This window comes from Saccoglossus kowalevskii, chromosome 19 (assembly GCF_978046115.1).
Source record: "Saccoglossus kowalevskii chromosome 19, keSacKowa6.1, whole genome shotgun sequence".
Lineage (NCBI taxonomy): Eukaryota > Metazoa > Hemichordata > Enteropneusta > Harrimaniidae > Saccoglossus > Saccoglossus kowalevskii.
The window spans coordinates 21,882,583-21,954,671 of NC_140659.1; the positions used below are offsets into that span (position 1 = coordinate 21,882,583).

Consider the following 72,089-nt stretch of genomic DNA (forward strand, 5'->3'; position numbering starts at 1 on the left):
CTTATTCAGTTTTCAACGTTTAGGTGGAGACATGTTCACATTAAACTCCCGCACAATCATGTATGATAAGACTTATTTAAGAAATTGTATTTATATTCAGGAAAAATCAGTGGTAGTTAAATAAATACTTACGAATGAACCAAACTGTTTGAACACGTTGAAAAATAATAACCAAAATTATCATCTTATGGCAATCACAAAAAGTTGATGGTGTTGAATCTCCAATATAATAATATCTACAAAGCATTGCTAAACCTTTGACAGAAAATATTAGTTTTCCCAACTCGGCTACAACCGTAAGCCAAAAAAGTAAAAAAAAAAATGTGAATATTGTTAGCATTTCAGTAAACGCGCATTTGAAATGTATTCTATGTATTTTGCTTTGATACTTGACACGTGTAATGTTAACAGCTTTTTCAGGTTTGTTCATTTCGGAGAAATAAATTCGTTTCCTATATTTACATGCAATGTTTATGATCAATTGAACTATTTTACGAGTCAATACAAAGTTACTTACAAGATTGGATATATTCATATTACTTGGGCACATCCTTTATTAAATGTTGCTCTAACTGATGTGATTACTTAGAAAGCTGTATTGAGCTGTGCCGCCGTGGAACCAGGTTCTATCAGTTTAGTTGTTTACGCTGGGTTTCTCCAAATAATAGAAAATTTCGAGGGTAATGTAATATCTGGTTGATTTTCAAAATCCATTTATAGAATATTCCTACATAGAGGTACTGCATTTATTTACATGTATTGCACAGTCGTTTTAGGCTTGGAAATCCAAATTATTATAAATATTTTTCATTACCACACAATTTATGAAACCAAGTCACTGTGAAATTCAATGGATGAACTATTTCCATATATTAAATCGAAACAAAAATATGATAGCATTGAAGGACAGATTAAGTTTATCGCATTCAAAATCGCAAAACATGTATATAGATTTATATTCAACGCTTATAACTTTCATTCCATCATATATATATATATATATATATATATATATATACAAAAATCTGTCTGATATTACATTTTATCATTCTATTTTAAAATTGTTAATTATTAATCATTTCCAAGAACTGTTTTTACATGTGATATTCAAAACCTCAATATGTTTATGCATTTAAAAAGTGTTAAAACTACTATTCAATTACTTAAAGGAAACTCATATTATTGTATTTGCAGTCAAGGAATAACCTCCAAGTTATCGTGGCAAGTACACTTGGGTAGTCTGAAACAACTAGGAATTTGTCCAAGATAGTTCCAGAAGCATAGTACTTGGAGTTCGTTGTAGATGTCTCGCATGTTGACAGTTAACAGTGTAACTTTAAAAAAAAATATTTTATAGGTAATTCCCGAAAATTAAATACTGTTTTCTTGTAAGTTGTGCGGATTGTGGATCTGCTCCCTGATGTATCTAATGTATCAAGTGTGCCATCCCATTCTCATTGTTTGTTCCCCTCACATTAACAGGACTTGAGAATAATCAAGACTAGTATGAATTATTCAAACAAGGACAGGCGGTTCTTCAAGTGTACAATTAGAGGCGTTCTAAATAAGATTGGCGTAAATAATAATGATTAGTTCATTCTTTTGTGTGTGCGTGTGGTTTGAGTTAGACCTCCTCATCAGATTGTTGATTGTTTATAACACACTCAAGTTTAGTATGACCAAACTATTCCTACCTCCGCTGTCTAGTAGGGCGCAATACTATAATAACATAATGTTAGAGACATTATATGCTCCTACGATTTGAACGAAAAACGTAAAAATGCAAAAAACAAAACAAAACATCAACCACATTATTAATTCAAACTATTTGTACATATGACCCTTTTACTGAAAGCCTCATGTAAGCGCACACTTAAGTTTGAGACTTCATCGCACATAATTATATGGACACATTAACAATGATAATTAAAACATAAATCAACAGTAAACCATTTAAGGTAGCGAGACAATTATTTGTGTTGAAAATTACGATTTTCACATTTATTTATTAATTGATGAAATGCACTATAAACTTTCACGTGATAAAGTCAACATAACATAGAATGTCGTGTAAGTTGGTTAAAATGTATATTTTCTGAAGGGAAGTAAGGCAGCCTCAGTAGTGTTTTCCAAAATCAACAATACAGGTTTAATCTGTGTGCCTATAAGTTTCAAAGATAAACTCAAGACAAAGCAATGTTAGGATGTGTTATCAGTAGCTATCTGACACACAATGCGTGTTTCCAAACATTTGAGTGGTTTGTCTCCGCCTCTGTTTGTTTCACAGATTAGTCATTTGCATATGAATGTGTCAGACACAAGGTCACACAGCCACTGAAAAAAAATCATTTATTTTGGTGTTTTCATATGCCGAATTTATCCAATTATAACTATCCCATTCCTTTAATTTTTTGGTTTCCATTAGCCTTACACATTTGGGTGTCCCTACACATATTAAAACAGACCTTGGTGGGAAAACAAATTGATTGTGGTGATAAACAAGCTTGAAAATCTTTGCTGTTACTTCATGGACGTTTTCTGGGAGTTTATGTTTTTCAAAATACAAGGTCTTTAACAAAATATAACGTATACTTATTGTCGTCGGATTAACACCAAATTTTCACAGCTTTAAGGTGACAGTGAGAGGAATTTGAATGTGTCCAGACAAACTATTTTAACTGACCAGACACATTCAATTTACCAGACTATTGAACAACTAGGAAAAGTGAAACAAATACTTCTTATCACCAGCATAAATGCGTAATTATTTTTTTTACAGAAAAAGTCATTTTTCACCTTTGATTGAGTAACGCGTCGTAGAATGCAGATACAGGCATGCAAAATACACTTGTGAAAAGCTTGAAGTCTGGCGATTCTAAAAATATATACTTTCCTGGGTCTATTTGTAGTCATTTAGTCACAATTAGAAGATGAAAACAAGTATGCAAATAATAGTCCCGCTACCTTAATTTACTAGGGTATAGTATCGTGAATTTTGCGCCTGCTTTGTATGCGAATGATAACCGTACCAAATTTAGGTTTATTTTTTAAATAACAACATAATGTATTACGTAAAAGGTATGTTAAACAAGTCATGCATGGCACAGTCCCCGTGAGTTATCAATGTGTATGTATGAAGTTTGAATGTGATTGGTCCACGTATGTCTAAGATACAGGACCGGACGCACGGACGGACCCACATACGCGCGGACTCACGGACACACGGACGCACGGACGCACAAGGGCCAATCCGTAAGCTGCGCTTTTATTTTATATGAATTTATCAATGCGTTAAATTCCACAATCGTAAAATAGTATTTTCAATTGAATTAAGAATAATGCGTGCACGTTTTAAATCTGTCATAGCAAATTTGAATCATAACTATGTGGCATATGACAACATTGTGATTGGCAGTACTGATAGATAACCACTTAACAGTTTACAGACTATATCATAATTAATATCACCAATTACTACCAAGAATCAAAATATTGATTACGAAATGTTGCCAGCCCTATAGCGCAGTAAACACAATAGTTAATGATTAAATATACTGCGACTTTCTGAGAACTTACATAGTCAGTGTACGTCAGTTCACACTACCATTTTGTCTGCACAGATTATGGCAGATTCAATCCACGTAGACATCGAACGATGCAACTGCTGAACTAAACATACACAACTACGAAACACCTAACACGTCGACAACAGCTAGCGTCAGCTTAACTTATAAATCTCACGAAGAATAGATTCTTCTCAGTGATACTCGCAGACATGCAACTGTTACCTATACTTGGCAATGTAACATGACTAACTTAGACTGACAAATGACAAAATTGAAAAACAAAAATTCTATATGGCATCTGATAAATCAGCTTTTAATAAGCAGATAAGTCTGTTGTTATCCAAGAAAATTAGTCGCGCGATTCGCCAAGAGAGGTTCTCACACTGTTATATACGTATACATATGGCCAACGCATCGTCACTGAGTCATGCGATAAGACGTGATTTTTTATGCTCATCGCCTTCATTCGTGGCTCTGTAATCCTTAGGTTGCTTTCGAGAATGCATAATGTAGTACGTGCTGGTTATGGGATAAACTAAAACGTGATTGATATTTGTTAGTTGATTGCTAGGCCAAACCGCATTATCTTCAGCTTGTTGCTAAAGTGTTGAACACACATGCCTAGGCAATAAATTTAATAAATGAGTTATTTGCATAATTGTCTTTGTTGAATATTTCAGCAACAGATCACCGAAATGAAATATGGGAAACGGATTATTACGATCCATTAGGACATGATATAACGCCATTAATGGTATCAGGATATGTTGTCATTAAATGTAATCCCTTACATCATACGCATATGTTAGTTTCATGACGTTTGTTAGTGTGTTGCGAATACAACGAGAGTAGAATCCACAAACTTCCCGGTGCTGGGCGGACACGCTAAGTCAAATATCAAGCGTTGAGTATTCGCACAGTGAATAATCCAATCTTTAGTCTATAGCTATCCCACTCAAATATGTCAAGCTATATTGTAAATAAAGATGGACTTCAGCTACAAGTGTCTATAATACGTATTACAATCTGTCTAGGAAATTCACCCTCATTTGTGTTCAGAAACGAAAGGATATTGTATATGACCTACCTGTTGCAGTGATATAACTATGGGACACATGGCTTTGCCGAATATCCAATGTCCTTTCATAATTGTAGGGAATGTAAACGGCATACAAAATATACCCATCGTCAGATCAGCCAGAGACAAATTAATCAGGAAAATATTCAAGTCTGTCCATGTCCGTGTACCAAACGTTAAAACACATATGACAATTAGATTGCCGACGATAATTAGGGTGATGGTGACGATAAAACCGATCGTCATGAGTATTTGCTCTATTCGATGTACAGCCAGGTCTTCTGCAGTGTAGAATTCGTAGTTAGAGATATTGAGAAACTGTTTGAACCATTGAATCAGTTCTTCATAATCCATGTCGCTTATTTCACTCGGCAGAGCGAAGACTGGTTCTTCAGTCGTCTCCATCGTAGGTTCTGAACATACAGCACCGCTGAAAAAAACACAAAGACTGTATGTTTCGGCGCATGCATCACTCGTCACACTGCATAATGTATATGAAGCAGGTGAGTCTTCCAATCGCCTTGATCCTGACTGTAATGCGCTGAATTACCCACGACGAGACGATTGGTCTACAGTGCTTGTGATGAAGCTCTATAACAACACCACACAGAACAACATACATTTATTACTAGATATTTCAAATGCTCAAAATATCGAAACTGCTCCGAATTAGGAGTATGAATCAAATGACGCATTTAGAAAACAATTCTAGAGAGAACTAGACATAACGTAGTGTCAACAAATAATAGTTTTGATTTATGTTTGTAATTATGGTTTGAGAACATAAGGTGTTTAATTATTTGTATTATTAAGTTATATTCAAATTTTTTCAAATATGCGATACTGCGTTCTACATACGTTAGTTAGAAACAAAGATAACATTATAATAGAAATGTTGATTCGAGTCAACGACGTATTTAGAAACATATACTTACTAGAACACGCTGAAACAGATCATGCTTTCTCAAAACACGTTGTGTTAGTTAAGCTGGACGAAGATAATATCCTTTAATTCAGTTCACATTCACATTAAAATATATTTTTCTCCTTCGTGCCGTGTATTTACTTTGGATTTCTATAACTGATCATTTATAAGGTATGAAGAGAATTAGATTCTACCCTTGCGACTCACCTGCAAGAATAGTTTTTACTATTTTCGATTACAACTTCTTTTACTACATAATTATGAGCATGTATTTACACCATAATTATATTGCTAAATCGCATGATAGATCACTGATTACATTTCAGCTTATAAATATCTGTATTTCACGCATGCTCAGTCCGTGAATTTCAATTACATGCAGGAAAATCGTATTAGGAATGTAGTTAAAGGTACGTAAAACCAGAGACCTGAGGAAAAACATATATGAGGCTTCATGACTACTTAGTCAATTGTATAATGTGCCTTACCTCGTCACACAGATTTTTTTATAGTTAAATGGGGAGTAGATGGCATCGGGTTGCGTCTAGGTCTCCAGGAGGCACCATCTTTTGAAATCCAATACAACGAAATAAATGTTTACATTTTAGAAATTATTGCCCCTGAGGTGCATTTGGTGGCCATTCGTGTATTTAATTTCCAACACAACAATAGCGAAGTGACTGAAAATATTTATAAGAAGTGACTGAGAATACGAATCTAATGACGGTGAATTATGATATATTAAACACCAATTGTTCAAACCGAAAATGAAATTGGCCTCCAATTTCCCAATTTTCAATTTCGCAGCAGGTGTGTTATAGAAAGTTCGTTCAGACCACAAAGACGCCGATGATAAAATGTAAGCGTGCGAAAAGTAAACGGCGCGTTTTATGCTAATTAGTCAGAAGTGTAGATCATAATATCATTGATTCATACTTTAATTACAAAATTATTTATTCATGGGGCGGAGTTTCGTCACAGAACCAAATACGTTACTAAGACGTAATTCTCATAGGTCCCTGCGAGCGGATTATGGAACGCCAATTATAGAACGCTTATGCAACACTAGTGAAAACACCTAAACTCAAGTATGGAACAATCCTGAACAATAAAATTTATATATGTTGTAGGGGTAATCTTGTTATACTATTTAAGACAGTCTGAACAACTAGCCCAAATTATATAGTGTGTCCCTGAATCGATAATAATGAAATGTACCAGAGTGTGTGAAATTGTGGCGCCTCTTCGACCAGGGATATGGATGGGCGTGGTTTCAATGCCAAATTCCAACTTTTAACCAATAACAAATAGATAATTTCGTAATTAAAGTATAAACTGAAGATATTATTATTCCCACGCTTACATTTTATCTATCGGTGTCTTTGTGGTCTGGGCGAACTGTTCATAACAGACCTGCTGCGAAATTGATAATTGAAAAATTGGAAGCAAATTTCCAAATATTATTTTCAGGTTGCGTTCAATATAACATAATTATTTTCAGTGCTATTGTTGTGATGAAAAATGAAATAAACGAATAGCCACCAAATGCACCTCAGGGGGCGTCAATTTTAAAAGTGTAAATGTTTGTTGTAATAACTAAATAAAACAACAAAATATTAGTGCTTTTGAAAACCTGTGCATTGTTTTCAGCATTTGGAATTCGACACTTTGCCCCAATCTCAAGGTTAGTTAACGTATTGTACAATAGAATAAACGAATGGCAAACATATGCAACGGATTTGCCATGTTTAGTGGCTAAACGTTTCTCTGACGGCCTCTCTCTAACGATTTCATGTGCATTTTCCAATGACAGCGTGCGTCGTGTGTCATAATTTTCTACGGTTCTCTCACGTGGTCGGTTTCAGCAAAATAGCGACTACTCAATCTTTTGTTTTCACATCACATAACATTTGTTCTTATCCCTGTGTCTAAAATTGTTTATAAAACAATATTTCAGTAAGATTTAGTCTTTATGTGGTTGTTCTTGAACAAAAAAAATGTTCAAAATCACATCTATTCCCGATATATAAAAAAAATAAATAAATAAATAAATAAATAAATTGTTGGGATGATGTGGTTTAATTTTTAAATAAACGCATCAAAGTCTTTTTCAAGATCACCGACAACCAAAAGTTAACTTTAAATTCTTCGTTTCATAGTTTTTGATCAATGTGTTTAGTGTATGATTTACAGTTCATTATTTGCTTCTAAAACCACCTATGTTTGGATGTTTTTTTATTTTTTCAGGATGATTTGAAATGATTGATAACCACGCTGTAAAAAGTTTGCTATAACATGTTTTTCACTGATATGACGTTATTTGTATCTAATGGCATGTTGTAATATTTCATGTATTGGTGTTATTACACTGGTATTTCATAAACGAGGGTAAGTGCCTGTGTCCGGTATATGATTACATGTTTTTTGAAGTGCTTTCGAATTCTTCATGTAATGTTCGCATGATTTAAGAAATAGGTTGGAATACCATCTGAACCAGTGGCTTTGTTATTATTTTTATTTTTGAGGGTCAAATGCAGCATCTTGAATAAGTAGGTTTCCCACTGTATGATTCGACAATAGAAAAAAATTGCCTAGAAATATGAAAAATGATGAAGTGTTTCACAATAATACAGCTAACGATTGGGTTATTTCTATATGATAAATATTTAATATATCTTTATTGCCCTTGCTGGTTCATCATTTCATTTAGCGGTAATAATTATTGATGTATAGAGTGTGCTGGCGGCGTTTAATCTCTCATCCCTATTATGTTTATTTTTTTCCAATTTACCGTGGAAATGAGATCGCAAATGCCAAAAATCAAATAAATGTTATTACACTGAGGGGGCTTGTTCAACAATTAGTCGTGCGCTAATAACAATTCCACATATAAAGACGAAGCACAAGAGACGAGAACCTTACAACTGCAGTGTGTAAGTAATTGGTCTCATTCTACATCTAATGAAACTTTTATTAGAAAACAGACGGTTATGGAACGTGATAATCGATGTTCATGTTGTTCACGCTCATGACCGTGGCGGGAGAGTAGCTTTACATATCAATTCATAATGTCAATGCCACGTTATTTCCAAGTAGGACAGAAATATCCAGCCATTGGAATACAATTTAGCCTTTTTCACCTTTATTTACAGAGCTTTATTTGTTTCTGACTGCTCTGTGCGTAGGCGGAGTTGATCTTTCGCTGTTGTGTATATATCCGAAAACCTGTTCTTTATATATTATCCCGCAGGATAATTCTTGTACCGTAAGGTAAGTTGATATCTGGAAATCAATTTGGTATACGCATATCCATTAAATGACCTACGAGTATATGGGTGTAGACGTAATTTTACTGATGCTTATGGCGAATGTAATGAGTTTTTGTAATGCAGTAGACATTTCATCGAACATTGTTTCACGTATTAAATCTATGCGGTGTAACAGATGATACAGGCTTTGCGTGTTATGGCAGGACATACATTGTGATTAACATTTTCACATGTTGATAAATTAATCAAAATAAACAACCTTTTACGTAAAAATCTATTATAATTTACTATGAATTTCAAATTTGTATATATATTTTAAAGGAAAATTTTTATTTTCCATCTCAAATGCGATATCTGCTACTTGTCTCAATCTTACTTATATCCCACTTTCTGCTGTTACGATCAGATGTCAAACTGACATGAATGATCTTGTTTATAACATCTCTTAAAGCGGGAGCGTCGTCACCTGCGCACGCGCGGGAATTGAGTCCCAAGCTACGATAACAACACACGCTAAAAACGCAAAGGCTCATGGGTAGACGCTTGTTTGTAAACAATGACACGCTATGGCCGTCTGACGCATGCGCAGGTGACGACACCCCCGCCATAATGTTTCATTATCTGAATATATTATTTTCCAAACATAGTCAAATGATCTGTGCACAGTTTGGGATATGATGTTCATGGACAGTGGAGAGTTATTGAGAACGTGTGTTTGCGGAACATATGTAAAACATACTTTCAAATCATATCACTACTCAAAAGACAAAATATGATTGTCACTACTTTTTATTATTTCAGGAACGTTAACAACCTAACAGAAAAAACACCACGATGAGAAAAGCTCTCAGAAATACTAGAATGACGACTCATGTTGCACACAAGGCTAACAAATGTTGTTCAAATCTGGTCTATTAAAACATGACCATGGGTATGGACAATGCATAATGCATCAGTAAATATTGATAGTTGACATTTGACATTTCGCCATTTGACCTTTAAGGAGCACTGACTGACTAAATACGTGGTTACCCCGTGTTTCATAATGACAGCACTTTTCGATCGATTTGAAAAATAAGTATACCTATAGCTTTAGGTGTTAACCATCCTAATAGGCTTGCCATCAAGGTAAACGTGTGAAAAAATATATAGCTTATACATACTGCGGGTGTTATTGGAAATAATGTCGTGCGCTTCTGTGTATTTACTGGCATAAATTGACTAAGAACGTTCAAACCAAACATAGCAAACATTGTTACTGTACATGACACTTAAAAAGAAGCAACTAAAGTTTTACATTAATAAATACTCAGATCGTTCATATAAATATTAAAAATCACGGAAGATAAAAAATACCGTTCCATTACTTGCTACTCCTGGATATTAATAGCATTAAACACCTGATCCCCGATACACGCAGAATAACTGGGTACGATACCAAACATGTAAAGGTCTTACAACACACACAGGAACGTTACGCTCTATAAGTTCACAGAAATCTAATGATTTATGCGATTGAGTGCTTTCGATGTGTCCATGAAACATACCATAACTTGTGCGTTCTAACAATTGTAGTCAAGCAATTCTTTATTTTCATATAAGCACCTAACCATAAAGTGATTAGATTTGAACGCGAACTGAAAGTCCTAGTTCTCAATAAAAAAGCAGAACAGCAGGTTCTGAAGCTATTTCCCCACAATTTAAATGTGATAGCAAAGAGAGCAATAATAGTTTTTATTAAATCATCAGGAAGATAATTACGAATTTTCATAGACGAAAAACACATCAAGAGCATATTTTAGATGTTCAACTGCAAATCCATCCGATTTGACAGATTTACTGCACATCATCTTACATATATCATCATAACGTTCGGTGCATGCGCATTCATACTATTCTGGATCTCGATTTTCTCTAATGCGTTCTGAACAGACTCTTTTCATTATTGCTGACAAAATTCCCGAAAAATCTTTCCACATCGGCAACATTTTCGTGTGACCGAAACAGTCTTCAATACCATTTGGCGTTGGCAATTTTTTTTTGCAGCCGCTAGAATTCATCAAACATATTTTTAAGTAACTACATCCACCCTAATTCGATCGAAGTGTTATTTCGAACTACGAACGCGTCCTGTGCATCATGTCATAGGTAGAACCATTTTGAGGTTTACTGCAAATTATGTTTCAATACGTTCAATTTCATTATCGCATTCAATTAAATAACACTATTGTTATAGTAATGCATTGTTTGTTAATTGCATTTCCCTATTTGTATATAATAAAATAAAATATAAGTGTTTTGATGTATTTAAAATGTTTTTTTTTTAATAAGTTTCACTTGTGGTAAACACTGTGTAGCTATCGCTCTCTAAGTACAAAAACAACACACAAAAAAACAGAAACTTAATTTAAGGGCTCCGAGAGCCCATTAACGTGCATCTATACCATAAATATAATGATCATAGACTGAAAAATTTTACTGATATCGCTTCATACAATGTTGGGCAATATCTTGTCCGTGTTTTGTTCTCACAAACTATTTCGCATATTCGGAAAAAGATTCTATATTCATAATACGCTGAGAAAAGTATCTTGTTTCATCATTTGTTTATCTGTGTTTGAACAGAACGGAACATGCTTTTTGAGAATGTCCCAGAGTATAATTGAAACATCGTCTTGTATTCTATAGATTGTGCAATGATTGTACGGCTCTGGGCGGAATCAAAGATATGTGGTCGAGGCAGTTTGTTCTTCGTGACACTCCTCCGTTTGCTGAAACGTGTCGATCTGGTGATCATTATTGCCTCGATCTGAGTTACCTGCGTCCGCCTCAGGCTCGTTTACGGTATATGGCTCATCTATGTTTTTAGTGCGCATGGCATTCTTTTTCTGTGTCTGAAATAGAGATTAGCGACAATGAGTATATGATACAAAATGTGTGAGGGATCAATTATAGAGAAGGTCCAAAACGTGTAGTAGACAAGCATTAATGCACTTGTACAGCAAGAACTACTAACATGACAGCCAATGATTTTTCATAACCGTTGACTACAATGAAAAGCTACACTCCCAGAATATGACCACACTGAATACAGCATAGACGTTACATACAACCATAGACCTTAGAAAATAGGGACATGCTACTGTGGGTATCCCTTTCATGTAACCTTAGTTATAATCCTCTACCCACTTAACACCTTAGTGAAACTGACAATAAAGCTCTGTCAACATCACTGTTACATCCTCTCCTTTTACATAAGCCAAACATGGCTGCAGGGAGTAGCAACACAAAATGAGCTAACTTTGTGGTTATAATATAATCAGAAAAATTACATTTGATTAAAACTGAATAGCCAAGCCCATTCTATTGATACGAGTGAAACTAAAAATTGCAAAGTTAACAGTTTTTATTTCACTATGAAAACAGAAAAGGGAAATAAAAATGGTCAGTTTTCTCTACAAGAAAACAAAACTGCCTAAACGTAAACAATGACCTGTCAAAATTTGTGTCATTATAACAAGTGGATTTTTCATCATATTTAGAGCAGATATAGCATAGTGCACTCGTTATACACTGACAAATGTGAATATTGGCACAGCATAACTTATCAAACATATAAAAAAGCGTAGAAAGGTAAGAACTAAAACTGTTTCAGATGTATAGGTATATATTAATCTGATTAACCTGTACAGGGGATTATAACCCACGTTGCACACAGGAAACTGGATTTTCTTTTGTCTTAGACAAAAGTTGCATGTCCCTGTTTTCTAAGGTCTAAGATACAACGAACTATTATCGTGCGGTAGGTACTGGGGAACACAAACTTCATTACTGAATACAACATAATCGTTACTTGCAATGAATGTACGGTAACTACTCGTACAGCATATGACCTGAATAATCACACACAGCACAGGCGTTACGTGTAATTAAGGTGCATGTAGTAACTTACATCAAATATGACCTGAATAACCTCGCCGAATATAGCTTAATTGTTACGTGCAATGGACTTTTAATGTTGCCACTTTCACAGGTTTTCGATCTTAAATAACTACATCAAATAAAACTTAGCCGTTATGTGGAATGATCTATTAAAGTATCTACTTACACGGAATACAACGTGCATAACCACATTGAGTGCCGCGTAAACAAGGAATACACTCATAAGGGCCTGTGAATAAACAGTAACACAGTTCATTGGTTAAACAGTGGCGTGTATGCAAATGAGATGAAACGTACAATGAATCCTTTACCACGTACACATAGTTGAGTATCATTACAAGACGTATAATCGAGACACATAGTAACTGTTATTGCATAGCCGGCCATATTACTACGGGTGACCGATACAATCGCCGCAATGCCTTCGTGCGTACTTTGCAGTATTCTCGATATAATCTTATTATAATACATTTCTCCCTACTTGAAATAACGACGTAATAATATAAGAACGTTTGCGTTCAGTGACGTAGCATTATTTCCGCTAAGGCTATTTGAAAAGTCTTCGGAAAGAATCCCGAAACCAGCCTAGATTGCTTTGTGTTATTTACAGTCATTGGGTAATTTCATTTACAAGTATACTTATTTTGTACATGCCTGGATTTCATGGGATATTAGTAATATAAAACTTGCTGATCTCATTTTATTCCATGCGTTAGAAAAAGAAGAATGCACACGTAATGCATCGTTAACACCAAAAATACGTAGTTATTTGAGCGTCAAAACAAACATATGTTGCCTCAGTGAGAAAGATAGCATTGTTTTTATGTACTCTCAGCGGCAAAGACAATTCAGGCTTCACGTTCTCTCAGTTAAACAAAAGAGTAAAGACAACGCTGTCGCCGCATTCCCTCAATATTACAGACAACTCGGTCGTCTCGTGTTGTACTAACACAACCAAACCACGCAGCAAGCTAAGTTAGATCTCTACAGTCGATTTAAAGGGTATTGTGTTTCTCTGGAAAACAAGGGGTATAAAATAAAACTAGCACAGATCATGAATACTTGACACGCGACATATGACTTGTTTTGTGACTATACAATGCTGGACCAGCGACAGTTGATACCCCACTTGCCAGACACTTCTATAAAGTATTCACGATGAATTTAGCGTACTGTCTATAAATGCGCGAGTAGTTCCGATATAAATTGTATGCAAGTTGCACATGACATCATCTACAACGTTTTAATATAAACTAGCAGACTGTCGACTGAGATAGCTCCGCTTTTAGCAATGCACATTTCAATTAAAGAACTGTAGATATCATTAGAAAATTTACAATATGTATAGTAGTAACTTGAAAGCAATCAGACTTGCTGTTTTCAACACAAATTTAAAAATATAACTTTTTATCAAAAATATTCATTAAAAACTAGATAATTGACGAACATCTCATCTCGAAATGAACAAATCTGGGAGAGGTCCACCTGTAGTAGCTATGTAGTGTGTATAATATCAAAGCAATTAGGTTTTTAACAAGTAGCCGAAAATATCACTTTTTACCAAAAATGACAAAAATATTCATGAAAATTAGAGAATTAAAGATATCATTACAAAATGAACAAATCTGAGAGAAGTCCACATGTAGTACTTACATATGTAACATCTAAGCAATCGAACTTTCGGTTTTTAACAAGAAGTCGAAAATATAACTTTTTACCAAAAATTACAAAAATATTCATGAAAATTAGAGAATTAAAGATATCATCACGGAATGAACAAATCTGAGAGAGGTCCACATGTAGTACTTACATAAGCAATATCTAAGCAATCGGACTTGCGTTTTTTTTTTACAAGAAGTCAAAAATATAACTTTTTACCATATCCACACGAAATGAACAAGTCTGAGAGAGAACCACCCAAGGTACCTTCCTAGAAAGTTTCACAGCTATACAGTTTGTGGTTTTTATGAAGAAGTCGAAAATGTAAAGTTGACGACGACGACGGAAACGGCAAACGACGGACAATCAGTAATACTATAAGCTCCGCTCGACTTCGTCGACAGCGGAGCTGAAAAGTTACTTGTGAACCCCCAAAAAAATGTTCGTTTTTCAGATATTCAAGTAACACGAGGTAACAACTGCTAATTTAAAGAAAGCAACAATCGAAAAGCTCCAAGCTGTGTTTTGCATTATTTACGGTGCTGTAAAACTAGGTGTGAAAAGTACGCTCATCACGCGTGGGCGACATGTACCGGTATACATATTGTATGTCTTTATCTATTAAGTTTACCTCAACGATACTCACGAGGCCAATCATGTAGTTGACGTGGTATTCAAATATTTCACTCGTCACCCTCTCGAAAATTCAATAAATGTTTTATACTTACGATGCTAATATAGTCGGCGTTAATGGGTGACGATTTGAAACATACACAGAATAGCAAAAAGCTGTAGAAGACAAGTATGTTTTAAATTAATATTAAAATTATATAAAAAAACAAAAACAAACAAAAACAGTTTTTATTTCAACTCTTATCAAAACATTGATGAATCCAGACATACCTTATACTAGGGTAGATCATTAGTTTGGCGATTATAAACTTGTGTTCTACACCTCGATACCGATGTTCAAGATGCTTTTCACTAAAACAAAATAATAATTTGAAATAATTAAGTGTCGAATAGGTGATGTTCACGGAAAGTCCCATGGATCCAGAGAATTGGCAGAGGTTGGAAATAAATATTGGAAATGTACTTATTTATCAAGATATGCAAATGAAATTCAAATGAGTAGACATGTTGTATATCCCGTACTCACCTTTGCCGGCACGCCGCCAGGTACATGAATAGTTGAAATAAACTAGCAACGAAGATGACAAAACAATTTATTTGGGTAACAACATTTTCGGCCCGATCGTCTGTCTTTGGGGAAAAAACAAACAAAACAGTGTGACAAAAATACTGACGAATGTTTAGTTAGTAAATATGCGTTGAATTAATTGCACCCTGTATGACAAATCCCAATATTTTGATCAGCTTTGGCGACGATTTTTTTCGTTGATATCCAACAGATGAAATTGTTGTTGATTATCCTATCTCACTACATGACATGTTTATTTCCAACACATGTTTAATAAACAATCGGACTGATTATTAATACTACATAAAAATCGTATACGGAAGAATGCTACCTCTAAAATAAGTACGCACATAACTAAACATGAACCGGAATAAATGATTAATAGCTTATGCATACTTTGAATCTTTGTACATACTTTTAACGTTATATACAAACAACTTTTAATTGGCAGAATTACAGGGCGTATAATATTAAAATTTACATATAAATTAAATTAAACAGTTACTGGTGTTACTGAAGTTCAATATTCAGTTTCGATAACTCGATAAATAGGAACATCGTAATTCTGTCGTTGTATGTAGACATTTTGTTTTGTTCTCGTAAAGAAATAGCACTAACGAAATCAAGGTCACCGGATTTCATTATTGAATATAATGTTTGTTATTCACCACGCGACAGCATTCTGTCAAATTCAAAGTGGCAATCATGAATATGAGGTTTATTAACCAGTGTTCCATACTTGAAGTTAAACAAGCCGATTTGCGATCCACTAGGGGATCCAAAAATCATTATGTTGGCCGTTGCCATGGCACCAGTAAGACGTGTTATTTTTTATAAATTGTCACGACCTACAGGTGTGACCAACCTATCAAGTTTTAACAAACAAACAAAATCACAGAAAATACGAGCCGACAGGCGCACAGATATACTGGTAGGCTGAAATGCTTTCCGCTAGGACTCAGACAATACCTGCATTGAACTCATAGAATGCTTTATAGACTCGAACGCTTGATTAACCAAGTGTTTAAATATTTTCAGGTTTCAGGTTTGCGGGCGTTGCCATGACACAAGTAGGCAACTTTTTTTTCCATGTGAACTGCCTGTCAAGTTTGTGCCAAAAATCTACTATTAACAACATCGTATTGTTCCTCTTAAATATATTTGAAATTAATTTGTCCTATATTCAGGCATTTTGATACGCAATCAATATTTTAAAACGAATATAATTACAACATATTCATTTTAAATACTATGATTCATCGAAAACAGCGGGAGTAAATTCTGTAAATGTTTGAACTATGTTTGAAACCTAAAGATACACCACTATTAATGATGTTTTTTGTCGATTAATTCGGGTATTCATACATGTATTCCTACTCAGTAAAACGTCACTAAAATGCAATCGTATTTATACACGTTTATATTGTGATTTTCCACTAATAAACGACATCAAAGCTTAGTTCAGAGAACGGCCCAGTGCCTTCATCAATAAAATAAATCAGGCGAATTTTGCTCTGATGACCTATGAGTTACAAAGGATGAAGCATACTTTATAATACATGTAAACGACTGGCAAGGGAAATTTATGATGTTTATTTAAATTTGCCAGGCTGAGAAAGGTGAAGGGCTACGAAATAAAAGCTGTATTGATGACCACCTCGCTGTAGTTGTCTCAATTTATAAATATTTAGGGGTAATTGTGGAATCCGGATTGGTGTTGCTAGCAACGGGTTACAGTGGATGAAATGTACGTTATAACATATGTAAACAACAGGCAGTGCAAATTAATGATGTTAAATACAATAAATACAGTATAAATGACCACAGCCTTGTAGTTATCTCAGTTTATAAATATTTAGGGGAAATTTCTGTATATAGTTGTGAATACAAACTCGTGGTAAGTGCTAAAGTCATTGATGCTAACGCGTTTGAGATTTATTGATTAAAACATAATTGCGAGCTGTTATGTCGGACATTTCTTCACCTATCCAATATATGTTTTAGGACTGTTATACTCAATTTTGTCATGCATTAAAAGTATCGGGAATCGTTTGATTGTTATCATCTATATATCTATTTGTTATTTTGTGTAGATTGTCAATGGCAAGGTTTTAATAGTTACGCTATGTTTTTTTCTTTCAATTGGATACCATGCCGAACAATTTGTTCTATTAAAATACAGCGCTCGTAAACATGTGGTGAGGATACGCCTAATGATCTGGTGAGAAACACATATTTGCGATTAACAGTGACTACATCCATAGACATTGCCACGATATTACTTTTTACCGCCGAAAGCAAGTGTCTTGGAGGAGCAGATCTTGTGATACAAGAAATTTAATATAGCGTTCCGTTAGTATTACGTCATTGAAATTAATTCGGTATTCAACCGTTTAATCAGACATTCACATAAATGCAATTTCCTTGTACAATCGTGTATATCCGAATACACCAATCTAGTATAGCTCATTGAATTAATTTTCATCGTATAATGTTATTGATTTTAGCAGTTTGACGTCATATACGATTGAATGGAGATTAAATAAGTCGATTTTGTGTGACTGAGTTGAAAGTAGTTCTGTGACACTGACAATCCAATAGATGTGTTTTATGTTTCAGGCTGGGACGTTGACAAATCCATACTGGTTTGTTCCGCCCGTTTTGCCGAGTAATGGTAACATTTGAATACCAATTATCGTTATATTAATATTTATACATCCTTGTAACAACAAAAACTCATTTCCGAATTTTGCCGAGTGGCTGTCCGATTTAAAACTGACTTACATTATCGGCATATACTGCGATCAGTTTGAAAGTGAATGGTAACAATCCAACAAACATGACGCTCTGAAAATCAATGAAAACATATTAACATTTTATCGGCTATACGGTATCATGATCGTGGTTAGCATAGAATGTAAAAGCGCGGTGGTCGTCGCGCAGCGCGTGTTCGATTTTCATGTAAATAAACAATGTATTTTACACGCGTTGTATACGTCGCTATGAGTCCCATATCGAACAGGACGCGGCGCGACGACCGCCGTCCTTTAAGTAACAATGCGGGCATGTTAGTATTACCACATGTACAACGCATCACCAATGTGACACAGCTCATTGGAGATTTTTGATATCGAACACGATATATCCCACACACTGTCGCTGATTGCGACCGGAGGTCGATGGCCTATATTGCTCATTTGTTGACTTGCCACTATTCTACAACGCTCAGATTCCCGTTCTTAGGGTACCGGATACGGATTTTTAATGGATGTGAAAAGAATAGAGTTACTTAGTAAAAAGGTTACAAATGTGTGCCTGAAAACGTCCTCAGGGAACGGAACTCGAATTGCTATACTTACTATCTTGTTGAGGGCGCTCATCAAGCGGCTAACGCTATGTACAAACTGAAAAAAAAACAAGAAATACGTGTTACTTGTAAATCATGATTATCAAGTATACAATTGTTTACTTTAAATTGCAAATTTGGGATGTAACGACGCGATGTCCAGCCTTGAAACACAAATTAAGAAGCGTAATTTAGTAAATAACGTTCATTCACAAAATAATGATGTCTCATGATGACATTGATAGATGGCGTAAGCTATTAAGGTGTGCGTGATTGATCCACGGTACAATCTTGTAGGGATTTATACGGTATCTTAGTCACTCAGTCACGTCTCAACGCTTCTTTTCACACCAATAAACAGATCATTCGTTCTGCTAAACCACAGCAAAATGATTTGGCAGAAAAAAAACGACGAATAATAACGAGTCTCTGTGGGTCGAACGGTATATCTGTAGAGCTGTGGGATCACTATTATATTATTTCAATTCAGGTAGTTTAATTGGAAAAAAAAAACGCATTCTGGATACTGATTTTTCGATAGATATGGATTTAATAACAATGTATGCTATTCAAATTTTGAAATTCATAGCGTATATTTTGTTGTCGCAGTTGAATAGTCGGCCGTTTTTTTTTTTTTTTTTTGATATTTTAAATAAAGAACAAATGATATAGAACAGAGACAGAGGCAGGATTTGTAGGGTTGTGTGTGTGTGTGTGTGGGGGGGGGGGGGTAGTTTTACCTCACTGGTCAGTTCTGGCCTATACAATGATGCCATTAGCGGGTTGCATTATGGGATACACGTGTATGTTTAACGAGAGTTGTAGTGAGACGCATCCCATGTAACACCGCTCTGCATACAGCAATACAAGGTTATCGTGTGCCACAACTACCTCCATGTCAACCTTGGGCACACTGAACGCGCGGGTGAACGCAGTGCTTTTCAGCGCTACCAGAATTATTACAGGTTTGGCCTCACGACTTACTCGTGTCGGTTTTCAGTTTTATTGGACATGTCCTGGGTACGACGTTAAAATTGCATCCGGTTGTGGAGCCCATGGACGTGGTAGAATGAGGTTACCCTTTGCCACAACTACCTCCAGGTCACCCTTGGGCAAGGTGTAGCACATGTGAGCCTTGGGTGCCAACTTCCCACATAACAAGTTTGGTTGACGTCAGTAAGAGCATACGGTCGTAAAACCTTGCACCAACTCAACCTCACGTGTGAGGTATTACCTATTAAAGCCAACGTTTACGTTTATTTAAATATGTATTCATGTGTCCTGGGCAGGATTTTAAACTACATCCGGTTGTGGAGTCTATGGACGTGGTAGAATGAGGTTACCCTTTGCCACAACTACCTCCAGGTCACCCTTGGGCAAGGTGTAGCACCTGTGAGCCTTGGGTGCCAACTTCCCACATAACAAGTTTGGTTGACGTCAGTAAGGGCATACGGTCGTAATACTCCTGCACAAACAGATCCGCATAGGTGGTCAATTTTTCATGTAAATATGTATATATTAGTTTCAGTTGTTCTTAGCATTTGGCATGGGGGATCGTAACCTCTTGCGATGAGAACCAGTGTGACTGGCCTGCCAACGGGATGCTAAGGATTTCATTGGAAAAGTTATCAGTTACATCCGTTAATGTAATTTCGTTTTACATACTCGTAAATCAAAAATCACAATACGTCACATGTTCATATCACTATCTGCTGTGGTACAATTACGGTACTTACCACGAACACTGAATGGTGGTTGAACCAGAGTAAACCTGCAATTATTGATGGTACGATTTAGAGTTCATATGACGTAATATGCTACACTGCTATGCAGACACATTATTTAATACGACGCAAAAAACAGACAACATATTATCACAATAAAACACGAAACATTACGTAACTAATTGACCATGGACTATTAGTGTATACTAAGAACGAATTACTATAAAGATGTACGTAAGTGTTGGATCAACTCCTGCCTCATTGCCTGTTTGAGTTATTACGAGTGTGTGTCTACCGCCCCCCCCCTTCCTTCGAGTCCTGGCGCGTGTATAAAGGGACCGCTCTAGAGGCCATGAAAGTTACTTTTTCAATATAGAAATTAGAAACAAATATTTATATTTACCGACAGTGATGAAAATCGCAAGGTAGCACAGGTAGATATGTACGTTATCACGGAGGGCTTCCTTTAGATCATCCGTTTCATCCTGTGGAGGTACGGCTACGGCTGAAGTGCTATCGATGTAGACATATGATTATTGAATTGTTAGGACACAAACCTGTGTACATTTATAATATGGAATTAGATGACCAATGGCCTATGCTAATATATTGTGTCATAAATTACAGATGGCTTGGGAATAACAGGGAAACTAGACATGACAAAACAATTCTGATCAAACAGCAAGAGACGACCATGCACGATGTTCCTTTTAAGGTAGAGAATGAATAAGTCATTCAACAACATTATTAATTTTTGGAATTTGAAAGAAAAAAAATCAACCAACGTCTTCACACTGATTCTTGGGTTTGTAGGAAAACAGCCTTAGTGGATCATCACTACGATCATCACTCACAGATGGTAGAAATACTAGTGTCGCAAATTACAGGATAAATCCCAATTTCCAGGATTCTTCTGGGATAAAGTCCCACCAGAGAATATCGGATCGTAGGCAATGGCTGATTTAAAACCTACCGCGCAAACAATATATAAATATATATATTTGAGGAAAATTCTACATAAATTGATGATCCCTTTTTCAAACAGAAAATAAAAGTCCGAGATTATGTAATAACTGTGTTGAAAGCAGTATACGTGCACATGTGCGTGGGCGTTGGCTTTACGGAGTTGGTAATCACCGTTTTCGTGGACTTTGCATTTGAAATTGTGACACCACGACTTAATACACACATGATGCACGAGGATCAACTTATGAATATTCATGTTCTAACTCAAAACGTCAGATAGCCTCAAAAATAATGATTGGTCTCCAGTTGTGTGAGCTTTATGCTCAATCCCGATCTTTGTAAATTCAGTTTAGCATAGCACAACTTGGTCATTATTTCTTCTTTGATGTTATGCAATATGTATAAAATCCGTAGGGCACAGGGTTTAACTTAAGTCAGAATTTGAAACAGAACATTTAGTGAATTTGAATTTTAAATAAAAAATGAGAAGCAACTTTCATATAGACTTTTTGATCAAAGCTAACTTTACTTGTTTAAAAAAACACAGCATTGCGGGTCAAAAATAATAATTGTATGACTATATATACATAATTGTTTGTGCGCATGTGCACAACAACAACAACAACACATTTGACGTGAAATAGCTTCAACACTTTTATGTTATTTTAAATAAATTAAACGGAATGAACGTCACGTGTCTGCAATGTCGTCTACATCTATCAGCTTGTTCGTCAATCCAAACAACACAATGACCCCTAGATATTTAACTTTATATCAGTATTATGTAGTCAACCATCTTGATTCTCAAGCAAAGGTTTATGGGTAAAGTATGACATCATATAATCTGTTGTCAGAAATTGAGGAAATTATTTCATCTATAACATGAGATATACTGATGTGAATTAGTTCAAATTCTCGTTGTGCATATTACTCATGTATATAATTATAGTAATTGAAATTAGAATATTACAAATACACATCAAGTAAAGATATTGTTAAAAACGTTAAAAAATTAAAAATCAATTTTTTAGTCGTGAAATATAGAATGACACATTTTTGTCTCCTTTTTGTGGTCAACATGTGATATATCACCTATATAACCTACTCACATTGGTAAATTGTATACAATATAGGGAAATTTGAGCATTTGGTAAAAAAACATAAAAATAAATATTTTCAGTTTTGTTTCCATGACAACTATTTTATAAGCATGGACGGCACCAGTACAGGTATGCTACCAAGCTCTAAACTTTCAGTCAATTTGAACTTCAACTTTTGATGAAATCATTTTCTCACTTTCTGACAACAGATTCTATGATGTCATACTTTACCCATAATCCTTTGCTTGAAAATCAAGATGGCTTACTACAAAATACTGATGAAAAGTTGAATATCTAGAGAATGAAAAGTGATATAAAAAAACTGTAAATTGTATTCTCCTACATTTGTGGAGCTTTTTATTTAGGGATCATTATGTTGTTTGGGTTGATGTTTCCTTTAAATAGAATTACGGTTTCATTCTCATATTTTGCTGGTCAGAGTAAGAATTGAAGCATAGAAATAGATATCGTATCACTGAAACCCTCATGAATAATTCAAATCAATTCAAATATATAATATCCCTTAGTGGCGTTGTTGAAATGATTGAGAACATTCTTGCTTCCATTAGTGGACATATGGCAGTCACTAATTAGCGAGCAATTTTCGATCGCGTATTTACCTTGAGGGGATAAAACAGGCAAACGCAGAATTATGATGAATATCGTATTCAAACTCTGTGCGCTGGGTTGATTTCACACAGGGGACCATGGTAACGTAACCTTACATCAGCAATTACAGTACCTAACATTTCACAAATAGTCAGGGAAAATTTCAAAACATAAGCAATTGTTCCCGAGAGAATAATAGTAACAGTACTATTAATAGTGAGTGTTAATATTTGAAAAGACCGGGGAATTAAAGCACTGGGCAAAATATGTAATTATACGCAACAGTGTATACCGTGAAAAAAGATGAAATTCCATTTGATTGGCTATTCCATTTGATTGGCTATTCCATTTGATTGGCTATTCCATTTGATTGGCTGCCACGCAGTGCGCTAGTTCATCGAAATGTGAAGCAATTGTGAATGTTTCAGCAACTTAGTACATATGTCATGAGATACTATCTCATACATAAACACGTCTTTTATTTCATCCTCACATAGAGGAGGCTATTTTTTTCACATATTTCAATATAAACTAGCGGGAAACGTGGTAATTAACTGCAAGGTAATAACTATTATTATACAACTGTCACCATAACGCCATATGTTACAGCGTGCCGTAATTGTGCGGTATTTTAAGGGGTATTTTCATCATACCATATAAGGAAATGCGAATTCCAAATATAGAATGATTACGCGAGTAAGCATCTTCTAATAATAAAAACAAACATGGCTGCTACCAAGGTTTGACCGGACTCCACAGAAAGAAGTTCATTGATTCTGTTCTAAACTTTTTGGATTTCAACATCTCATGATGTACCATTGGAAGGAAAAGATGTATAATAATGAGGTTATTACGAAGATACCTCAAAGTCTGCACTCAGACAGCACGCCGTCGCATCGACCTCCGGTACTCCCGCTGTACTGCCTTCGTGCATACTATGAGGTATCTTCTTAATAACCTCATAATATTGTGACGATTTCTTTTGCAGCTGCCCTAAACTAATATATAAGTAATTTATTAATCTCGAAAATAGAAGTGGACTAAACAATATTATTTTCACATTGAACTCTCGCGTTAAGGTAAAGATGCAGGTTACCTGAAAGGCATTTTAATTAGTTAATTAGGAAACCAAGATGACCTCCCTTGTCCACAAAACTATATATTTTCGGAAAGCTTATTGTATGAATTTTAAAATTTTCTTATTATTTTTCTTTTATGGACACTGTAGTTTGAAATATGCACACAAATGTGCTTTTTTGGTCAAAGGTGATTTAAAAAAAAATAGCTCCTAAACCATGCTTCTGTTTTCTGTCAAAATTGGCTTATGGGTACATCTGTTTACTATGAATACAGTGCTGTCTTGAAAACTGTCTACCAGTTGTAAATTTTGCAGGGCAGCAGCCCAAATTTCACTACTTCAAATTTATGCATAAATTAACACCCATGCTAGTTGTCTGTACGATTGCTGTAACATTGTTCAACCAAAAACAATGCCCCAAAGGCGTTTTGCAGATAAACACATTGTAAATTATTTGTGAAAATTGCAAAACAAAAGTTCAAAGCGTCTGGGAGCTATTTTTCTGGGATGTGCACTGAAAAGAAGCTGAGATAATTGCTAATTTGCATAACAACTCACTCAGTAAGAAGTTTGCTAATGCTCATAATTAAAATGGCTGAAACAGTTCCAAATTTAAATGTATTATCGTTTTGTTAAAAGTTAAATATAGTGCATAATATGGAGATCCCGTCATTTTTTTTCACCATGTTTCGTTTTTAATATTTATGTACAACCTTGCTAAATCTTTCTAAGCATTCAAAGGAGAGAATGTTTGCACCTGTTATCTATATTTTAAATTCGTTTTTTGAGTATGTTCCACTATTCACAATTCTACAATATTTTAACAGTCTATAGCCAAGACTGTTTGGATAATAAAAAGCAAAAAAAAAATTCACTTCCAAGTGCCAACAAACCTACATCTCTACCTTAATAAGCACAAAAATACGTGCATATTTAAGTTAGAGAGCACAATCTTGAAACAAGCCTGTCAAAATCACAAAACCATTAACAAAGTTTATTGTTGCTATGGGTATATATATCAAACTAATGTACGTAATGTATATGAATTCGTTATAAAAAATGACTTGGGGCATTATTAGTTAGATACATTTATTACAATATCTCCATGGCAACCGGTGGGGGTTATAATATATCAATGAAAAGCCTTACCTTATATCAAGCACAATAAGCGTCCCAACAATAGAAAATATACCGTCAGCAAATGCTAAAACAAAGAACAAAACTTTTACATTTTATTTTATTGATAAACAAACCAGGTATCTACTCCATGATAGGCAAGGTGATTTTCATTTTATTTAATTCAAAAATAACAAAATAACATCAATGTGCTTTGTTTTCACTGTCTTACCCTCTTAAACAAAGAGCTATATCATAATGTAGCTATTTTTCAAAGACTTAATCGATAACCCTTGCCATTTGAATTTTGAGATTGCAGAAATGAGATATTAGATGGACAGGGAAAAATTCTAACCAGACTTACCCATAATTCTTGTCGTGTCGAATCTTCTCTGATAAACATGATGCCACACATACTTCCCGAAATGTCTGTGTCGATAGAATGAATAATCTGAAATATACACGAAGGATGTGTGAGTTGGTAGTGTATGTGCAACACGCAAATGTAACAAATTAAGTTAGAATATATATAAACACTTTTATATTTTACGCGTTAGAAAATGTTATGGACGTCCTTTTCATTTCCAAAAGGTACGCCACATTTACGTCAAGTTCGAAGATTGCATTTGTTTTCACTGTATAAACAACGATGATGGGCGTGACGTATAGAAAATCACGTGACCGAAAGCAAACGATTTCGTAAAATTATGTGTTTGTATTCCATTGAATTTACAAAATCATGAGAATAATATTTGCAATTGCATTTTTTAGTGTGATTGTCTTTGTTTTCACTTAGATGAAAAGACATATATATATTTAATAGATTTAATAGTTTCTTTCATTTATTATAACCACTGTCGATTGTTACCATTTTCAAAACATGTGGTTTGATTGTTGAAATCAAACTATACGACAATGAAATAAATGTACACATCCTGACTTACTTCCACATTGATTGTAGATACCAAGACAAGCAGCGGATATTAAGTCGTGGAATACTAACATTATTAAAAATACCCAGGCCTGGGAATATAAAACACAACTTAATTATGCAATTAAGATGAAAATAATCATAAAAAGCAAACACAGCCAGGAAAGACAAAAATGATATTCAATTTCGCCTGATATCAAAATACTAAACAACTATCTACTTTCACACAATGATGTAGTGAATTAGTTTGTGAAGGAAATAGCATTGCATTTGAGATCTCGTGTAAAGTTGATGAATTGAGATAAACGTTCACGCCCTAACTAGTCAATTATATCACATGTAAGTAACAGCATTAACCGTCTTTACCGCTTGGATCGAAGCATATCCGATAACACCTGCAATTGCAGCGACCACGAGCACGACACTTGAGCAGAATACAACGGTCCATCGAACTGAAGACTGTGAAACGAAGAAAGAGATTGTGAAAACACTTGTGCAATGAATTAATGCCAAGATCTAACTACAACATTGAACATCGTATATATTCGACGCTTTGGAAAAAAACAGAGATATAAACATACTCGTCCCGTAAGTCTATCATCGTTAATGATTACATATCTATGTTTTTGTGAATGCTTAAATATATATGTTTATGTGAATACTTACATATCTGTGTTTATGTGAATGCTTACATATATATGTTTATGTGGATACTTACATATATATGTTTCTGTGAATGCTTACATATATATGTTTCTGTGAATACTTACATATATATGTTTCTGTGAATGCTTACATATATATGTTTCTGTGAATGCTTACATATGTATGTTTCTGTGAGTACTTACATATATATGTTTCTGTGAAAGCTTACATATATATGTTCTGTGAATGCACAGACATGTTTCTTTGAATACTTACATACATATGTTTTTGTGAATGCTTAAATATATATGTTTATGTGAATACTTACATATCTGTGTTTATGTGAATGCTTACATATATATGTTTATGTGGATACTTACATATATATGTTTCTGTGAATGCTTACATATATATGTTTCTGTGAATACTTACATATATATGTTTCTGTGAATGCTTACATATATATGTTTCTGTGAATGCTTACATATGTATGTTTCTGTGAGTACTTACATATATATGTTTCTGTGAAAGCTTACATATATATGTTCTGTGAATGCACAGACATGTTTCTTTGAATACTTACATACATATGTTTCTGTAAATACCTACATATATATGTTTCTGGGAATGCTTACAAGTAGGTTTCTGTGAATGCTTACAAATAGGTTTCTGTGAATTCTTACATATATATGTTTCCGTGAATACGTACATATATATGTTTCTGTGAATGCTTAAAAATAGGTTTCTGTGAATGCTTACAAATAGGTTTCTGTGGATGCTTGCATATACATGTTTCTGTGAATACGTACACATATATGTTTCTGTGAATGCTTAGATATACATGTTTCTTTGAATGCTTACATATACATGTTTCTGTGAATATGTAGATATATATGTTTCTGTGAATGCTTACAAATAGGTTTCTGTGAATGCTTACATATATATGTTTCTGTGAATACTTACATATATGTTTCTGTGAATGCTTACATATACATGTTTCTTTGAATACTTACATACATATGTTTCTGTGAATGCTTACATATATATGTTTCTGTGAATGCTTACATATACATGTTTCTGTAAATGCTTACAATTAGGTTTCTGTGAATGCTTACATATATATGTTTCTGTGAATACTTACATATATGTTTCTGTGAATGCTTACATATACATGTTTCTGTGAATACTTACATATATATGTTTCTGTGAATGCTTACATATATGTTTCTGTGAATGCTTACATATATATGCTTCTGTGAATGCTTACATATATATGTTTCTGTGAATACTTACATATATGTTTCTGTGAATGCTTACATATACATGTTTCTGTGAATACTTACATATATATGTTTCTGTGAATGCTTACATATATATGTTTCTGTGAATACTTACATATATGTTTCTGTGAATGCTTACATATATATGTTTCTGTGAATGCTTACATATACATGTTTCTTTGAATACTTACATACATATGTTTCTGTAAATACTTACATATATATGTTTCTGGGAATGCTTACAAATATGTTTCTGTGAATGCTTACATATATATGTTCCGTGAATACGTACATATATATGTTTCTGTGAATGCTTAAAAATAGGTTTCTGTGAATGCTTACAAATAGGTTTCTGTGGATGCTTGCATATACATGTTTCTGTGAATACGCACACATATATGTTTTTGTGAATGCTTACAAATAGGTTTCTGTGAATGCTTACATATATATGTTCCGTGAATACGTACATATATATGTTTCTGTGAATGCTTAATAATAGAGGTGTCTGTGAATGCTTACAAATAGGTTTCTATGGATGCTTGCATATACATGTTTCTGTGAATACGCACACATATATGTTTCTGTGAATGCTTACAAATAGGTTTCTGTGAATGCTTAGATATACATGTTTCTTTGAATGCTTACATATATATGTTTCTGTGAATACATACATATTTATGTTTCTGTGAATGCTTACAAATAGGTTTCTGTGAATGCTTACAAATAGGTTTCTGTGAATGCTTACATATATAGGTTTCTGTGAATGCTTACAAATAGGTTTCTGTGAATGCTTACATATACATGTTTCTGTGAATACAGTATGTGATTTCTTACCCTTAACTTCCCATCTTCTTTGAATTCATCTTTTATCATTTTAGGTCGATTGAAGGCAATCAAGGCGATGATAAGCTGCAGTTACAAGTCAATAGAACAATCTAATCAAATTTAATTAAAGGGGAAGTCCGGGCAAACAATATAATGATTCCAGGTAAAAAATACTCCACAAATACAGGAGATATAGTGATGTTATATTATTACAAAAATAGACGAAGTGTTATGTTAAACTAGAATGTGAAGCCTGAGTGAGTCGCTTATCGTATCAAAATGAACATGTCTTCAAAGGTCCACCGACTGCAATATCAGTGAAATCACATGACTCGTTGTTACTAAATCCTAGTTATACTTGAAAAAAAATTTCAGAAATTATCCATTTCATCAGTAAAAAGTGGATAGTTGAATCCACTGGGTACGCTTATATTTCTCATGCTATCATTGACTTGACCTTGGACATTCTTGTAATTAGAAAAAAAAACTCTATTCGTGTTGGGAAGTCGCCGAGGGTGCTATCGCGTTCGTTGCAGGAAATGGGATAATTTGTATCAAACCTAATTCAATTCAAGTTTATCCCAAGGGAATATACTAACACGACTTTACCGTGTGCATCTGGAAATGAGGCCAAGTAGTAAGCGGCCTGTTTTCCGACGGTTTGAGAGTGAATAGGTGATTAGTTGATTAGTAACATTACTTATTTTGTTTAGAAAATGTTTATCAAGACCAATGTTGGATAGACAACTGACAAGTTTTTAACTTTACGGAGACATGATAAAACATTATATAAACATGTGCAAAATCTTCCACCAGAGTTTTGGCGGAAAAATAGGCAAAACGTAGCATATATATTTATATAAATATGTATACATCGCTTCGTACCTGCATCAACACGATGCATATGACGCACAGACAGAATATCATAATGGCGTACGGGTCATCGATATGTTCTGCCATTAAGGCTAACTGAAATAAAAAAGAAAACAGATATATGCATTCAATGAACAAAACATACGTACCAGTGGTCCTAGAGTTCCCATAGCGCGAGACATTAAAACAAATAAATGTCAATTGCAATAAAAGTGTACGCAAACTGAATTTTATCTCAGACAACTATTTATATTAGTTGTCTGAGATTTAATATAAGTGTGTTATTTGTCAGATTTATTACGAAACGTGTCAATATAAAGCTGGTGACTGAATTGTTAACTTTTGAAATTCAAAATTGGTCATAATTGACATATGTACTCATTGTCAAACCTGATTGGTACTGCATGAATTTAATCATCTTTACAGTTAGAATGGTTAGCTGTATGTGGATATGCCGGTATATTCGTGTGTAGGCTCCCATAAAGCCAGCCTACCATCACGCATCATCGTTTACCGAATGATTAACGTCAAAGCGAAAATGGCTTGATACGGAAATGATTATTTGGTTCAGTATTTTCGCTCCAATCAAAATCGGATATTAAAAAAAACATTCTGTTTTTTAGATCGATAGAGGGTAGACGGTTTGGAAAATTGGCTTACTGCCTGAGAGCCCTTTTAATCTAAGTTTCAGTTTACCCGCTAATTACAACGACAAGAATACTGCGATTATGTCATCTCCGTATAGACTTCATAATACCTACTCGAAATGTTGCGTACTTGGCAAGATGGGAAATTTGTAATTTTTCGCACGACAACAGGAGTCAAGCCCGCAATGTCTCTGATGATAGGCGGACATTCTAATCATCACGCAACGAAACAGCACTTGTTTTGAATGTTGAAGTACATATCATGTCTTGTCCTCTCTACTCTAAAAACACATTTACTGTCATCACATGTGGGATTCGTCTCGTTTCACTTGTTTTTTCACCTGCAGTGACGTCAACGCGTTTATTGATTGAACTGCAGGATCAGCTAAAAGTGTAATTTTATCAGAAGTAGCTTATTGTTGAAAGATCATTCTACGGTTAAGAAAACTACGCTGTCGTGTTTGTTTGTTAAAGCGGGGGAGTCGCCACCTGCGCATGCGTAAACAAGCGTTTACCCATGAGCCTTTCCATGTACAGATGAAGACACCCCCGAGATTTGTTAAATGGTGTCAGTTAGCACCAAATTGAATGAATAATGTTATTTTGTGGTTTCTTAACACAAAAGGCGTTAATATTGTACGATTAGTGGAGCGTTGTAGACAAGCTGATACATTTTAAAAAATTTTTAGCATATTTTTTATGAACACTGTAGTTTGAAATATGCACAAAAATGTGATTTTTTGGTCAAAAGTGTTTTAAAAATTAGCTTCTAAACCATACTTCTGTTTCCTGTCAAAATTGGTTCTGGGATGTGCACTAAAAAGAAGCTGCTAATTTGCATAACAATTCACTCAGTAAGAAGTTTGCTAATGCTCATAATTAAAATGGCTGTAACAGTTCCAAATTTAAATGTATTATCATTTTGTTAAAAGTTAAATTTAGTGCATAATATGGAGATCCCGTCATTTCTTTTTTTGTCACCGTTTTTTTTTTATTATTTATGTACAGCCTTGCTAAATCTTGCTAAGCATTCAAAAGAGAGAATGTTTGCACCTGTTATCTATATTTTAACATCGTTTTTTGATTATGTTCCACTATTCACAATTCTACAAAATTTTAACAGTCTATAGTCAAGACTGTTTGGATAATAAAAAGCAAAAACAAAATTCACTTCCAAGTGCCCACGAACCTGCATCTCTACCTTAATTACATTAATTATGTACTAACCGCAAAGTCATATCTAAATATTGGTGACTGATTTTTTTAAACAAAAAATAATATAATTTCTTTAAATTTAAAAATCATCATTTTGAGAAAACTTGAAGTGAGAGATATTGCCAATATGGCAATAAGAACAAAGTTGAATACCAGAGTAGTAAAGTTGTTATTATATTCAAATCATACTTTGCGTTCTTCTGCGCAGGTCTGTTGCGCATATCTGTTGCTCGTTAAACGATGTACGTGAAAATATAAATGCAGAATGTACTTACACTGAACGGCAGTAAAGACATTGGTACAAGAAACAGCTGAAAAATAAATACAAGTACATATTATATATTTGAAAGTTGACAATAATTTCACGTTGAAATGTGTTGAGTGAACTAATAGAAGTACAATATACAGTCAATATAGAACTCCGTAAAGTGCTGGTGAAATGCCCACCCACCCGTTTCAAGTTTCCCGCTGAAATGGACAGATATTCATTTTTATTTTGCTAAAAAGGATTACTCGTATCCAAATAAATTTGAGATATTTCTCGTGCTGTAGCCACCTATCCTGAAATAGTCGACTGTTCGGCAAAACTGGGAAACGATTTCCCTTCGTTGAATAACTGCCTGGATACCGGCCCTCCGCTCCCAAATGATCTCATCGCCATACTTCTGCGGTTTCGCGCAAACCCAGTCGCACTCGTCAGCGACATTGAGAAGGCGTTCTTACAGATCAGACTCGCCAAAGATGATAAACAATATACTAAGTTCTTGTGGCTATCCGAGTACATGTAACCTTTTCCAGTGACGAGTTAATAAAAGCAGTTTCTTGATATCGTTTATTTGTTTCCTGTCCTATGATCGACCGTCCCTTGTTTTACGCGCCTTGAACTTTACGCTCGTTAGGGTTGAGATAAGTGTGAAACCCTATTCTCAATTCCCCCCACATTTATTTCCGACTCTCACCGAAAGTGCGCCACCTAATGCCAAAATATGAGATGAAGCCATACTCCTGAGCCGTACTTTGTGTCATTCAACATACTTTTATATACATTTTTTTATCGGCGTTTCTTTTTGTTGTGTCTATTTTTTTTGAGAGAGAGAGTTGTTATAAGTTGTTTTCACAAAAAACATTTATGATGTGTTGTGTTATGGGCGGGTGCATTAATACGCATAGCCATATTGTAAGTATTCACACGTTTCCAATTGATCCGAAGGTGCGACGTCAATGAACGAAAGCCGTAAAGGCAACAAAAACAGGTTGGGATTGACTATCTCCTTACAGTGTCATATGTAGTGTCCTCATCCATGAAAAAACAACAACTAGGTTTTAAAGAGAAGCGTCGACAACTTAAACCTAGCGCAATACCAACATATTTGAAAGAAATAAATTCCAGACGGACCAGCTCATGTTTACTTAGGCGGATTTCAGAAGAGAGACAGACGTCAGGCAAATGATTTGACTTTTTTGCGATCCTGAATATTGCTTTATAGAGACCGTTTAGTTCGTGTTATGTAAAAGGTAGTAATAATTTTGACAGTGACACGAAAACGAAGCGTCGGACAAACAGGAAATTACGCACCCCTCACACACTGCTAATTGTTTTCACTTTCGCAGGCTAAAAGTTTCTGAATTGTTCGGTGATTGGTGTTGAATGTGGAATTCACACCTCTGTTACCGTAGTATCAAGTTTGTCGCATACGGTTGAGTTAGATGCGAACTCGTATGTGTTTCTTATGGTCCATTCGTCCTCAACGAACAAGCACATAAGTGGCAATTTAGTCAAATGCAAGCTGCCCAGCAAGTTCCCCCTCTGACGTCACACAAGGGGAATGAGAAGCTAATGAGAAGCCTCGTTTTAAAATTCACAAAAATAAAGTTGCCGTAGGCTGAGTTTATAACGCATTTTTTTCACTTAAAATAATTATGCTTAAAAACATAAACATTAATAATATTGATGTACCACTGAATAATTGTAGGCGAGAAAATAGCAACCATTTCACAGGCACTTTAATGAATATGTTTATTAACACTGCAATTTTACTAACAATATAAAGATGATCTAAGATGCCTGTTCATCTACTGTGGTGCGAACGAGTGAAAAATGCCATATTGTAAATGACAAACTACTACACATTCAACTAAACAAAATTTATACTTTTTCAAGAATAGCAAAGATGTTATTCCTCCCAGGCGCGGTTTGCCGCTAGAGGGCGCGCGTTACTGAAATTATGTTAGGAATCATGACGTGAAATAACATGAATGCAAAATTATAAATGCTTCTTAACAGGCAATTATGACGTCACTCACCAGATTGGCTAATATTATCGTATCCCCGACATTCTCAATTGGTTGATATGTCCTACGTAATGCAATACAGTGTTAAATCAGATCAGTGTTAAATTGGGATAGAGACGACGGGTAAGAACTGACGTGTTACGAGATTTCGAACTTTTATTATGAGACATCGTGCAAACAAAGATATATTCTACCGCAAAGTGGCTTCAGAATTTAATTAATTAAGTCGGTGTCCATGTATACCAAAGTAAAGCCAAACAACAATCATACAACAGTTCAGCAAAATGCGTGTTAAAAGCAATGTATGAAGGAAACCATCACTGTAAAAATAAATAGTATCGACAGAGTAGATGGAAAGAAGACGCCATGATGTTTTAAAGGACCAAACGATTGCACAATTGTGTGCCGAAACATTTAGCGCCAAAGCGTTATTCGGTGCGACAAATATGATATCGCTTTGTATGTAGACGTACCAGACGTGATCTTCCCACGATGAGTAAATAAAAAGAAAAGCGAAGAAATACAACACGATTAGAAGCACCTCATCTTTCATATTTTCTTTCAGTGTCTAACAGGAAAATGTGAGAAAATAATCAGGGATGATTTGAGAATCGTGGCGTGTGTGTTAATAGAATATACCAAGCTATTCACGTGGTGTAAAATATACAGATGTGTGTACAGTAGGTTTTGTTACAACATTTAATACCTACACTAGAGGGCGCTTAGAACAACAACTCATTTAACGCTATTCAAAGATGAAAATAATATTGTTTTGCACGTGTGACATACCATGTTACGAAAATATCGTATTACAATGCAAAGTTCGGAGAAAACTGAGGTGAAAAAATAGCGTATTTTGTCTGTTTTTTAGACGTTTTACTATTGTTATCCGTGGGAAGATATAACTCAAAATTTTGCTCGGTGACATAGGGCGAGTTTGATATATAGTTAATTTATATAAAAAAAAGTATTATTAACGCACTGAGCAAATATTGATTTTAAAATCGAGAGGATGTATGAAATGTTTGACCAAATTTTGTCTCCAATTTCATAAAAAAAGCATCATTCGTTTTAACGACCCCTCTTCTATATTCACAAATACTCCCCTCCGGAAAATCCAACGCAATCTTTGATCTCGTGCGCATAGTCATCTCAAAAATAGTGGCTTACCTTGGATTCTTCAAATTCTTCCACCGCGTCAGATAATGGCACACTCTGTAAAACAACAACAAACAGTAACATCTTCCAGTTATACCCCCACGCAACATGGAACATATATGTGCGTTAAATACTTCCTCCACTGGAGTTAAATTCGATACTGATACGTCACACGCATTGTAATTTATTTGATGTGCGTTCATTTGAAAAAAAAATGTTATCCAATTTACTTTCAAAATGTCATTAATATTTGTTTTTTCACATACTGGTATTATTAGGTGTACAAAATTTAAATACTTTGGTGTTGTAAAACATTGATAAACAACATTAGGAATATTTTATTGCCGAAATGTTGCCCTGACATGAATTGCCAAATGATTTTTTTTTACTGATTTTCAGTATATTTGATTCGCAGTGTATTATTTAAAATAACACGTCATGAATACTAAGGCAAAGGAACCCCCATTTGACCATGTGAACAATAACGCCGCCTTGAAAGCACGCCCGCAATGTCAGCATCGCTCTGGAGTTCCATGCAACACGGCAGATCAGTTTAGTTTTTGTATGGACACAGGACAAATTAAAACCCCCGATACTGTGACGACTGTTTACCAAGTTAGTCAAGCCGGCTCTGTATCACACGTGTGAACTTGATATAACGGTGTTATATGATTAATGTGTGTAAATGCACTTAGATCATTTTTCTGTCACAATATTTAAAACTTTGATTTATGGCATGCGAGTTTGCAATTTGGACACATAAGTAAACACATAACTCCTAAAAAAACCTTACTGAACCAACCAACACCGTTCTGTGCACATGCAGTAGTGGGCAGTAGTGGGGGAATATGTTAGATATTCTACATTAAAACAATCGCATTATCGCGTTTTATGTGGAAAAAATAGCAAAATATAAAATAAAGCGATGCGATAATTAAAAGTTCAGTTGTGAATTATGACTCGTTTGTTTGTTCATGATATTATAACCTTTTAACCCAAAGTCATCGGGACCAATTGTATGGAAAACAAGCTGTTGGTTGGAGGCAATGTACAGCATTTAATTAGGTTATTTTGGGGGTTGTGTGTAGCATGGAGCTTCATGTGTGTAACTCGCTGACTTGGCAGTGAATGACTTGTTTGTTGTTATCATATTGTAACGCTGGATATTGTCTTTAAAATCTGTTGTAAAACAGCTGGTCTGATTCAATTTCAATGTTTGTTCATGCACGCACGATAAGAGTGTGTTGAGGCAGTAGTTACGTAATGGATACTTACATAGGTGTTTGACACTAACTATTGAAATTATTTACTATCTGTTTTTCATGTTCATTCTGGCTTTGCTTTTTTTGTGGAGTTCTACTTTATTTAAACGTCTATTTTCACTTTTGATATTGCCGTTTATTACTATTAATGAAATTTCTATTACATTCTCCTATATATATATATATATATATATATATATATATATATATATATATATATATATATATATATATATATATATATATATATATATATATAAACAATTGTCAGGTAAATGTTTGGTTTAACAGTCAGATAATCAGATAAAGTTCAACTTTGCCGATTCTGTTTATTCTGTTAAACGGATCGCACCATATCGCCACGGTCAGTTTGTCAAGTTCATTGATATGGAAGTTAACTTGACCCTGGACCTGTAGGTCCATGACCCGACAAACCATGGATTCAAATATTTATATTATCATCGCAGTTCAGTACTGGCAAAAACGCATTTAAATTATAAATAATACAAGCACGTTTAAATTCACTAAATACAGCATTTATAATTATGTTATAATAATTATGTTGTAGTTTTGTTCATGTTGTTGTATAATGTGACATGTTTTGTACTAACACTAACCCTAACACAACTATTTAAAAACGTCTGTGACATTGTACTGATAGCGATGGAAGTCAACTAATATGAACGCACACTCTTTCGTACTGTTCTAATCTGGCGAAGCGCGATGTGGAGACTTTGCGGGGGTAAAAAAAATCGTATGCAATATAATGATCGACATCTTAGAAATGGTTTAGCAGTATTGCAGAGCGGTGGCGAGAGTCGATCTTTTATTGAAGCTGTGCAGCGAATCTCTCTGTCAACTGGCAACCACATATTTACCATATTTTTTATGAGACGCATACAATCCTTAGGAAAGGATAAAAAGGGTCTTACAGAAAGAAATTAAAACAAACTACAATCTAAAAAAAAACTTTTCTAAAAAAAATAAAACAAATCAAAAACAATAAAGACAATTTGCAGCCAATGGTGAATACAGAATATAGAATGAACACAAAATGTAGCCTAATACACTGATAGATGTTGCTGTTTTGTTCCATAGCTGTTTTTTAGGAAGACTGCTAAGGCTGGTGCTAGAGTATGGTTTGCCATAATCAAAATGAATTTATTCTGACTATTTTCTTTATCAAAATTTGGAACTTTATTTTGTGCAGTCAGGAATAATTTGTCCCTATGGTGACTGTAAGCTGGACATTTCATTACAAAATGTTGCTCATCCTCAATTATATTTTGGCTGCACATATCACATGTTCTTTTATCCAGCGGCACATTATTATGTCTGCCTTTCTCAATTGTAAGGTCATGGTTGCTTGTCCTGAATTTTGCAATTAACATTCTAAGACCATGGTTCTGCATATTAATTAGGTAATTTTCAATTTTTAAATCTTGTTTGAAAAGTCTGTATGTTCTTAGTTTGTTTTTAGCCAAGGTTTGTTTTCTATTATCATTATGCATGTCTACGATCCATTGGTTCTCAAATGATTTTTTTATTTTTTTATGAATAAAGTCTAAATTTTTTCAGTTTACAATGGTGACAACATGTTCTATATCTTGCATGAGGGTTTCTACACTTGTAAACCATTTACTTTTTACATTCTTATTTACTAAGTAGGCTTCTCTTAGTAATGTGTTATCAGAGTTTGTTACCCGGTTGAAATATTTAAGTCGTTGTTTCTTGATAAAACAGTCAATGGGATACCTTCCTAGCTCACCATAAACAGCCATTTTTGTTGTGAATTTTGAGAAACCAAGAATGAACTGACAAAATGAAAGATGGACATCCTCAATTGCAGACTTAGTTGTGCTTTCATCACCCCAAACATCACTACCATATACAATAATTGGTCTTATCAGTTTGTCAAATAAAGATAGTTGGAGGGGTATGTTTAGTGAGTTGTCATAACCGAGTTTGCATTTCAAAGCAAAGAGAGCTTTCATCCCTTTATTTGCTAAATTGATACCCTCTTTATGTTTGCCATTAGCACTTATAGTTATACCCAGGTAATTAATTTGCTTAACTATGGCAATTTCTTTTTCAGCGAAGAAGAATATATTATTGTTCAGGGCTCTGTTTGATTTATTGAATACAATAACCTTTGTTTTCTCTGTATTAACAGCCAGGCGCAATTTTGACGTATATATTTTTAAGTTGTCTAAACAGTTTTGTAGCCCCATAGCAGATTTAGATAAAATGACAACATCATCTGCATATATGAGACAACTTACTTTTAAATTATCAAGAAATTAAATTACCACACGCACGACGAAGTGATGAGAAACTAAAGAAAATGACATTCACGCGAAAGATCGATAGGCATGTTCGTCAGTATTCTAGTGAAGTGGTGAAAGGCGATCGTTTATTGGAGCTGAAAAAAATCTCGTTGTCAATCAAAGGGGAAAAATGAGATAGATTAGAAAGCCCTGTCATTATTACAGACCAGTAACGAGAGTTGATAATTTATTACAGCCCAGTGGTACAAGCGATTCTCCAATACACTTTGAATTGACGTAGTACGAGGGGAGTGGTTAGGAATTGTTACAATCAACAGCCGTACGGTTGCGTTTGTTACACGTTACTTGTGGGCAGCCAGTGTACATGATGCGCCTATTTGATTCATTGGCAATTTGCTCTGTAAATAGACTATGAACTGATATTGATTTACTGAATCACGCTTTGTTGAAACATCAATCATTAGTGAAAGGTTGGCTATCCCATTCTGACTAACTAACGGATGTCCGTTTTAGTAATGTACAACTTCAGTAAACGTTTCATCTCGATGTTCCCCTTCCCTAGTTCAACAGCTAGTTCAAAAGCTTCCCGTGTCGTGGCTGCTAACATATGCTAATAAACTGATCAAATAATTATTGACTTGTAATAACATCAGACACAATTATATGGGTCAATGTTTAATTCTTTCCAGCATCTCGACAACTATACGCATGGCATTGGAATCCGTTCCTTCAAGTTGCAAACACTACAACACTAGAACAACATACAGCCTGTATCTGTACTAATGGACTTGCCAGTTTTCCTTTGAAGCGAGGTTCTTGGTGAAAGACGACTCTGAAGTTCATGGTGTTCAGTGTGTTTGATGTTTGGTGACTTGGCACTATTATGTTGATGTTATAGAATGTAACGTCATAGACACATGGAAATATAAATTATGACAGGAGTACGGTCAAACGCGTGGGCAAAACGCGTGGGCATCGCTGTTCAGTGTTCAAAATGTCCAATGGAATATATTCGATATTGGTTTCGAAATAAAACTAAACTCAGAAAAGATGGTGTAACAAACAAGGAAAAGGATCCATTTCGTTTTTGAAAACTAGCTTTTAGGAATTATGAATAATATATATTATTATACACCTGTCACTGTAACGCCGTAAGTTACAGCGTGCCGTAATTTTGCGGTAATTTGCGGGGTATTTTCATCCTACCATGTAAGGAAATTCCAAATATAGAATGATTACGCGCGTAAGGGTCTTCTAATAATAAAAATTGCTGCCACAAGGGTTTGACCGTACTCCTGTCATAATTTATATTTCCATGTGTTTAGGTGAGGCCGCTTTTTGTAGTCATAGCGACTTTCAATGATGACCCCTGGATAATCCACACCTGCTCGTAACTTGTCATGATCAGGTTCATTCGTATGTTAGGGAATTAGTAAATGGAACAACTGGCTGATATAATTGTCAACTATGAAGTGTTGTTTTAGCCCTTGTGGCGCCGATAAATATGAGAGTTATGTCCCGACATCGGGGGCAATTAATCAGACATGGCGTGTTGACTACTTTGCGTGATTGGCTAAATGTGTGGAGGCCACGCCTCGAGCTCTTAAACTCATCTGTAATTGGTTAAGAATTGGAAAAGTGAATAAAGCCGATCTAAGTTAGTTGTGGCAGCTCACCACGGGGCACGCAGTCTTAACGCGGCCTTGGGACAGTTACAACGCGGCTGAGACCAAATGTGACACAATTCGATTCTCTGTGTGTCTTTGTTCGATAGAAAGGTGGAGAATTCCCCGAACTTGGTACCTCTGACGTGAAGGTTTAATAATACTCAATTAATCTTTCACACTCCACACAAAGAAGTTTGCTGATTATGTTCTAAACTTTTTTGACTTCGTCATTCCTATGATGTATCCTTGGACGGAAAAGATGTATAATAATAAGGTTAGTACGAGGATAGCTCAAAGTATGCACTCAGACAGTACGCCGCGCATCGACCTCCGCTGCGCTCCGGTCGATACTCCCGCTGTACTGTCTTTGTCCATACTTTGATGTATCCTCGTAATAACCTCATATTATCATATGAGCAAATGTGATACCCACCGACGGGTTCTGTTGTTTTGGGTTGCGGCAATAGACGTAGCAATAGACTATTTCATCCCCCAACGTGTAGATTCGACTTAGGCATATTCGGAGCTGTTGGTACTTATATCTTATATACCATGACATAAGCTAGTGGCGTATAACCACGGACATTCTAGGACGCTTATTGGCCTATTTATTATCAAGACAACTGTGGTTGCATAATTCAAAATCAAAACCCCGGAGATATTAAACATTCGCTAATTTTAGATATATGCTGACTAAATAGTAGTTTTCGGGCTACGCTCATAACGGACAAGATTGCAGCTAATCCCACATGTTTACATGTCGTCTAGACTCATTTGTGTTCACCAATGGGAGGGAGTTACATTTACTAGTACTATGATGTACGTCTATGCATGGGAGGTCCGTTAGTACATTCCAGGACGGTCTATGCGAGTAGTACCATAGCTCCATGGTAGAACGGACTAAGGTCGACCATACTTCTACCAATGAAAAAGACAAATTTGGGTCAGTTTTCAGTCGATTACCAGGGAACTAAAATTTGGAACAGCTTACCCCCGGATATCCAATTGATTCGTATTCGAGCAAATTTTAAAAAAAGAAGTGAAAGACTATTTAATCAACTGTAATCATCCATAGTTATATTCCAATATGTATACATAGAGGTATACAAACATGTATCTGTGTGTAAGCAAACCATTGTAAATAAGTGTTTTCTGTCTACTTGATGGCCGTTTTTAATAAATAGCTATTTAAAAATATATTTTGATGGGAAACAGACTAGACTAGCTCTGCATGAGCTAATTTCTGTTTCCCAGCCATAGATTAATATTATTATTATTTATCAATATTTATTAGTTATTGTTTATTGTTGTATTGTTATTCTTTTATGTAATCTATGGCAAATAAACAAACAAACTTAGGAAGCATATACAATTTCCCAGTCTTTTTAAAGGTTATTTATCAATACTGTAACTCGGCAGGTGCACGTTTTAGTTCCTTGGTTATAAAAAAATATGACAATGCAAAATTCGAACTTGGTGCGTACTTGGTGTAGCCTGAACACGACTAATATGCTGCCGTGTAAACCTAGTAATTAATTCAGCAAAGCAAATCGTTTCAACACTAATTCGCACATCAAATAATTGCGCATTCAACAATAGTGAATAAGCGTCATGTCGAGTTGATGCATTTGCACAAATGTTAACGAGGTGTTTTAATGTTTAGCTTGAATGGATTTTAGTTGTATAATAAAATCATGTTGATATATAATGCTACATTTGCTAAATACACGGTATTTTTACTCTTAGCTACAAAAACCAATTGCACCACGGTATCACAGTAGCATAAAGAGATAACCAGGTTTAACCAGCTGGAGCCAACAAAAATGACCTTTTTACACGTGTTTAGTCCAATCAATCATCTGGTATAAATTATGATAAGACTGCGCCCAAACATGGCTCGACCGTCTGAATAAGCCCCCCCCCCTCCCCTCTCCGCAAATCAAGAACACTGTTCGGCAGACTAGCTCGGCTCTAACGCACCGGGCCAAACTTCGGACCACTTTTGTCAACGACCGTTTAACGCACAAACGATAATCTCCTGTTAATTGGTAGCAGGAAGGATAGTTCCGCTCAGATAACATTCTGCTATATAAACCTGGTCACAATAGAATGAATTGTGGTTGTACCAGGTTACAGCTCCCTGGTTGTACAGACACTGTGCACACAAGGCAGATAGAATGAGATACAGCCTAGATCAAAATGTATATATATATAACGGTTGTCCCGTTCTGATTGTACTCACGAGTATGGTTACAATTATAGCATACACTGCATCACTAAAACCCTGGACACGCTCCGAACTCATACGCCGATGTTCATGGTCCGCCATTGCCGTTGTTCACAATCTTCGGAAGTACAGGCTGAGTTATCAGTACAATCAATATTTGGACTCCTTATGTCAATGTTAATCCAACCCGTCCCACAAGCTGACAACTTGATTGAAGTTTGACAAACATAAATGCATTATATTCAATAAACACAATGTAAAGCACTTTTCGCACGTCTAAACAAATTAAAATTGCCGATCCTTTTTATAAATCAATGTTTTGTTTTTCTGTTTACCACATAACGGAATTATTGGTGAAGGTTAATGTTCAGCGGGTCATTCCATTCTATAATTAGGTGATGAAGGCTATTGGCAAAGAAAACAATCACGAGGGGGGGGGATACATTGAAATATATTTTTTTTAAATATTTTCCTACTTTCCTATAATAGACGACGTCCGATGATTTGCATTAGAAAGGAAGGCAAGCATTAGGCTCACTCAAAAGTGTGTGTGTGAACACGAATCTAATTACATTACAGTACTATACCAGAGTCTCAGAACGATGTATTCAACATTGCCGATGTACGCATCCACTTTATTATTAGTAAATCATACGAGGTTTGGTTCACTAAATTAAATTCCAGCAATAACTATCTTGTTTGCATCAATGTAGCAAATGTTAAAAAATATGGATTGAAAATCAAGCAAGGTGGCCTTTTTACTTTGTTTGTGTGTGTGTGTATTTGCCATGGAGGTGGTACCTATTTTGTGGTTTTACTGGTATTTCCAATTCATCATTTTGCATTTTTTTTCACCCCCCAGGAGATGGATTTGTGAGTCTTATTGAATAAATATTACATATTACATGAATTTGATAGTATCATGGAAGGTACAAGCGTATGAACAAGCGCCAGATTACGTAATCATAAAAGTTTGCTGTGCAGTCTCAAAACCTTTTCACACGAAATCGCACAATGACGACTGTGAGTTAATTGGATCGCCGGGAAAACAATTGACCATTATAAGAAATGTAGGCTAAATTCAAAGAGATCTCATCTGTACTTCTAAATACAGCATTGCATTTCAAAAGATTGCAGTTAGATTAGGATATATTGAAATAGAGAGAATGGCAACAAGTGAAAGAACATTGGCCGAAAGAAAAAGTCTTGCGATATTCGTATGTTCTCAAAACGGCTTAATATAGTTTGCGGAAACTGAAAACAAAACCTGAAAACGGAAAGCAAAGCGACAAAATGAACCAAAACGATCCACGATCAACCATGTTGGTGAGGGCACTGTTCTCATCCAAACTGGTGTTTGAGATAAATAAATAATTATCGATAATTAATACTAATAAGTATATAATAAATAAAAATGCACAATAAATATATAAAAATGCACAATAATAACTAACTAACTAACTGCGCATGACTGCCACGCGTTGTTAGGGCTGTGCAAAAAAACACGTTTTCTTTGCTTCAAATACTTAGTAAGTGACTACTTTTGTTCGAATACGTTCTGTAAATACTTCTTAGTTACTGCCGTTTATTTATTTTGTCGGTAAAATCTACCGTATTTTAGTTGAATTTGTTTTTCACTTTTAGTTTGCTCGTCGTGGGGCCTTTCCACGATGGCCGCGAACTCCACGGCGAGTACACGTGTTAACCATTTTGCAGGGCTAACGCGTAAACATTGTCTGAAATGCGAGTAAATTGATCGGATATCAATTGAAACATATGTTAAAAGTATTTTTGCCATTCTTAAACCTGTAAATATTATTGCTGCTTCCCGGGTGAGCGGAAGTGTTATTGTTTTTCTGGATTCTGTAAACGCTGAGGAAACTGTATGTACAACTGATCTCCCAGTGGGAGACTGTTTTACCCATGTGTAACCCTTTGTTAAACCTGCTACAAAAGTAATTCTCTCAGGTGTATCCCGCTTTATACCAAATCACATTATTCAAACTGAACTGTCAAAGTATGGCCGTGCTGTTAGCAATTTGCGCTTAATTTCACTCGGGTGCAAACAACGCGAGCTGAAACACGTTAAATCCTTTCGCCGTCAAGTTTATATGTTGTGCGACAATAATTAACTTGACGCTGTCATTAATGTCACACACGAAGAGCGACAATACCGTATCTACTTGTCAACTGATGATATTGCTTGTCACGGGTGTCTAAAAAAGGGACACGATGTGCGAAACTGCCTAGTAAGCCAACGACTCAGTTCGCGATCACTTTCTTAAAAATAGTGAAACCCGTCCCAACCCTGAACCAATATCTGTTGATCAATCTACTATTGCTCACACCAGTTCCCTCTTGATAAAACCGATAAAGCAAACGACATTAATGAAAGTGATGATAAAAATAGTCAAACGATGGAAGTTGACAACACGCCCGAAAATGTATAACAAAAGTGACGGAAACAATACTTTAAATGATGAAGGTGACGACGACGTAATAGGTGTCAATGTGTTAAATAGCAATGATGATGATGACAACGCGCGTGACAAAATCGATATGACTGACAATGATTTAAATGATAATAACGAAGTAAATGAAAACACACACGATACTAGAGTGAGCAAATCTGTTGTAAATAGCTCAATGTTAACTGGTGCGAAAACACTTTACCCCCCATTTTTTACCAAGTGAGACTCCTATCCCTGTGAACCTGTCTGAGGACAGGGATGATACTGAGTCGATTGTGTCAGATTGTTCTGAAATCTCTACGCTATCTACCGAGGCCATGGAACATACCGTTTCGAGCGAGAAAGCAAAACTGCTCTCTCGTGTTGCCCTGAATCCTTTTTTAGTTGAGTCATTCATGAAAAATACTAGTAATTGAAGTGGCTACACGTTTTTGCCCGGATCTCAGGTTGTTGGCACGCTCACTGAATGAGGTACAAAAATCCCCAGACATATCAAGTAACGAAAAAATGCGCATACAATGGGTCACCACGAAATTAATTTAACACATTAGAAAAATCAATGATCCTCTTTTCGTGATTGAAAATCGCACAACCTTAAAAGAGGAAATTCTGAAGAAAAAGCGCAGTATACAACCACAAACAGATACCGATGTCACAAATACAAAATAGATCTGTGATCTTTTCACTGCATTACAGTTTTAATTTATCGTTTATCGTGCTTAATATAATTTTATCTCAATTGTTTATTGCTTTTCACATCAATAATGAGTTTTTCTGCTGTTACATGGAATGTGCGCGGTTGTCGCGATTCAGTGAAGCGATACTAACTTTTTGAGTTCTTTAAACTAAACCATTCCAGTGATTTTTACTTTCTTCAGGAAACTCACACTGATAAAGCCCAATGGTAAATTGTATGGCGTTCATCTATTTTATTTTCCCATGGTAATTCACAGTCTGCTGGTGCGGCTATTTAATTGGTAAATAAAAATAAAAACATCCAGGTTTTGAAGGTGGCTGATGTTGTACCGGGTCTTCTGCTACACATACATCTAGAGGTACACGGCTAGCCAGTTCATCTGGTTAATGTTTATGCGCCCACCGTTGGGGTGGACCGGCTTGAATTTTTTAAAGGAAACATCAACCCAAACAACATAGTGACCCCTGAGAGAGAAGCTCTACAAATGTAGGAGAATGCAATTTACAGTTTTTTTATATCACTTTTCATTCTCTAGATATTCAACTTTTCATCAGTATTATGTAGGCAGCCATCTTGATTTTCACGCAAAGGAGTATGGGTAAAGTATGACATCATAGACTCTGTTGTCAGAAATTGAGAAAATGATTTCATCTATAACTTCAAAAGTTTAACTTAAAATTGGCTGAAAGTTTAGAGTTTGGTAGCATACATGTACTGGTGCCATCCATGTTTATAAAATAGTTGTCATGGAAACAGAACTGAGAATATTGATTTTACCAATGTAAGTAGGTTATATAGGTGATATATCACATGTTGACCACAAAAAGGGGACACAAAAGTGTCATTTTATATTTCACGACTAAAATATAAATTTTTATTTTTTTAACGTTTTTAGGAATATCTTCAGTTCATGTGTATTTGTAATATTCTAATTTCCATTACTATAATTATATACATGAGTAATATGCACAACAAAAATTTGAACTAATTCGCATCAGTATTTCTTAAGTTATAGATGAAATAATTTTCTCAATTTTTGACAAGTCTGCGTACACGTCTGGCAAGTCAAAAGGACTGTGGGTAGGAAAGTGGAAAGATAGGACTGAAAATCCTTTAAATATAGCGTGGAACAATAAAGGTGTGAAAATTCTTGTTACCTACCTCGGCAATAGCGCCACCTTTGTCAGTCAAAACTGGGACGGTGTTGTTGAAAACGTTGAGGCCAAGCTGGATTGGTGGTCACGTTTCTGCCCTTGCAATGACCTATAGAGGCCGCACTATTGTTATTAATCAACTAATTGCGTCCATACTTCTCCACTCTTGCATGTGCACTAGTCCACCCAAACAGATTGTTAATACTTTACAGAAACTCTTTCTGAACTTCTTCATCAGGGACGGCACTGGGTCCCTACTGAGACAGTTTATCTACTAGCTGCTGAGGATGAAAGAGAACGAGGATGAAAAGTAGCTGCCGAGACCTATGAATGCTGGGAACACAGTCTGCGTATCGTCAGAACGCGCTCACATTATTATGGTTGTGGTATACGGAAATATTTGATGTGAGGTTTACTGTCGAACATCAAACTATTTGCTTTGTCACATGACTCAAAACATGTCTAACATTATCGAATGTAAAATATTGTCTAATTTCATGCAAGGTTAATTTTTTGGGGACATTCATTTCAAATCATGCGGCCATTAATTTGATTCGAAACTTAAATAAATCTCAGGTATACACAACTGTAAACAGTTACGGAAGGCTGAACAACATAAACATGGACAAGTTCATGGGCGAGATTATGTCAGATTACGATGTAACATTGAGTGTACTTATTAATTGAGTTTGTGTCAGTTATTTCAAAGTCTGCTCAGTTCACTGAAACGAACTCTATCGTAAAACATATATTGGAAAGTTAGCGTTGCAGGTTTAGTTGATGGAAACGCATGTAAAAACATGTTTCAAATTATTCAGGTTCTGAACTACCGGATATATTTAATGATTTGTGATGATAGATGATGCTTCTGTCCAAGAGTTGATGCGACTGTTTGATTTATTGTCTACGGCTGTTTATGTCCTCGAGCTCCTGAAACAGAATATCTTCTTCTCAGTCATGTGACTTAGATGTACTTCCGACAAGGATATTGAAGCAATAACTGAATGAAGTTGTCGGCTACGTCACATTCATTATCATTGGCAATTCTTCATTGTCCGGTAGAACTTGAACTCGAGCTGACATTCAATTTTTATCGCTCGTAACAAATTTATTGTTTATTTCTATTTCAAACTTGGCTGAGAGGGCTCGTTTCTTGTGAAAATGCTCTGTCATGTTAGCAGTAATTCATCGGGTGTAACGTTTCAGTCGGCTTACAAGAAATATCATATCACTGAAATTGACTTAATTGAAGTACGAAGTGATCTCTTATTGGCAATGGATGGCTAGCAAGTCACTGTTCTGGTACTTCTATCTGTACGTGGGAGCGATCGACCAATGTAAATGCGGATCACGATATTATAATATTGTGTAAGAGCAGTATGCCGTAGGTATTATTTATTGTCGTTGTACTTCGTCTTCAAGCATGTGTGAAGAAGAGGAAGGGGAATCAGTCCTCAACTGTGTTTAAGGAAAGAATGGATTGAATAAAAGTAAGAATACATGCCGTAATTTGTAATCACTAGATTAAATCAACCTACTAATATGCAAATTAGACATAACTAATGACGTATTTATACAATGTACCTACAAGAATGATAATGCATTTTACATCTCTTAGTTTCATATTTTTGAGTATTATAGTTATTGGAACAACCTTGCCTTATGTAAAAGGGATCACTACCTATACGCATTTAATAAAAAATCAGGGAACGTGCCTACGTTTTTTCAACACATACGAGAAGTTACAAATACTGTTTAACTGTTTTTATGCGTAATAAAGATATTTAGTATATATAATTGTAATATATAATTATATTTACTGTATGCCACATGATATAAAGCAATGGCGCCATCATCGTATGGTTATGTATTTCCTTTTTTTATAATCACCGGAGGGTATTAGCTGAATAGCGCCTTTACTGCCAATGTGTTGACGTGTTTTTGGCCGTGTTCAATCATGCACCTAATACTCACAGATATTTGTCAATGTGTAGTTTTGAGCATCCATGGGTGTAAAATCTAAAATTTTTACCTCAAACCAAGCCCTAGAGTTTGATGTATTATATATCATATGGTCGACGTTTGCGAAATCAGAACAGTATTTAAATATCATGATTGATGATTTTATGTATGCCTCCCAAAACTATTCATTTTTTTTCAGGACGGGTGTCAGTCCTGTTCGTTATTTTTACACTTCAATATTGTCCAATATTCTCCAATATTGCTCCTCCAGCAATGTTGAAAATTAGTCAAATTTCATTGTCATGGCAATAATAATGCCACTACTTTTTCGCATGTCGATCAAAACTGTTCATATTCTACATATTCTGCGCATTCCATACACATATCGGGGCACTTGCCCTATCAACAAAATCGTACCAACAGCCTATCTGAATCAAAGAATACTCAGCAGATATGTTAAATATGTAATATTTCCACCTAATTACGCAAATTAGGGCGCAATATCCATATTTGGTGTTATTATAATTTGGTTTGTTCATCACAACAAATGGTTCAATAATGTGTGTATATTAGAGAACTATGGGGTTACATATTGTATAACCAGTATATACATATATATGATGATAGTAGATAATGAGGAATAATGAGCAGATATAATGACAAACGACTGGGATATAATGATATGTGACCTGTGTTAAAACGATATATGATAAGAATAATACGTTGAAAAACATGTGATGATATATGACAAGTATATAACGACAGATTACTAGCATGATATAGTGATAATATGCATGGTAAATCTAGGTTAATTTGGTGTTTACTGATTCTGAAATGAACACATCGTCTGTAAACAGATCATTGCTGCTAGCTGCTATACTATTATATTCATTCCAAGTTAGCATCTCATGACATTTAATAGTCTCTTCTGATTTTTGGTTCATGCAAATGACATTGCTGTCACATTAGTATTATTGCAATTTAGCGCGTTTATTCTATAACCAACCCGATATCGAAGAGAATTATCAAAAATAGCACCCCTCGACAAATGAATGTCGCTCTGCCTCTCCCCATCATTCACGTCATTCGGTGCTCAGTGGATAATATACTGAACTGGAGAGAATGGAATAGTCACAGTGTACCTGTGTACAGCTCGTGTGATAAAATCGCAGACAAGATACGATCAAGTGTTGTTAATTTCGAATCGCAATATACGAGAAAGCCCCGTAAACGCAAGCCCCGACTACGCATCCACTCCTTAAAACTAGGCTGTAAACTTTGACTTGAATGTGAATTATTTTTAAGGTCGAAATTAAAAGTAAAGACTAAATTATTACTTTACATCATCATGACATCCTGATATTTTACGAAGTTATAACACTCCCTTGACATGTTTTTATTCAACGTTTCCCGTAGTCATACAGACAACGGTCACATCATTTCTCGGTGATTGCAAGGGTCTGGTACATTGTATCGCCAGTTCCTTATATACACTTGTACGTATGTCCTGGATCCTTTTCGTTCATTTCGTGAAAATAGACAGATTTTATATAGTATAGCCACCTCAACAAAAACGATGGCCATCTCTGATATCTCAGCAACAAATGCATTCCTACATTATTATTGTAGGAGACAAAGACAACCCGAGGCATATAATGCGAAACTGGCGGCGTGATACATTTACGCGTTATGTAGCCATGACAACCACATCACTTTCTTTATTGTCGCATCCTGTTCGCATCAAGCGCAGCATTCTACTAATCAACTTTCAGCGCGCTTTTGTGTTCACTAATTTTATTGTGAATTTATTACTGGAATGACATTGTCGTAAATCTAGCTAGATGGTTAGTATTTGTTAAGGCTAATATTATTCAACACACACACATATATATATATATTATTTGCTTTTTCACCGTAATTATTCTTTGTAACACAAAAATATGCCGCCTAATAACTGGTAATCGCATTGTCCTAATACCGCATCTGTGGAGATAATACAACTCTGTGTTATGTGTTATTTTATATTACTCTGATATAAACGGAGATAAGAAGATAATCCCACCTCGAGTATGTGGAACGTGAAACACGCTATTTTATAATACGCTGATTGCTGATAAAAAATACACATGAGCTGGAAATAAAATCCTAATGATTTGCATGGAAAATAAGTACAGTTAAATATATATATATTCAATTTTTAAAAAAAACATCAAAAATATTACTGTATACCGTTTTTAGTTTTACGCTTTCAAATTGATGCTCCGGTTGTATTCATTAAATAGCAGATGGCCATCGAATTGAATGGTTTAAGTTGCGTACGATTTAGTTCTTAAAGGCACAAACACCGGCTGTTTTTGCATTGAATCCAATAATTGAGTATTCTGTCTGGCTGGGTAAAAACATGCTTATATTCCTACTGGAAGCACACGCGGTGCACTGTGGGTACAAAAACATAGATATTTCAACAGTTCTTAAATCATCAATAATATGAGAACAGCCGACATCGATCAACCTTTCAGCGACACTTCGCGGTTTTTGAATCAAAACAATGGGTTAACCGTAACTAATAGACAAGTTCGATTTATACGCACATTTCAATCACGTGGCATATTTCTCACAGGCATAAGTAGCTCAATTGGGAAGCTGATGCCAATTCCAATCGTCGTTTATAAATGATTCTATACTTACCTAAAAAATGCGTTCGTCGTGAATGAAAGACTCGTGAGACTGGACGCACTTATACATCACTGAACGATTATCCGTTTCAACTTGAAGTATTTTAGAATACATTTTCCGTGTGTAATATCTTATTATGTTCTATATTGTTTTGTACATACCGTTTTTCATCAATCATCAAGTGCTATTCTCGCTATGATTAATACGATTGCGCGTTCTTTTATCGAGAGCAGAAGAATATTTTCTCTTTCTCTCAATTGTCTGTATGTATGTTTCACGTATGGTACAGTTGTCATGCCAACGTTATGAAATACGTTCGGTGCATTTTGATTTTACCCTGGCACCCCTAATAATCAAAATGGACTGCGCCGTTTGCATTGACAAAAAAAAGCAACAGTTAGATTCCAACGTGAACAGGAACGTTATTGTATAATGTGAGCTGATGCCTATGGTCTATGTCGTGCTTTATTCAAATGATGATTATGAATCGAATATGGGAGGCTCACTTATGTGTATATCGCTTGTAATTCTCTTTTGCGGAACTGTCATATCCAGTGAAGGTGAGTTAATAACACGCAATCACAATATATCCTTGCTTAGCTCAAACTCACAGGTTGTACACACCGGGGACGTGCCAATGAATTCACAGGTTGTACATATCAAGACCTGCCAATGAATTCATACGTTGTACACATCGAGACGTGCCAATGAATACACAAGGTTGTACACACCGGGGATGTGCCAATGAATTCACAAGTTGTACACACCGGGGACGTGCCAATGAATTCACAGGTTGTACACACCGGGGACGTGCCAATGAATACACAGGTTGTACACGCCGGGAATGTGCCAATGAATTCACAGGTTTTACACACCGGGACATGCCAATGAATTCACAGGTTGTACACACCGGGGACGTGCCAATGAATTCACAGGTTGTACACACCGGGGACGTGCCAATGAATTCACAGGTTGTACACACCGGGGACGTGCCAATGAATTCACAGGTTGTACACATCGAGACGTGCCAATGAATTTTCGGGTTGCATACACCGGGAATGTGCCAATGAATACAAAACTTTACGCACAGGGGACGTGCCAATGAATTCACAGGTTGTACACACCGGGGATGTGCCAATGAATTCACAGGTTGCAAACACCAGGTATGTGCCAATGAATTCACAGGTTGTACACACCGGGGATGTGCCAATGAATTTATAGGTTGTACACACCTGGGATGTGCCAATGAATTCATAGGTTGTACACACCAGGGATGTGCCAATGAATTCACAGGTTGTACACACCAGGGGATGTGCCAATGAATTCATAGGTTTACACACCGGGGATGTGCCAATGAATTCACAGGTTGTACACACCAGGGATATGCCAATGAATTCACAGGTTGTACACACCAGGGATGTGCCAATGAATTCATAGGTTGTACACACCAGGGATGTGCCAATGAATTCACAGGTTGTACACACCAGGGATGTGCCAATGAATTCATAGTTTGTACACACATGTGCCAATGAATTCATAGGTTGTACACACCAGGGATGTGCCAATGAATTCACAGGTTGTACACACCAGGGATGTGCCAATGAATTCATAGGTTGTACACACATGTGCCAATGAATTCACAGGTTGTACACACAAGGGATGTGTCAATGAATTCACAGGTTGTACACACCAGGGATGTGCCAATGAATTCACAGGTTGTACACACCAGGGATATGCCAATGAATTCATAGGTTGTACACACCAGGGATGTGCCAATGAATTCATAGGTTGTACACACCAGGGATGTGCCAATGAATTCACAGGTTGTACACACCAGGGATGTGCCAATGAATTCATAGTTTGTACACACATGTGCCAATGAATTCACAGGTTGTACACACCGGGGATGTGCCAATGAATTCATAGGTTGTACACACAGGGGATGTGCCAATGAATTCATAGGTTGTACACACCAAGGATGTGCAAATGAATTCACAGGTTGTACACACCAGGGGATGTGCCAATGAATTCATAGGTTGTACACACCAGGGATGTGCCAATGAATTCACAGGTTGTACACACCAGGGATATGCCAATAAATTCACAGGTTGTACACACCAGGGATGTGCCAATGAATTCATAGGTTGTACACACCGGGATGTGCCAATGAATTCACAGGTTGTAAACACCAGGGATGTGCTAATGAATTCATAGGTTGTACACAGCGGGGATGTGCCAATGAATTCACAGGTTGTACACACCAGGGATATGCCAATAAATTCACAGGTTGTACACACCAGGGATGTGCCAATGAATTCATAGGTTGTACACACCGGGATGTGCCAATGAATTCACAGGTTGTAAACACCAGGGATGTGCTAATGAATTCATAGGTTGTACACAGCGGGGAAGTGCCAATGAATTCACAGGTTGTACACACCAGGGATATGCCAATGAATTCACAGGTTGTACACACCAGGGATGTGCCAATGAATTCACAGGTTGTAAACACCAGGGAAGTGCCAATGAATTCACAGGTTGTATACACCATGGATATGCCAATGAATTCATAGGTTGTACACACCAGGGATGTGCCAATGAATTCACAGGTTGTACACACCAGGGATGTGCCAATGAATTCACAGGTTGTACACACCGGGGATGTGCCAATGAATTCACAGGTTGTACACACCAGGGGATGTGCCAATGAATTCATAGGTTGTACACACCGGGCATGTGCCAATGAATTCATAGGTTGTACTCACCAGGGATATACCAATGAATTCACAGGTTGTACACACCAGGGATGTGCCAATGAATTCACAGGTTGTACACACCAGGGATATGCCAATGAATTCACAGGTTGTACACACCAGCGATGTGCCAATGAATTCGTAGGTTGTACACACCAGGGATGTGCCAATGAATTCACAGGTTGTACTCACCAGGGATGTGCCAATGTATTCATAGGTTGTACACACATGTGCCAATGAATTCATAGGTTGTACACACCAGGGATGTGCCAATGAATTCACAGGTTGTACACACCAGGGATGTGCCAATGAAGTCATAGGTTGTACACACATGTGCCAATGAATTCACAGGTTGTACACACAAGGGATGTGCCAATGAATTCACAGGTTGTACACACCAGGGATGTGCCAATGAATTCACAGGTTGTACACACCAGGGATGTGCCAATGAATTCATAGGTTGTACACACCAGGGATGTGCCAATGAATTCACAGGTTGTACACACCAGGGATGTGCCAATGAATTCACAGGTTGTACACACCGGGGATGTGCCAATGAATTCACAGGTTGTACACACCAGGGGATGTGCCAATGAATTCATAGGTTGTACACACCGGGCATGTGCCAATGAATTCATAGGTTGTACTCACCAGGGATATGCCAATGAATTCACAGGTTGTACACACCAGGGATGTGCCAATGAATTCACAGGTTGTACACACCAGGGATATGCCAATGAATTCACAGGTTGTACACACCAGCGATGTGCCAATGAATTCAAAGGTTGTACACACCAGGGATGTGCCAATGAATTCACAGGTTGTACTCACCAGGGATGTGCCAATGTATTAATAGGTTGTACACACATGTGCCAATGAATTCATAGGTTGTACACACCAGGGATGTGCCAATGAATTCACAGGTTGTACACACCAGGGATGTGCCAATGAAGTCATAGGTTGTACACACATGTGCCAATGAATTCACAGGTTGTACACACAAGGGATGTGCCAATGAATTCACAGGTTGTACACACCAGGGATGTGCCAATGAATTCACAGGTTGTACACACCAGGGATGTGCCAATGAATTCATAGGTTGTACAATGAATTTATAGGTTGTACACACCAGTGATATGCCAATGAATTCATAGGTTGTACACACCGGGGATGTGCCAATCAATTCACAGGTTGTTCACATCGAGATGTGCCAATGAATTCAAAACTTTACACACCGGAGACGTGCCAATGAATTCACAGGTTGTACACACCAGGGATATGCCGAATGAATTCACAGGTTGTACACAACAGGGATGTGACAACTAATTTACGGGTTGTACACACCAGGGATGTGCCAATGAATTCACAGGTTGTAAACACCAGGGATGTGCCAATGAATTCATAGGTTGTACACACCAGGGATGTGCCAATGAATTCAAAGGTTGTACACACCGGGGATGTGTCAATGAATTCACAGGTTGTACACACCAGGGATATGCCAATGAATTCACAGGTTGTACACACTGAGAATGTGCCAATGAATTCATAGGTTGTACACACAGGGGATGTGCCAATGAATTCACAGGTTGTACACACCAGGGGATGTGCCAATGAATTCATAGGTTGTACACACCGGGCATGTGCCAATGAATTCATAGGTTGTACTCACCAGGGATATGCCAATGAATTCACAGGTTGTACACACCAGGGATGTGCCAATGAATTCACAGGTTGTACACACCAGGGATATGCCAATGAATTCACAGGTTGTACACACCAGCGATATGCCAATGAATTCATAGGTTGTACACACCAGGGATGTGCCAATGAATTCACAGGTTGTACTCACCAGGAATGTGCCAATGTATTCATAGGTTGTACACACATGTGCCAATGAATTCATAGGTTGTACACACCAGGGATGTGCCAATGAATTCACAGGTTGTACACACCAGGGATGTGCCAATGAAGTCATAGGTTGTACACACATGTGCCAATGAATTCACAGGTTGTACACACAAGGGATGTGCCAATGAATTCACAGGTTGTACACACCAGGGATGTGCCAATGAATTCACAGGTTGTACACACCAGGGATGTGCCAATGAATTCATAGGTTGTACACACCAGTGATATGCCAATGAATTCATAGGTTGTACACACCGGGGATGTGCCAATCAATTCACAGGTTGTACACACCAGGGATGTGCCAATGAATTCACAGGTTGTATACACCGGGGATGTGCCAATGAATTCATAGGTTGTACACACCAGGGATGAGCCAATGAATTCACAGGTTGTACACGCCAGGGATGTGCCAATGAATTCATAGGTTGTACACACCAGGGATGTGCCAATGAATTCATAGGTTGTACACACCGGGCATGTGCCAATGAATTCATAGGTTGTACTCACCAGGGATATACCAATGAATTCACAGGTTGTACACACCAGGGATGTGCCAATGAATTCACAGGTTGTACACACCAGGGATATGCCAATGAATTCACAGGTTGTACACACCAGCGATGTGCCAATGAATTCGTAGGTTGTACACACCAGGGATGTGCCAATGAATTCACAGGTTGTACTCACCAGGGATGTGCCAATGTATTCATAGGTTGTACACACATGTGCCAATGAATTCATAGGTTGTACACACCAGGGATGTGCCAATGAATTCACAGGTTGTACACACCAGGGATGTGCCAATGAAGTCATAGGTTGTACACACATGTGCCAATGAATTCACAGGTTGTACACACAAGGGATGTGCCAATGAATTCACAGGTTGTACACACCAGGGATGTGCCAATGAATTCACAGGTTGTACACACCAGGGATGTGCCAATGAATTCATAGGTTGTACACACCAGGGATGTGCCAATGAATTCACAGGTTGTACACACCAGGGATGTGCCAATGAATTCACAGGTTGTACACACCGGGGATGTGCCAATGAATTCACAGGTTGTACACACCAGGGGATGTGCCAATGAATTCATAGGTTGTACACACCGGGCATGTGCCAATGAATTCATAGGTTGTACTCACCAGGGATATGCCAATGAATTCACAGGTTGTACACACCAGGGATGTGCCAATGAATTCACAGGTTGTACACACCAGGGATATGCCAATGAATTCACAGGTTGTACACACCAGCGATGTGCCAATGAATTCAAAGGTTGTACACACCAGGGATGTGCCAATGAATTCACAGGTTGTACTCACCAGGGATGTGCCAATGTATTAATAGGTTGTACACACATGTGCCAATGAATTCATAGGTTGTACACACCAGGGATGTGCCAATGAATTCACAGGTTGTACACACCAGGGATGTGCCAATGAAGTCATAGGTTGTACACACATGTGCCAATGAATTCACAGGTTGTACACACAAGGGATGTGCCAATGAATTCACAGGTTGTACACACCAGGGATGTGCCAATGAATTCACAGGTTGTACACACCAGGGATGTGCCAATGAATTCATAGGTTGTACAATGAATTTATAGGTTGTACACACCAGTGATATGCCAATGAATTCATAGGTTGTACACACCGGGGATGTGCCAATCAATTCACAGGTTGTTCACATCGAGATGTGCCAATGAATTCAAAACTTTACACACCGGAGACGTGCCAATGAATTCACAGGTTGTACACACCAGGGATATGCCGAATGAATTCACAGGTTGTACACAACAGGGATGTGACAACTAATTTACGGGTTGTACACACCAGGGATGTGCCAATGAATTCACAGGTTGTAAACACCAGGGATGTGCCAATGAATTCATAGGTTGTACACACCAGGGATGTGCCAATGAATTCAAAGGTTGTACACACCGGGGATGTGTCAATGAATTCACAGGTTGTACACACCAGGGATATGCCAATGAATTCACAGGTTGTACACACTGAGAATGTGCCAATGAATTCATAGGTTGTACACACAGGGGATGTGCCAATGAATTCACAGGTTGTACACACCAGGGGATGTGCCAATGAATTCATAGGTTGTACACACCGGGCATGTGCCAATGAATTCATAGGTTGTACTCACCAGGGATATGCCAATGAATTCACAGGTTGTACACACCAGGGATGTGCCAATGAATTCACAGGTTGTACACACCAGGGATATGCCAATGAATTCACAGGTTGTACACACCAGCGATATGCCAATGAATTCATAGGTTGTACACACCAGGGATGTGCCAATGAATTCACAGGTTGTACTCACCAGGAATGTGCCAATGTATTCATAGGTTGTACACACATGTGCCAATGAATTCATAGGTTGTACACACCAGGGATGTGCCAATGAATTCACAGGTTGTACACACCAGGGATGTGCCAATGAAGTCATAGGTTGTACACACATGTGCCAATGAATTCACAGGTTGTACACACAAGGGATGTGCCAATGAATTCACAGGTTGTACACACCAGGGATGTGCCAATGAATTCACAGGTTGTACACACCAGGGATGTGCCAATGAATTCATAGGTTGTACACACCAGTGATATGCCAATGAATTCATAGGTTGTACACACCGGGGATGTGCCAATCAATTCACAGGTTGTACACACCAGGGATGTGCCAATGAATTCACAGGTTGTATACACCGGGGATGTGCCAATGAATTCATAGGTTGTACACACCAGGGATGAGCCAATGAATTCACAGGTTGTACACGCCAGGGATGTGCCAATGAATTCATAGGTTGTACACACCAGGGATGTGCCAATGAATTCATAGGTTGTACACACCGGGCATGTGCCAATGAATTCATAGGTTGTACTCACCAGGGATATGCCAATGAATTCACAGGTTGTACACACCAGGGATGTGCCAATGAATTCACAGGTTGTACACACCAGGGATATGCCAATGAATTCACAGGTTGTACACACCAGCGATGTGCCAATGAATTCATAGGTTGTACACACCAGGGATGTGCCAATGAATTCACAGGTTGTACTCACCAGGGATGTGCCAATGTATTCATAGGTTGTACACACATGTGCCGATGAATTCATAGGTTGTACACACCAGGGATGTGCCAATGAATTCACAGGATGTACACACCAGGGATGTGCCAATGAAGTCATAGGTTGTACACACATGTGCCAATGAATTCACAGGTTGTACACACAAGGGATGTGCCAATGAATTCACAGGTTGTACACACCAGGGATGTGCCAATGAATTCACAGGTTGTACACACCAGGGATGTGCCAATGAATTCATAGGCTGTACACACCAGTGATATGCAAATGAATTCATAGGTTGTACACACCGGGGATGTGCCAATCAATTCACAGGTTGTACACAACAGGGATATGCCGAATGAATTCACAGGTTGTACACACCAGGGATGTGACAACTAATTTACGGGTTGTACACACCAGGGATGTGCCAATGAATTCACAGGTTGTAAACACCAGGGATGTGCCAATGAATTCATAGGTTGTACACACCAGGGATGTGCCAATGAATTCATAGGTTGTAGACATCGAGACGTGCCAATGAATTTACGGGTTGCATACACCGAGAATGTGCCAATGAATTCAAAACTTTACACACAGGAGACGTGCCAATGAATTCACAGGTTGTACACACCGGGGATGTGCCAATGAATTCACAGGTTGTACACACCAGGGATATGCCAATGAATTAACAGGTTGTACACACCGGGGATGTGTCAATGAATTCACAGGTTGTACGCACCGGGGATGTGCCAATGAATTCATAGGTTGTACACAAGAGGGATGTGCCAATGAATTCACAGGTTGTACACACCGGGGATGTACCAATGAATTCATAGGTTGTACACACCAGGGATGTGCCAATGAATTAACAGGTTGTACACACCAGGGATGTGCCAATGAATTCATAGGTTGTACACACCAGGGATGTGCCAATGAATTCACAGGTTGTACACACCGGGGATGTGCCAATGAATTCATAGGTTGTATACACCGGGGATGTGCCAATGAATTCATAGGTTGTACACACCAGGGATGAGCCAATGAATTCACAGGTTGTACACGCCAGGGATGTGCCAATGAATTCATAGGTTGTACACACCAGGGATGTGCCAATGAATTCACAGGTTGTACACACCGGGGATGTGCCAATGAATTCATAGGTTGTACACACCGGGGATGTGACAATTAATTCACAGGTTGTACACACCAGGGATGTGCCAATGAATTCACAGGTTGTACACACCGGGGATGTACCAATGAATTCATAGGTTGTACACACCAGGGATGTGCCAATGAATTAACAGGTTGTACACACCAGGGATGTGCCAATGAATTCATAGGTTGTACACACCAGGGATGTGCCAATGAATTCACAGGTTGTACACACCGGGGATGTGCCAATGAATTCATAGGTTGTATACACCGGGGATGTGCCAATGAATTCATAGGTTGTACACACCAGGGATGAGCCAATGAATTCACAGGTTGTACACACCAGGGATGTGCCAATGAATTCACAGGTTGTACACACCAGGGATGTGCCAATGAATTCATAGGTTGTACACACCAGGGATGTGCCAATGAATTCATAGGTTGCACACACCAGGGATGTGCCAATGAATTCATAGGTTGTACACAGCGGGGATGTGCCAATGAATTCATAGGTTGTACACACCAGGGATGTGCCAATGAATTCATAGGTTGTACAAACCGGGGATGTGCCAATGAATTCATAGGTTGTACACACCGGGGATGTGCCAATGAATTCACAGGTTGCAAACACCAGGTATGTGCCAATGAATTCACAGGTTGTACACACCGGGGATGTGCCAATGAATTCACAGGTCGTACACACCGGGGAAGTGTGCCAATGAATTCATAGGTTGTACACACCAGGGATGTGACAGTGAATTCACAGGTTGTACACACCGGGGATGTGCCAATGAATTCACAGGTTGTACACACCAGGGATATGCCAATGAATTCACAGGTTGTACACACCAGGGATGTGCCAATGAATTCATAGGTTGTACACGCCAGGGATATGTCAATTAATTCATAGTTTTTACACAGCGGGGATATGCCAATGAATTCATAGGTTGTACACCCCAGGGATGTGCCAATTAATTCACAAGTTTTACACACCGGGGATTTGCAATGAATTAACAGGTTGTACACACCAGGGATATGCCAATAAATTCACAGGTTGTACACACCAGGGATGTGCCAATGAATGCACAGGTTGTACACACCAGGGATGTGACAATGAATTCACAGGTTGTACACACCAGGGATGTGCCAATGAATTCACAGGTTGTACACAGCGGGGATGTGCCAATGAATGCACAGGTTGTACACACCAGGGATGTGACAATAAATTCACAGGTTGTACACACCAGGGATGTGCCAATGAATGCACAGGTTGTACACACCAGGGATGTGACAATGAATTCACAGGTTGTACACAGTGGGGATGTGCCAATGAATTCATAGGTTGTACACACCAGGGATGTGCCAATGAATTCACAGGTTGTACACAGTGGGGATGTGCCAATGAATTCATAGGTTGTACACACCAGGGATATGCCAATGAATTCACAGGTTGTACACACCAGGGATATGCCAATGAATTCGCAGGTTGTACACAGTGGGGATGTGCCAATGAATTCATAGGTTGTACACACCAGGGATGTGCCAATGAATTCACAGGTTGTACACAGTGGGGATGTGCCAATGAATTCATAGGTTGTACACACCAGGGATGTGCCAATGAATTCACAGGTTGTACACAGTGGGGATGTGCCAATGAATTCATAGGTTGTACACACCAGGGATGTGCCAATGAATTCACAGGTTGTACACACCGGGATGTGACAATGAATTCACAGGTTGTACACACCGGGATGTGACAATGAATTCACAGGTTGTACACACCGGGATGTGACAATGAATTCACAGGTTGTACACACCAGGGATGTGCCAATGAATTCACAGGTTGTACACACCGGGATGTGACAATGAATTCACAGGTTGTACACACCAGGGATGTGCCAATGAATTCACAGGTTGTACACAGTGGGGATGTGCCAATGAATTCATAGGTTGTACACAGCGGGGATGTGCCAATGAATTCACAGGTTGTACACACCAGGGATGTGCCAATGAATTCACAGGTTGTACACAGCGGGGATGTGCCAATGAATTAACAGGTTGTACACAGCGGGGATGTGCCAATGAAAACACAGTTTGTACACACCAGGGATGTGCCAATGAATTCACAGGTTGTACACACCAGGGATGTGACAATGAATTCACAGGTTGTACACAGTGGGGATGTGCCAATGAATTCATAGGTTGTACACAGCGGGGATGTGCCAATGAATTCACAGGTTGTACACACCAGGGATGTGCCAATGAATTCACAGGTTGTACACAGCGGGGATGTGCCAATGAATTAACAGGTTGTACACAGCGGGGATGTGCCAATGAAAACACAGTTTGTACACACCAGGGATGTGCCAATGAATTCACAGGTTGTACACACCAGGGATGTGACAATGAATTCACAGGTTGTACACAGTGGGGATGTGCCAATGAATTCATAGGTTGTACACAGCGGGGATGTGTCAATGAATTCACAGGTTGTACACACCAGGGATGTGCCAATGAATTCACAGGTTGTACACAGTGGGGATGTGCCAATGAATTCATAGGTTGTACACAGCGGGGATGTGCCAATGAATTCACAGGTTGTACACACCAGGGATGTGCCAATGAATTCACAGGTTGTACACAGCGGGGATGTGCCAATGAATTAACAGGTTGTACACAGCGGGGATGTGCCAATGAAAACACAGTTTGTACACACCAGGGATGTGCCAATGAATTCACAGGTTGTACACACCAGGGATGTGACAATGAATTCACAGGTTGTACACAGTGGGGATGTGCCAATGAATTCATAGGTTGTACACAGCGGGGATGTGTCAATGAATTCACAGGTTGTACACACCAGGGATGTGCCAATGAATTCACAGGTTGTACACAGTGGGGATGTGCCAATGAATTCATAGGTTGTACTCACCAGGGATATACCAATGAATTCACAGGTTGTACACACCAGGGATGTGCCAATGAATTCACAGGTTGTACACACCGGGGATGTGCCAATGAATTCACAGGTTGTACACACCAGGGATGTGACAATGAATTCACAGGTTGTACACAGTGGGGATGTGCCAATGAATTCATAGGTTGTACACAGCGGGGATGTGCCAATGAATTCACAGGTTGTACACACCAGGGATGTGCCAATGAATTCACAGGTTGTACACAGCGGGGATGTGCCAATGAATTAACAGGTTGTACACAGCGGGGATGTGCCAATGAAAACACAGTTTGTACACACCAGGGATGTGCCAATGAATTCACAGGTTGTACACACCGGGGATGTGCCAATGAATTAACAGGTTGTACACAGCAGGGATGTGCCAATGAATTCACAGGTTGTACACACCAGGGATGTGCCAATGAATTCACAGGTTGTACACACCAGGGATATGCCAATGAATTCACAAGTTGTACACACCAGGGGTATGCCAATGAATTCATAGGTTGTACACACCAAGGACATGCCAATGAATTCACAGGTTGTACACACCAGGGATATGCCAATGAATTCACAGGTTGTACACACCAGGGATGTGCCAATGAATTCACAGGTTGTACACAGTGGGGATGTGCCAATGAATTCACTGAATGTACACACCAGGGATGTGCCAATGAATTCGCAGATTGTACACAGCGGGGATGTGCCAATGAATTCATAGGTTGTACACACCAGGGATGTGCCAATGAATTCACAGGTTGTACACCGCGGGGATGTGCCAATGAATTAACAGGTTGTACACAGCGGGGATGTGCCAATGAATTCACAGGTTGTACACACCAGGGATGTGCCAATGAATTCACAGGTTGTACACACCGGGGATGTGCCAATGAATTAACAGGTTGTACACAGCGGGGATGTGCCAATGAATTCACAGGTTGTACACACCAGGGATGTCCCAATGAATTCACAGGTTGTACACACCAGGGATATGGCAATGAATTCACAGGTTGTACACACCAGGGATATGCCAATGAATTCATAGGTTGTACTCACCAGGGATATGCCAATGAATTCACAGGTTGTACACACCAGGGATATGCCAATAAATTCACAGGTTTTACACACCAGGGATATGCCAATGAATTCACAGGTTGTACACAGTGGGGATGTGCCAATGAATTCACTGAATGTACACACCAGGGATGTGCCAATGAATTCGCAGTTTGTACACAGCGGGGATGTGCCAATGAATTCATAGGTTGTACACACCAGGGATGTGCCAATGAATTCACAGGTTGTACACAGCGGGGATGTGCCAATGAATTAACAGGTTGTACACAGCGCGGATGTGCCAATGAATTCACAGGTTGTACACACCAGGGATGTGCCAATGAATTCACAGGTTGTACACACCGGGGATGTGCCAATGAATTAACAGGTTGTACACAGCGGGGATGTGCCAATGAATTCACAGGTTGTACACACCAGGGATGTGCCAATGAATTCACAGGTTGTACACACCAGGGATATGGCAATGAATTCACAGGTTGTACACACCAGGGATATGCCAATGAATTCATAGGTTGTACTCACCAGGGATATGCCAATGAATTCACAGGTTGTACACACCAGGGATATGCCAATAATTTCACAGGTTGTACACACCAGGGATATGCCAATGAATTCACAGGTTGTACACACCAGGGATGTGCCAATGAATTCATAGGTTGTACACACTGGGGATGTGCCAATGAAATCACAGGTTGTACACACCAGGGATATGCCAATGAATTCATAGGTTGTACACACCAGGGATGTGCTAATGAATTCACAGGTTGTACACACCAGGGATGTGCCAATGAATTCACAGGTTGTACACACCAGGGATATGGCAATGAATTCACAGGTTGTACACACCAGGGATATGCCAATGAATTCATAGGTTGTACTCACCAGGGATATGCCAATGAATTCACAGGTTGTACACACCAGGGATATGCCAATAAATTCACAGGTTGTACACACCAGGGATATGCCAATGAATTCACAGGTTGTACACAGTGGGGATGTGCCAATGAATTCACTGAATGTACACACCAGGGATGTGCCAATGAATTCGCAGTTTGTACACAGCGGGGATGTGCCAATGAATTCATAGGTTGTACACACCAGGGATGTGCCAATGAATTCACAGGTTGTACACAGCGGGGATGTGCCAATGAATTTACAGGTTGTACACAGCGCGGATGTGCCAATGAATTCACAGGTTGTACACACCAGGGATGTGCCAATGAATGCACAGGTTGTACACACCGGGGATGTGCCAATGAATTAACAGGTTGTACACAGCGGGGATGTGCCAATGAATTCACAGGTTGTACACACCAGGGATGTGCCAATGAATTCACAGGTTGTACACACCAGGGATATGGCAATGAATTCACAGGTTGTACACACCAGGGATATGCCAATGAATTCATAGGTTGTACTCACCAAAGATATGCCAATGAATTCACAGGTTGTACACACCAGGGATATGCCAATAAATTCACAGGTTGTACACACCAGGGATATGCCAATGAATTCACAGGTTGTACACACCAGGGATGTGCCAATGAATTCATAGGTTGTACACACTGGGGATGTGCCAATGAAATCACAGGTTGTACACACCAGGGATATGCCAATGAATTCATAGGTTGTACACACCAGGGATGTGCTAATGAATTCACAGGTTGTACACACCAGGGATGTGCCAATGAATTCACAGGTTGTATACACCGGGGATGTGCCAACGAATTCACAGGTTGCAAACACCAGGGATGTGCCAATGAATTCATAGGTTGTACACAGCGGGGATGTGCCAATGATTTCACAGGTTGTAAACACCGGGGATGTGCCAATGAATTAACAGGTTGTATACACCAGGGATGTGCCAATGAATTCACAGGTTGTAAACACCAGGGATGTGCCAACGAATTCACAGGTTGCAAACACCAGGGATGTGCCAATGAATTCATAGGTTGTACACAGCGGGGATGTGCCAATGATTTCACAGGTTGTAAACACCGGGGATGTGCCAATGAATTAACAGGTTGTACACACCAGGGATGTGCCAATGAATTCATAGGTTGTACACAACGGGACGTTCCAATGAATTCATAGGTTTACACATCGGGACGTTCCAATGAATTCATAGGTTTACACATCGGGACGTTCCAATGAATTCACAGGTTGTACACACCAGGGATATGCTTATATTTCGAACACAATGTATTGCAATTAATTATTGCAATTAAGTATTGTTCCGTCGTGCATTTCGTGATTTCCCACGTCTTCTATCTAATTACACGGCTATGAGAAAGCTGCGTTATTAGCGCAAACTACACTATTATAGTATCTGACATAACCAGTTAAAATTGATAGTAATAATATTATAAGATTAGTTAAAAGTATCACAGTATAACTAAATTACATAATGTGAAACAGTCAGTGTTTCGTATACGCGACGGTACCACCACATTAAAACTAATCCCAAACTGTAAATATTAAAAAATATTTAATAGATACAATATTAAATTGAAATTAAAATTGCCATATTTTTCTCTATACTAGGATTGTGTCATTTGTTTATCGTTTTCGCTAATGACCGGGTCAGGGGTCATTCAGAAAAAACATAACTTCCAAAGAGCAGTCGAACGTGAGAGGTTTACTGCATTTTTTTTCAAACTGCGGGAGATTAATCATAATATCTAGCTGTCAGAAATCCCTGAAGGTGCCTTTTAAACCGCGAACAATCAATCAAAACAGCGCGATTCAATCGTGTATTGGTAACATTTACCCGCAATACTTCATAACTATATAATAAAAGCTTACTTCTTGGCTTCATTTGACTCACTTCTTGTCCTGCAGGATTTTGCGAATGTATAATAATTGCTACAATAGGATAAGCGACACTATTACTGTAACCATTTATCAGGTCCTATCGCGACGAGACGACGTTTTACGACATCACATCCCCCAATTACTCTCTACAGTTCTCTTGTGGATGGAATCTAATTTCATCTCTGAGTAAGTGTATGTCATGACTCGCACAAATCACCAGCAACATGTGGTAAATGGGACGGCTAAACCACGCGACAAAGCATTGCTATGGTACAATAATAGTTAGAACATATAATAGGTAATTTAATTTGAAAATAACCAGAACATTAATCTTTGACAATTCGATTTTGTTTAAAAAATTGCGTTTTTTTTTACATATAGTCTGGGAACTAATCCCGTTGCTTGTGTCATCTGTTGGCACACGAAAAGTTGACGTTTATGTTGTTTCACATACGAGTCTTTCAACGTAATTAATTGCATTAAGACGTGCATTGAATGCAAAAATAAAATCTAGCCAATGCGAGCTTCTAGTATAATTGACACAATTGCAACCAACTATGTGTGCTTTCAACGTCATCCTGTTTGTTTCAGTTCAAATATTTCAAGTTGATAAAGTCGCGAGTGAAAATGCGTCGGATTAGTCAACCGGAAGTGGCTATTGTAGAATATTCCACACCGATCGATATTTGTATGTTTGCCCAAATAGAAACTAGCTACGATATTCAAACTCAGAAGTGTATTAATTACAAAAAGGTATATTTTACACAAACAAATGTTAAGAAGAAAAATCCATTTCTAACAGTTTGTAAATATAATATATCTATATAATGTACATATAATATACATATACATATACATATCCTTGGAAGGAAAAGATGTATAATAATAAGGTTATTACGAGGATATCTGTTGCTCGTCTGTCGATACTAGGTATGTACTGTCTTCGTGCATACTTTGAGGTATCCTCGTAATAATCTTATATTATTTAAATGAAAGGTTTCAGATACTAGTATACGAAGCGATCCAGAAAACGTCTCAACAGCATTAACACAAACTCCCTAAAATTTGATCATACGTTTATATAGTTATTAACGGCGATCTATTGTGTCTATTCTATAGTTAGATTATGTTGTTGTTAATACAGTATTTGTTTTATTACGTCCCTGCTGAGCTTGATAATTGCCATCCACTAACTATGCTAATTCCCTCTTCCCTATCGGAGAGATCTTAATTTCTTTAGGTTTATCATCACTGTTAGAATCTGTATCACTACGCAGGGTCACGTAGTCATTTTTTAATAAATCAACCCTTATCATATATTTAGGTGGGTTTATAGCGATACCTTTAACGGGAGTATTCAGCTATGTCATGGTAATAACATTGTGATGCAATTTGTTTTATATATATGATATTGTTCACTTTTTGATTTTTAAAATTATGGATAAAATAGCCTTGCTTCGATTTCGAGTTTTTACATTGTCGTCTACAAAGAGTTTAATTGTAGTGCAAGACCTTTACTACGTAGCCTTAACGGTTATAACCTCCAATTACATTCACTTAAACAGCTTAGTTAAAGTCATGGTTAGTTTAATCCCGTGTTTTAATGCGAATAGTGGCAGAAAAAACGCCAAGTGACGAAATAAATATCCCATGATAGATAAATAGATAAATAATCTATGGAGAGAACATTCTCCAAACGTGAATGTATTATCAATATCTATGTTTCTAAAGTAATGTTATTTTATACTAAGGTTAGCTTCGCATTAAATCATAATTGTTATATGGCACTTACAGATTGCACGTCCGTTATAACACGGGATAGACATCACAGTCACGCGTGGCCGCGAGTTCACTGTACCAACGCAGACAGCGTGATTACGCGAAGCTTTGCCAAATCTGACATACGGTGATTTGGTTATATTTAAACACTGGCAAACACGAACTCATTAAGTCACTCGTTGATATTGACGTTGACCGCAATTAACCAGCTCTTGGTGATAACAAGTATTTGTATTTTCTTTAGTAACGTGTATGCGAAAGATAGATGTGTAATTTACTGTAATATACTATTTCATCACATTACAGATACGTGATATCGTTACAATAAGGCTGACGATTACGTTTAACATTTACGGACAAATCCTGTTTATATTCCTCGATCGAAACCAAATATATGTCGACAATCTCGCCTTCACCATAAACACGACGTCGCTGCCTCGCGTCATGTACGAGTTACACACATCAGAAAACCTAATTTGCGACATAGCCGAGACACGTAGTCAAGATCTTCCGTTTTTAGTGTTCACTACTAATATACTGAATTAACAACACTGTACATCTAAATAGACATTAAGAGGCAAAGAGAGTACTAAGTGTGGAGTTACCATGGCAACTAATATGAGTCGTCTATTGCGTTAGCATGTAGTAAATGCAAATTTAGAAGTTTAATTTCTGCGTTTTGACGTTCGCCATGATTATAATATTCTATACAATGAAAACACAAAGACCTCACAGGAATAGAAAAAAAAAACAGCTGGAAAAACATCAAATGGACCGCTTTGAAAGAAAGAGTCGCGGCAATATTACGCTCTTATCGAAAGCTTTGTAGTAGAATGAATATACAGGTTTGAGGCAGTGTTGTGACCCCTTTAGTTAACATACATGAATGAGTATACATTTAATTTATTATTGTACATCGTCACGCAAATGACTTTTATTAAATATAAAGGTTACGTAAGCCATTCTTGTTGAGAGCAACAGAGCTACGAGGCTGGTTTTCAGCCATAATTCGAATAGTTGCTCATTGTCGCACGTCATCGCGTCCATTATGGGAAATTGATGCTGGGGAGGGGGTCACGTGGTTTCCTCGTACTCAATGAGATCTCGGCGGCCATTTACAAATAATATCAATTCTGTTTAGCTGAAAACTGCATAATTCGTTGAATTAAATACAGTAAATATTTAGGCTAGACAGTGTTTAATATAATTGGAAGTATATCGCCACGAGGTGATAAGATGGAGGAAGCGAATTCGCTTGATAAATTAACCGAGGCTTTCATCTTTTTTCGTATGTCCACAAAATGCCATTCAGTGAAGCACAACTGTTTTATTGTGTTCATTTAATAAGCATACTCAGCCTATTCAAATTAGGAAAATTGTACCCATGATGTTAGCCATTGAAATAGACAAGATTATGATTATGTATTTGTATCATTATTCATTCTCCCATGATAGAACACGTGCTTGTAATCTCAGACATCTCAGACATCTCAAACATGGTTGATAAAAAAAAGTATGAAATTGGAAAATATTTCCGCAGATCAAATGATTATTTACTATCAACAACAGGAAATTTGCAAATTCGAACGCAGAGTATAAGTGAGATGGGACTATTAATAATGTAAGAATTGATTAATATCATATGATGCAATCACATGTACACCTGGATCACTTATTTGATATTGTTTTTAAGAAACGTCTGTATATTTTGACGTATAATCTAATAATATTGTAGGGTAATTGAATCTGTAATTCCAGTGGAAATTAAAAAAAAAAAAAAAAAAAAATCTTAGTTTCTGTGTCGACATTCTGGATGGATTTACTGGAATTGATTGGATACATTGGATGACTAAAACAGATGCGACGATCTCATTTCTTTGTAAATGTGTCAAGGTGATTTCTTTCTTTGCGACTTTCCTTTGGAACCAGTTTTCTTCGATCCGCACTACCAATCCCTAAGAATAAAACACATCACCAATCGTGCATGGAACTGGGTTATTGCGATTTCACAGTCATGGCAAAAGTGTCCATGTATCATTGGTTTCATTCATTTATTGGACGATACTCTCTACTAAGATGCACGTTCTCATATGACATATGTTGTACAGAAATGAAAGTTTATGGCAATTATAATTGCGTTTGTTTTATCTGTGTTAATACGTATACAGTATCGTTAATTCGACCGGGAATATACGTAGTATGAGGTGTTTATATTGACTCAGTGTTGTTAATGTGTTCGTGTTCGCGGAACTGCTCCCCAGTTAATGGTGCTTGATGTGACAGACAAAACAGGAGAATTAGCTGTGACATTCTGTTCAACACGGGCCATATTAGATACGCATGTTGTACCTAATTCATCGTCTTAATAAAACGGAGACGATCCGAATGGCGTTGTGCAAGTTGTCAGAGCGGGGTGTAATTAACTGTACGTGACAGATGCGATTACAGTGTCACCATTACGACGTGCACGTGACGAGAATTTATAAAGGCCGCATTGTCTCATCAAATAAACCGTTTGGAGCGATTAATCCACTGAAGAACGTGTCAAAGGCGAGGTATCTTGCCGTCGAGTTCAAGTCCCCTATTGAATGTTGCTGTTGATTCTATATCAACTGATTTCGTTAATTAATATATTTAATGATCTAGGTCTAATACATCTGTTATGGTTGACAGTTCGTCCAACAAACAATCGTTGATCTGTGTTAGTA

The 72,089-nt window shown here is 37.3% G+C and overlaps 2 protein-coding genes and 1 long non-coding RNA gene across 3 annotated transcripts in view; 1 reads left to right on the forward strand and 2 right to left on the reverse strand.

The window, feature by feature from the left end:
* Positions 1-5,049, reverse strand: part of LOC100368186 (RYamide receptor-like) — a 17,362-nt gene extending 12,313 nt beyond the window's left edge. Inside the window, exon 1 of the mRNA XM_085493749.1 lies at positions 4,654-5,049. Coding sequence (XP_085349875.1) covers positions 4,654-5,049 — 396 coding nt within the window. The remainder of the gene's footprint in view (positions 1-4,653) is intronic.
* Positions 5,050-11,558: 6,509 nt separating this feature from the next.
* LOC144354674 (endosomal/lysosomal proton channel TMEM175-like) lies at positions 11,559-42,991 on the reverse strand. Its single transcript, XM_085493751.1, has 20 exons — positions 42,905-42,991; positions 35,458-35,502; positions 34,761-34,855; positions 34,300-34,351; positions 32,271-32,306; positions 30,146-30,229; positions 29,270-29,344; positions 26,877-26,969; positions 26,524-26,602; positions 25,944-26,030; positions 25,613-25,667; positions 21,114-21,223; positions 20,723-20,757; positions 19,000-19,044; positions 18,425-18,487; positions 15,599-15,702; positions 15,343-15,423; positions 15,168-15,228; positions 12,947-13,009; positions 11,559-11,732 (listed from the first exon to the last, which is right to left on the reverse strand). Exons 1-20 carry the CDS (start codon positions 42,989-42,991, stop codon positions 11,559-11,561), a joined length of 1,524 nt encoding a protein of 507 aa, XP_085349877.1.
* Positions 42,992-52,224: 9,233 nt separating this feature from the next.
* LOC146730898 (uncharacterized) overlaps positions 52,225-72,089 on the forward strand; it is a 24,041-nt gene continuing 4,176 nt past the window's right edge. Inside the window, exon 1 of the long non-coding RNA XR_014927395.1 lies at positions 52,225-52,409. This is a non-coding gene — a long non-coding RNA (uncharacterized LOC146730898). The remainder of the gene's footprint in view (positions 52,410-72,089) is intronic.

Bases quoted from the DNA above. Each gene is read 5' to 3' on its own strand.
- LOC144354674 (XM_085493751.1), bottom strand. From the start codon at position 42,991: ATGGCGGACCATGAACATCGGCGTATGAGTTCGGAGCGTGTCCAGGGT. The intron at 19,045-20,722 runs GTAAGTACCGTA...TTTTTTTTTCAG, and splicing joins ACCACCATTCAGTGTTCGTG to TTTGTACATAGCGTTAGCCG. The intron at 15,229-15,342 runs GTATGTCTGGAT...TGTCTTCTACAG, and splicing joins ATGATCTACCCTAGTATAAG to CTTTTTGCTATTCTGTGTAT.